The 68,635-nt window shown below is 46.6% G+C and overlaps 1 pseudogene; it reads right to left on the bottom strand.

Annotated features, from left to right (window-relative positions):
* Positions 1-7,899: 7,899 nt before the first annotated feature.
* LOC119309117 lies at positions 7,900-17,360 on the bottom strand (annotated as a pseudogene).
* Positions 17,361-68,635: the final 51,275 nt, after the last annotated feature.

Genomic DNA, 68,635 nt, shown 5'->3' with positions numbered 1-68,635 from the left:
CCCACTCCCCGGCATCCTTATCCTCTCCGACCGCCTCCTCCACCCCGGCCCGCTCCTCCAAGGTAAGCTACCGCCCCGACCCCTATCCCCTTCCCTCCTCCCATCCCATCTCCATATGAGCATGATAATTTGCATGAACCTTGGATGCCTAAAAATTTCAGATAGTTTTTTTAACATGAGCTCTTAAGTGCGGACAAGTATTTTATTTGCATATATTCTTTCTCAAAGTTTCTCAGACACCCAGATTTTGTTTTTGGCACAAACTCCTCCGATGTCCATATGATCATGCAAATTTGCACCAACCTTGGATGCCTAAAACTTTCAGATTTTTCTGAACATGAGTTCTTAAGAGCGGACAAGTACTTGCATGCCTGAAATGAACACGATGATCATCAAGTCAACTGGTTATTGGTCGATAGTATAGACAACTAGCTACACTGAGTGACGAAACTAAACAAGCCTGCCTGGCCACCCGTCCATCCTACATGAGGGCAATTATGCCTGAACCACGAAACTATTTAATTTTTTATATAACTCATAAAACAAAAAAAAATGGCTCCATTGGGTTTTGGTGCTTCCCCATGGCCAGGACAAAATAACTTTATCATTGTGCTATGAGATTAAACAGGGAGAGGGATGCTAACGCTCCTTTTGCTTGGCAGTATAAAGTACTAGTAAGTATAGATAAGAGGTTGGTTTTTTGAGGAATCAACAGTTAACGGGTGAGGCTCAGGCTGCAGTGATGGCTGCAGTATAAAGTAATATTCTTGTTTCGGTGTACATATGTAGGACACAAACAATTAAGGTGTCTATTTTGATTTAGTGCCTTTGCCTCCACTGCCTTTATCTGGATTGAAGCTTGCTTGTGTTTACTTCTGATTACAAGATCTCCATACTCGGAGATTTCTTTATATATGTTGTAGTATAAATATATTGTTTTGTCATTCTGTAATTATTAGTGGAATTTACACTGTAAATGTTAGTGGGTTTACAGTGTACTTCTAGTGGATTTTTGCTCTATATTTGCTAGTGGCATTTTTACTGAAACTAAATTGAAAATGGGACTCTGTGCACCAAGTTAGAGAGATGATGAAACAGCGTGGTGTGCTCAAAGACGCAGCATGCAGCTGGGTTGGGTCTGACAACTGTCCACCTGTCAACTGATGCAAATTAACGGTGATTTTTTCATGATATTTTGGGGGATTTCCTTCCTCTATAGATTCGTTCTTGGGCTTTGCTGCTCCAACAGCAAAAGGAAAGCGTACAATGTCTGATCGATTCTGGACATGCATGGTCGCTTAGTTAGCAAAGTCGACTTATTTACAATACAGAGTAGCTCACAAATCTTAATACAACATGTGTCAACTTAATTAGCCACTGAAATACAACAAAGAGGTTTATTTATGTAAGCTAGGCTAACTTAATCAAACATACTCCTACTACGTAGCTCAACTTCAATAGCAGATTGTAGGACCTCCATGTATCAATTTCCCTGAGTATATATAATTGATGGCAACAAAGATTTGGCTTAGACTGTTCTGCTCATTGCTTGGCTGCAAAGGGTGACTTGTTGTATTTAGAGCATGCTATTGCTTGCATATAACCAGATTTTGCATATCATTGTTTCTTCTGTTTCCAGTTTTACTGATTGGAGTATGTTTCTGGTTGAGGGGAGAACTGCACTGTAGTAGTACTGATGGAGCTGAGAAAGAGAGTGGTCATTCTGAAACTCAACTAGCAACAGGCAAATATTGTATTCCCTGAGTAAATCCTTTTCTGAGCTAAAATATATTTTCTTGTTGATTGAAGAATATCATATTCCCTGATTAAATCCCTGGGGAGTGATAATTTTTCCTATGTTCATAGTGTGAGATTGATCCAGATTGAATGTTATGCATATCTTAAACATAGGAGTGTTAGACATAAAGCATGTCCAGCAGAACCTTTAGTGCATCTTTGCTCTTGTTCATTTAGTTTCAGTAAACAAATATTGCGAAGCATGACATGGCCTTTGTGAGCTCCTTTGTATAAAATGAAATGCAAGGTTGCTGATACTGTAACCCAGATCACACAGATCAATTTTTTTTCAATTTATGCAACTGTAAGAGTACCAACCAGATTGCACAAATCATTTTTTCTTCAGAAGTGTGTCATAATTTCCCTGTCCTAATTGTTGTTTTGATTCAGAAGTGATGATTTGCTACAACCAGTGCATGCATGCCTTTTTTCTTCTTCATTTTTAGTAAAGTGCTCTGTTCTGGGTCATGGACTTTGTGCCATGGACCAGTGCATGCATGCTGCTGCTGCTGTACTACTTGTCAAGTGATGCTGCTGCTGCTATCTGCGAGTTGCTGCTGCTAGTTGTGATTTTGTCAAGTGATGCTGCTGCTACTTGTGATCTTCTAAAATGACCCCTTTCTCCTGAAACGTTGATTAATTTCCGTTTCGGTTGAGAAATGGGGCACTCCAAGGTCAAGAAAATTAGCAAAGGTCATGCCCAATTTTCTTGACCTAGAAGGTGCCTGATTCTCAACCGAAATAAAAATTAATTTGCTTTAGTGGTTGGATTAGTTTAGTATTTTTTTCACACACTCAGACACCCTTGCTTGCCATGTGTGTGAGAGAGATAGTGAGAGGAGACAAGAAGAAGGGGGTTAGGAAGATGTTGCCTGCTCATCAAAGCTAACCATCTCCCCCTTTTCACCCCTTTTCCTTTGTCTTTTGTGGGTTGCAAGGAAGCTACTGTCTTAGCTAGCTTAGCTTGTGCACAAATCCCAGTGTTACAATCTAGAAAATTAGCCTGCAAAGATGAGGTCCCATGCTGGCTGTACCACTGCATCATGCAACAGTGCCTTCAAGATCCAAGGCAATATCACAAACATCATAGGCAATTTGACCAAACTCACAACGTTGTATCTTTGCAGCAACCAACTTTCTAGACACACCCCTCAAGAACTAGGTTACCCTGAGAATTAGGTTATTTGGTCAACTTAGAGATCTTGTTCCTTGACAATAACCAACTTTTTGACCAAACTTTGTTTCTATTTAGAGAGAAACATGGCCCACAACGATGAGGCCGGGGGTTCGAGCGGCAAGGCATTCTGGGAGCTGTCCCAGGAGCTGGAGGAACAACCTCACTTGTATGAGGCCGCCGCCTTCCCCACCGATCCTGAGACCACAGATGGTGCCGCCGAGGATGACCACACTGATGCCACCACTGATGGTGCCGCCGAGGATGCCACCACTGATGATGGCGGCGCACGCACAGATGGCAGCCAACCGAAGAGGCAACGGAAGGACCGGCGCCCGATCGTGCTCCGCACCCTCAAGGAGGAAGTTACTGAAGTGGACTCCAACGGGAATCCAACGGCGCCCGAACGAATAGTCAAGGGGTACTCGCTTCAGCTCGGGTGCATTGTCCGGAGCACCGTCTCGATCAACACCGAGAACCTGAGGCATCCTGACCGAGGGAATTTGCGCAACCTCCTCTTCACGAAGCTGCACGAACGATACAAGTTCCCCGCTGAATTTGAAAACACAAGCCTCAAAGGGAATAAAGTGAACAATGCTGCCCTCGCGAAGATGAGCAAGGCCCTGTCTACTTGGAAAAGCAATGTGAAGAGAATGATCGAGAAAGGTGAGAGTTATCAGAAGATCAAGGAGAAAAATCCTTCGATCACCGAAGATGACTACAACGACTTCAAGATCAATTGCTCGAGCACCGCAAGCTCCCAATCAAGTGAGTGGGGGAAACAAATGCGGGAGCTGAACATAGGGGAACACACACTCGGTCCCGGCGGTTACAGAGTGGCGGAGCCTATATGGGACAAGGAGGAGGCAGACCGTGCCGAGCAAGGCCTACCGCCCCTCTTCGATAAATACGGTGACAAGCAGACCAGGAACTTTGTCAGGGCCCGGTACAAGAAGGACCCGAAAACAAAGGAGCTTACCACGGATCCGAAGACCAGGCAGCTTGAGCTTGTTCTGGTAAGGAATACACCCCCGCGTAATTAGCTCCATATGGTTGCATTCTAATTAATGAAGCCAAATTTCTAAATGGTTCACATTCCTTCTGCAGGCGACTGAAAGCAGTAGCGCGGGGTCGACTAAGAGCAACCCTTGGGACACCACTCTAAATAGGGGGTTGAATGTAATGAAGAACAAGGATAAGCTCAGTAAGCCGACGTCAGCTGGTCGTGTGGCCGGCAAAGGCTTGTCGACAAAATGGGGGTCATACTATACCGCTGGTGTGCGGAAGGAGAAAAAGACCAGCTCGGAAAGCCAGGCGCGAGAGGTTCAAGAACTCAAGGCACAGGTGGCGCGGATTCCGGAGATTGTCCAAGAGCAAGTGGAACAACGACTCGGAGCGATGATCACCGCCCTTGTGCCTACCTTGATCTCGGGGTTGAGTGCGTGGATTGCGGGCGGCCAACAGGGGCCGCCCCCGATTCCTAGCTTCACGGCCAGCAACTCGCATAACACGATGGCGGGGCCATTGGTGCCTCCGGCGGAGGTGACATTGGTGTCTCCGACGCCGGCACGGGAGCTTAATGCACCCGGGTGTACGCCGGCCGGCACCTCTGCAGCAAGCGGCACCTCCGTCAACTGCACGCCCGCCGTTGGCGGTGCGTCGACATTAGCCGAGCTCGACGCCATCATCACGGTAACTAATTAAGCCTCTCTCGGCCGAGGACTTCATCTCCTTGCCTTTGACTGGGCATCCCTGACGCCCTACATGTTTTCGCAGGGCGCCGCCGACGTTCCGTGCACTCTCCTCCACTTCGTGAACAACGAGTTGGTCGATGTCGCCAAGGGCAAAATCGTTCAACCGGGCAACCCCTTGTTCCACGGTACCCAGATGCCACCCAACTTGTTTAGGGTTCAACTGGTTCGGGTGCTGCCAGGCTGCGACGACTTTTTACCTCCGATTCGACCCGTCGGGGCCGACGATGAAGACGTGATGACCCTCAGCGCCTGCCTGAGCTGGCCCCTGCTTTGGCCGAAGAGACAGATTCGTTTGGGGGCGGGGGACACCACCCCAAAGACAACACCGCCAGTCGTGCCGGCGCCAAGTCGGCCCCATGGCAAGACCGCCGTAACGGTGCCGGACATCCCTATGCCACTGGATCCAAACATGCATATGGCACAGGATCAGAACGACGACGACGGCGACGATGATACATTTGGCAACGTCGATCAGTACTTTGCCGATCATGGGTACGATGGCGACTTCATGGGGCCTCCTTCTCAAGAACCAAACCCAACAAAAGACGTGTGTGATCTAGCTGGTACCGCGGAGAAGCCAAGTTGCAACAGGCGCCGTCTGACGTTCAGCTCTCAGGAGACGCCTCCAGCTGCCGACTTCACCAAGCCTCAGATAGGCGAGGTGCGAAATATTATCAGCCCCAACACACTTAAGAAGACGGTCTGTGAGCAGAACTCGGTCCCATTACAGGAGAAGAAGAAGGCACGCAAAAGAAAGACTAAGAAGGGTGCGAGCCAGCCGGCACCGAGTACGATCCATGCTCAGGACGGGCCACCGTCACCGCAGGATATCTCGAGGAGGGTGCATGTGGCGGGTAGGGCGATGCTACCGACAAATATGCTCAATGCTGCAACCGGTGCTATGCGGAGTCTGCATGACAGTGTTCTTTCTTTGGAGAAGCGGCGTCTCAGGGAGAAGGATGTGGCATACCCAGTTTTCGCGGCCAAGGTGCCAGAGGGCAAGGGCTTTGTGGATAACTCCACCGGGCGTACGATCGTCCTGCGTTTTGATGACATCCACGCTATGTTGAACCTTCATCCGCTGCACTACACCTTCGTTCGGCTATTTTTGCTGAGTATGGAGATGCGGATCATTCGCGACAAGACCCCGGACATCGTGATAGTCGACCCCTTCTACATGCGTGCCAAGATCTTGGGCAGCGCTGGGGACCGGCAAGTCGCCAGTTCTTACCTCGAAGGCGTCATTCTGGCAAACCAAGATAAGGATAACTTCCTCGTGCCTTACTTTCCCGAGTAAGTCCTCCCCTCAACCGGCCCGTAACATATGAATTCTTACATTTCGATCATTTTTCTTTTAACATTCCGTGTTTTCTGCAGTGACACACGTTGCACGCTCATCCTCCTAAGCCCCAAATATTCCATGGCCACGTATTTCAACCCGGACCGTCAGTCGAACATAGACTACACAAATGTCAAGAAGGTTCTTGATGATGTTCTCCCCGGCTACGCCAAATCTGGAGGCACCTTCACCAGACCTATTCGTAAGTACGGCAAGCACGTGTTCTCCCACAATACGACGTTCTGCTGCGTCAAGCAGCCGCATGGCGGTCAGAAGGGTGCCTACTACGCCATCCATCACATGCGGGCGATCGTACGGGACCATCATCAACTTCTGCTACCGAGTAAACTCAAAGATTGGGCCGCGAGCGTGTCGGCAATCCAGGACGCGGACCTCCGACAAGAATTCTTTCGCATCCAGTCGGAGTTTGCGGAAATCATCCATCAAGATGTCCTTCGTACCTCGGGGCAGTTCTACCTCAGAAATCAACCGTCCAACAGTGACATCGACACAATGCTACAAATGCAGGCTGACAACGACCGTTATTTCATGACTCCCACGATAGACGGCGGCTTCATCCACGCTCCGGTCCCTTGAGTCGAGTCGAAAGCAGTGATGCTGTGTCTAGTTCTGAAACATCGATTGGCTCATGTTGTAATTAAACTTTAATGAACTTGTAGTATGTCTCTTTGGTTTCGAGAGTTGTTCAACTTAGATGTAATCGATGCTATTAATGTCTTGCTTTTCTCTTCCGATCGTTCTGTTGCATAATTATATATTGCTTATGTATTGTCTGTGAATTGGTACTAACGTTTCGTTTGGCTAGTGCATAGCGATGCCGACGTATGTCGTGTACAAGGGTAAGGTTCCCGGAGTCTACGATGACTGGGAGGAGTGTCGGAGACAGGTTCACCGATTCAGCGGTAACAGTTACAAAGGGTACACCACTAGGGCCGAGGCCGAATCTAGATACGCCTGCTATCTAGCGGAAGAGGGGAGGGAGCGTTGGAGGAACCGGATGAAGACGAGTTTCATCGTGATGATGCTCATCGTGATGACCGCAGCTCTCTTCTATGTGATGGTAGTTTAGATGATCGATATCGACTTGTAATGTGAAGACAAACTCGCTACTCGCGGTCTCGAGACTTGTAATATAATGTTCTATCTTTGTTCGGTCTTTTCAATTCGGAGACTAATATGATGAATTGTATTCGGAGACTAATATGATGAATTGTATTCTTCTATTGTATTCGATGAATCTGTTATTGATGTGTGCTGTCTATATTTTGTCAAATTATACATTTTGTAACCTGTGCAAAAAACAGAAAATAAAAAAATAAAAAAAACCTAATATTCATACTAATGGCGCATCACATGACAGTGCGCCATTAGTATGACAAAGCATACTAATGGCGCATCACTGGTAAGTGCGCCATTAATATGCCATGGTTACTAATGGCGCATCCAGTGGTGGTGCGCCATTAGTATGCCAAAGCACCTGGATATACATGGCCCCTGGGAGGCATACTAATGGTGACCAGATACTAATGGCGCACCAGGTGGTGCGCCATTAGTAAAAATTACTAATGGCGTGCTGTTAATGGCGCACCACAGATGCGCCATTAATGGCCATACTAGGTGCGCCATTAGTAAGGGTTTTTCTAGTAGTGGCTAGGTTTACCCCGCGCGCGCGTCGTTTGGGGCGGCCGTTGGAGATGCTCTAATCAGAATCTACTCTCAATTATCCGCAGAACTTTATGGAAGTCATGAGCCTCTATGTTTTCCTCATCATGTCACTCACCTAGATGGATTTCACTCATGCTCCAGCACAGTAACTACACAACATAGACAATCGGCAACTTCACCTCATCCACCACCCTACTTGCCACAGCCTTCTCGAAGAACTCGTCAGTGATCTCATCACCGGATTCCATGCCGAGCCTAGTGCTCTGCATAATGAGCATGTCTTGGCACCGCATATAGGGTGGCTCCTTGTCTTGTGCCAGCAATGTAAATGTGATATAAATCTTGCAATATGGTGCCATATTCCCGTTATTTGGCCGTGCAATGTACTTCATTTTATTGGTTCTGATGTTGAATGCAACGAACTCGTTTGTCTTGTTGATTAGCTGCATACAACATGATATGTCCCTGTTTAGCTCAAATGGGAAGCGTAGCTCGAGGGCTGAATCAAGCTCAAGATCTTTGGAGTCAGAAGTTTCCTGCAATGAGAATAAAATAGATCATGGAGTTAATGTGGTCATAGTGTACCCATGTTACCAAATCACTAAAATAACTGAAAAAATGGAGATTCTACTTCGGCCAAATGACAAAAAAATCCACATAACTTTGAGTGATCTCTGGCTAGTGGAAATATGACCAATGTTAATTTGTGTTCTGTATGAATTTGGCTCAGATACACATGCCACCGAAATATTTAGGATCCACCAAATTACTGAAGTTCCCAAAGTTTTGATGAGTTTCATTCGAAAGGAGAGCCTGAATGTTACCTGGCCTGGAAGTGATATATTCTTAATGTCAGCATCTAGTTTATTCAGTTCATCGACGACGTCCATTATACTAGGCCTTTTTACGGGATCGGCCTCCACACATCTCACTGCGAGTTCAATACATCTCTGCACTGCTAGGATGTCAATTAAGTAAGTATTTTCCTGCATTGGCATCCCTTGAAGCCTTTTCTTCCAGTTCTCATGTACCTGCGGTATATATATAAAGATTCATAAGCGCACGCATTCTTGGATAGTGTGATGATACCAGAAAAAACATAACATTTGCTCAAAATATAGTACAGAGGCTTACAAGCTCGATAAACTGTTGGGGAGAAGTCATCTCACAACAATTGTTGTAGCCCTGAGCTCCAGCCATTATTTGTAAAATTATGACACCAACACTTTTTCGAAAAGGGGGGGCTCCCCGGCCTCTGCATCAAGAGTGATGCATACGGCCATCTTATTAACCAATAATCAAATTGTGCCAACAAAGTTCCAAAGTCTCAAACTTAAAGAAAGAAAAGGCAGCTCACACAGAGCGCAAAAGGCTAGATACACAAACTAGCCAGGAAAAAATGCCACAACCGGCTGGCTAAAAAAGGTAGGTAAACTAATTGCCTATCCTATTACATGACCGCCATCCAAACCGGTTGAAAATATCCCAAGCTACCATCTCCCAACGGATAGACCCAGTAACCAAATGCTCCCTGGCCTCCATCGGAGTGAGTAGCGACCACGAACGGATCATTGCCGTAGCTTGGAAAATAACCTACAAAAAATGAATCTATGATGTTCTGTTAAAAACCAAATCATTTCTGCAAAGCCAGATGGTCCACAGCAAAGCGCAGACTCCAACCCGAATATGTCTTGCTAAGGTAGACTCAATCCCATTAAGCCAAGTCCCAAATAAAGCATTAACAGTAGTCGGTGGAGTAATGTTAAAAGCAATGTGGACCCTCCGCCAAAGGACCTTGGCCAACGGGCAATCAAAAAAGAGATGCTTAATCGTCTCATCCCGATCACAGAAACTACACCTAGTAGGTCCTGTCCAATTACGCTTTATTAAGTTGTCCTTTGTTAGAATAACTTGTTTATGGACAAACCACATAAACACTTTTATTTTCAAAGGAACTTTGACATCCCAGACATTCTTGGAAGTTGGAATTTTAATAACATCAATATACATTGACTTAACTGTAAATACTCCAGACCTAGTCAACTTCCAGCGTAATTCATCAGGTTGGTCAGAAAGTTGAACCTCCATCAGTCTCCTAACTAAATGGAGCCAATCTTCCCAACGATTGCCCGCTAGCGACCGTCTAAACTGAATATTAAGGGGGATAGATTGAAATACCGTTGCCACGAACTCCTCACGTCGTTGAGCAATACGATATAAAGACGGATATTGAATGGCCAAGGGTGAGTCGCCAAGCCAAGTATCCTCCCAGAAACGTGTAGTAGCACCATTTCCAATAACAACTCTTGTCCTATTGAACAGTAATTGTTTGACTTTCATGAGTCCTTTCCAGAAAGGCGAGTCAGTCGGCCTAACTGTTACCTGGGACAGAGTTCTAGTCTGGAGGTACTTGCTGCGAAGGATCTGCGCCCATATGGCTTCAGTCCCGGAAGCGAGCTTCCACAACCACTTACTAAGAAGGCATCTGTTCTTAACTTCAAGATTCTCAAATGCCAAGCCCTCCTTGGTCTTTGGGTCGACAGATAATATCCCATTTAGCAAGCTGGTATTTTCTTTTAAGTTCATCACCCTGCGAAAAGAAGCGTGATCGATAGAAGTCCAGTCTTTTCCTAACACCAACTGGGACCTCAAAGAACGATAAGAGAAACATAGGCATACTCGTGAGCACCGAATTTATCAAGATTAACCGGCCTCCATATGACATGAGCTTACCCTTCCAGCAACTCATTTTCTTCTCAAATCGGTCCTCGATACACTTCCACTCTCTGTTTGTCAGCCTACGATGGTGTATCGGAATACCAAGGTAGGAGAAAGGCAAACTCCCCAACTCGCACCCAAACAATTGCCTATAAGACTCCTGTTCGTCTTTGGCTCTACCAAAGCAGAACAACTCGCTCTTATGAAAGTTAATCTTTAACCCGGACAATTGTTCAAATAGGCATAACAACAACTTCATATTTCTCGCCTTGGCCAAGTCGTGCTCCATAAAGATGATTGTATCATCAGCGTATTGAAGGATGGATACACCTCCATCAACAAGATGAGGTACCAAGCCACCCACTTGACCATTCTCCTTAGCCCTTCCTATCAAAATTGCTAACATATCCACCACAATGTTAAACAGGATAGGGGACATCGGATCTCCTTGTCTGAGGCCTTTATGAGTCTGGAAATAATGACCTATAACGTCATTCACTTTAATTCCCACACTCCCTTTTTGCGTAAATGATTCGACCTGCCGGCGCCAGGCATCATCAAAACCTTTCATACGCAATGCCTGTTGGAGGAATGGCCACTTGACCTCGTCGTACGCTTTTTTGAAATCCACCTTAAAAATTACCCCGTCTAATTTTTTGGAGTGAATTTCATGGAGCGTTTCATGAAGGACAACCACCCCTTCAAGGATGTTTCTGTCTGGCATGAAAGCAGTTTGGGATTGTTGCACCACAGAATGCGCAATCTGTGAGAGCCTATTAGTCCCGACCTTGGTGAAGATTTTGAAACTAACATTGAGGAGGCAAATTGGCCTGAACTGCTCAATTCTCACAGCCTCGGTTTTCTTAGGGAGCAATGTGATAGTTCCAAAATTCAAGTGAAATAATTGAAGCTGTCTAGAGAAAAGATCCTGAAACATAGGTAACAAATCCCCCTTAATAATGTGCCAGCACTTTTTATAGAACTCGGCCGGGAACCCATCCGGTCCGGGAGCCTTATTGTTTTTCATTTGTGCAATAGCATCAAACACCTCCTTCTCCGAAAATGGGGCAAGCAAGATATCATTATCGGCAGTAGACAATTGAGGTACATCCTCAGTTCTGGACTCATCGAGGGTCACACAATTAACCTCCGGAGGTCCAAATAACTGCCTATAATACTCTGTAATATATGTTTTGAGATTATCCTGCCCAACAATAGTACCCTCATCTTGTTCAAGTTGGAAGATACGCTTCTTTCTGTGCTTACCATTGGCAATCAGGTGAACGAATTGAGTATTGGCGTCCCCTTGGACCACTTTGCGAACCTTAGCTCGCAACACCCACTTCAACTCTTCTTCACGGAGAAGTTCTTTCAACCTCTTCTCCACCTCAGTTTTAACCTGGAGCTCAGCAGGCAGCAAAATCGCGGATTCAGCTTTTATGTCCAGGGCCTGTATAAGAGAAAGGAGCCTATCCTTCTCAATCTTATACACCCCACTGAGGTGCTTAGCCCAACCCCGTAAGAAACTTCTCAAATGCCTAATTTTATTCTGCCAACGCTCGACAGCCGTCCTACCTCCTACACCCTTAGCCCATTCCCTGGCAATGAGGTCTAAGAACCCCTCACGTTCGAACCAGGCCATCTCGAATGAGAAGGTGTTTTTGTTTCCCACATGGTTCGGCTCCCCGGAGTCCACGAACAGTGGTGTGTGATCGGATATTCCCCGCGAGAGAGCTTGGACCGTAACAAGAGGGAACTTCTGTTCCCACTCCACGCTCGCGAGAACTCGATCAAGCTTTTCATATGTCGGGGTAGGCAAGGCATTAGCCCAGGTAAACTTTCTACCAGAAAGCTCTATCTCCCTCAGATCCAAGCTCTCAATAATGGTATTGAACATAAACGACCATCTGTCGTCAAAGTTATCATTATTCTTCTCCTCTCTCCTCCGAATGATATTGAAATCACCCCCGACCAACATCGGAAGCTGCTCGGACCCACAAACTCGAACAAGGTCCGCTAGAAACTCCGGTTTAAGCTCCGGCTGTGCGGCACTGTAAACCGCCACCAAGGCCCAGTTGAAACCATCAACTTTAGACCTAACCCGAAACTTAACCGCAAAGTCGCCCATCACTACACTCCGGACCTCAAGGGAATCGCATCTCACTCCCAGCAAGATACGTCCCGATCGTCCTCGCGGAGGTAGGCAATGCTAGTCGAAATCAACACCACCCGCAAGAGAGGAAAGAAACTGAGGAGCAAAATTATCTCTACCAGTTTCAGAGAGAGCAATGAAATCTAAACGATGCTCCAGAGATGCCTCAGCGAGAAATCTTCATTTAGCCAAGTCCTTCAGACCTCTGCTATTCCAAAAGATTCCTTTCATAAGTCTTCATGATTTTTTTTTCCGTACGAATCCTAGCGCTCCTACTTACCGCGGATGCGGGATACACCTTCCGCTTCCACTTACGTTTGGGTTTATCATTGTCCACCATCCGGTCCTCATAACCGGTCTCTGGTGGTTGATTCACTACAACTTCTACACTAACCTCCTCCTCGTCGGACTCATTAGTGGGTGGTGCAAGGTCCGCACACAAATTGTCCAGCACTCTCACCCCCAACGCATCAATCTCAGCATCATTCATAGGTCTCACTGCCGCAAGATTTCGAATGGTTTCTAAAGCGCGTTCCGCTTCCAGATCAAGAAGATCATTAACCGAGTTGGAAATTTCAGAATTGGTATTCCCTAGCGAAACCCCTAATTGATTTGCATTATGAATAATCTCATCCGTAGAAAAATGCAAAATAGAATTGGATAAGTTGACTGACATACCGGTAGTGACCTCAATGTCACGAAGCTTGGCCGCCCTCATAGCGCACCTCTGCTGCATGTCATCAACCTCCGGGTGGTCCTGGAGACGAGAACTCATCCGTCTCCCCTCCGAGACCGGGTCAGGGATCCCACCGAAAGCAATAACCTCCTCCCGAGTAGCGCCACTCGTAGGAGGCAGCGGCGGAAGGCTCCCACGACGCACGGACAGGAGGCCGGGTGAGGTAGGTGTCGGCGCCGCCTGCCCGAGCACCCCCTCTGCCCCAACCCTCAAGCCTGAGGGCGTCACCATCCCGACAGCCGAAGGCGAGGGATGGACCGGGGCCACCTGCCCCAGACTCCCGCCGAGCACCACAGGAGAAGTCGCAACAGCCGGTGCCGAAAGGGAAGGGTCTGAGGCCACCTGCCCCAGACGGCCTCCCTCATGGCCGGCCAGCGGCGGCGAAGCTGGCGTCGCCGGGGCCACCTGCCCCTGACAATCGCCGATCAGCACAGGAGATGCAGCAGCAACCGGTGCCGAAGGGGAAGGGTCCAAGGCCACCTGCCCCAGACGGTCTCCCTCTCGGCCGGCCAACGACGGCGATGCAGGCATCGAGTCAGCCACCAATCGTCCGCACGAGACCGCAGTGATCCCAGGGGGGAAGGGGGCCACCTGAGGCTCCACATTCCTTCCCCCCCAAAGTCGTCTCCGAGTGGCCCATCACACAGTCTCCCACCATTGGACAAACAGCCGGCATAAGATCCAACACCGGGAGCGAGCACTCAAAAGCATCCTCAGACTCCACCCGATCGCTCCAAAGCCTAGGAGGAGCAGACGCAGGCTCAAAAGATCCAAACCTCAACGTGCTGTGAGGTACCGACGAAGATGGGGCCGGCTCTATCCCAGATCCAGTCTGGGGCAACTGAGCAACCGGTCCCGACCCGTTGGGTCTCTCTCGACCAGCCTCATCAGTCGGATCCTTCCTAGCCCCCGCATTGTCGTCTCCCTCGTTTATATCCATATCAGTACTAACACCCGCCTCGGCAAACAACTCAGAGTCCTCAAACTCAATCTCAAGAGGGAATGCCTCTCCCCTGTAGGTCCAGTTAACCACATCCGGGACGAACTCGATGTCTAGAACACTCACTCGCAATCTGGCCACCCCATGGGCGCGAGTGAATGTCATATCCACTTTCTCAGTTTTGCCAACCATGATACCCAGACTAGCCACAACCCGAACATCTGTCAGAGCCTCAGAGGGTGCCCCAGAAAAATGCAGCCACACCTGAGTAAGGGGCTTCCCCTTAGGCTCCACTTTCTTCCAGTCTTGAAACTCCAGAATACAATTAGTACCTGGCACCTTACACATCCCAAAGCTCAGCAACCGCCGCAAGTCCTCTACCGACGGGAGGTCAACCCTGAACACGCGCTCCTCAATGAGAACAAGCTCCCACTGAAAGTCTCCCGGAGCCAGTTCCTGAAGCCTCTGCACAATCTGGGCTTGTCAATGAACACATCGTACTTCTTTGTGATTCTGCGCTTGTCAATGAATTCTGGTGGCATGTATCCTCTGCATGGTATTGATAAATACAGTAAAGGCAATGCAAGCATAACATATTGACATTGAATGAAGAGAAATGGATCAGACATGCTCAATCAACTTACAGTGTTCCTTTCAGAGTTTGAGTTATATGCGTTTTGGATGAAGCTAAGAGTCTTGACATGCCGAAATCTGCAATCCTAGGCATCATGTTTTTATCCAACAGTATATTATCCGGTTTCAAATCCAGATGATAAATATAATCACTCCGCCCATTATGAAGATGATTTAGACCCTCACAAATTCCCTTAATGATTTCGTATCGAGTGGGCTAATCAAGACCACAGGATTCATCTGCACAAGAGGTATAAAGACAGGCATTATACTTGGACTGTCGGACATAAACGTATTGAATTAAAAGTATTAGAAATACCATCATACCAGAAATATGCTTAGCAAGGCTTCCACCCTCCATATATTCGAAGCAGAGAAGTCGCTCTATTGTTTTAGCGAAAACAAGGTCTCCATTCATCTCGACATGTCTATGTCGTATTTCATAGCAGTAGCCAATTAAGCGTACAATGTTCGGATGCTTGACCTTCATAAGATTACGGAACTCATTTGTAAATTCCGTGTCATCAATTCCTTGCATGTTGTAAAGCTTCTTAACGGCAATTTCTTCACCATTGTGCACTCCCTGTTAGATAAAACCCGGTGTTAAAATGGAGCACTTGCTCATAGCAAGTGATAACTACTATCCGGAAATCACGTCGTACCTTGTAAACTTCCCCATACGCACCACAGCCAATTTTTTGATCGTCAGAGAAACTTTTGGTAATCTGTTCTATCAACTGGAACGTGAGATCCATTTCAATCTTCAGACGTTCGTCTCCCTGAAAATCACAAAATTCCTCAGACAAAACACAACAACATAATGCATTTTTCTGAAAACCGGACTCAACACTGAATCCTCGAGTGCATGCATTAGTCAGACAAGTGAACCGCTAGTAAATTTCTGTAAAATGCACTTCCATAACTGAAAAAAATAAAATGAAGTGGAATTATTAAGTAAGAGTTGCAGCTATTCAACTTACTTGGAGATAGCGCAAATGGAAGAGCTCAGAAAAATTAAGAAAAGCGGTTTGATCTGATTAATAAGCAGAGCAAGTTGAATTGACTCAACCATGCGTGTTGTAGAAGCAAGCAAATCAGCGCTGGAGGCAGCAGAGCTGACAGCAGTGTAGGTGATTTGTTTGGCTACGTGATGAGAAGTTTGGTTCTACTAAGAAATAGGTTTCTTTTCCTAAAAACAAAATTTGCTTGGGACCTGTTTAATATACATATTTGAGACCTGCCTCACAAAAAAACTGTTATGCTGATGTTGGCAATCCCTTTTTCTGCACTACATAAGCAAAAGAATCCCCCTGCAGGCTTCAGAATCAGACAGATCTCTCTCTCTCTCTCTCTCTCTCTCTCTCTCTCTCTCTCTCTCTCTCTCTCTCTCAGAAAAAAGGGTAACTGAGATCTAACAAGTTGAGAGGAAGAGCTATGAACTTGTTGTGTGCAAAATGGTAACTGAGAGGGGATCGATTGAAAATTTGGCATTCTGATAACTAGGGCATGAGTGCATAAGTGATTTGTTTGGCTACGCGATTAGTTTGGTTCTAGTACTGATGGGTACTTTTATATACTACTTAAAAATAAAAATCTTGAGACCTGCTTAATATACCTTATTTGAAACCTGCCTCACAAAAATCTGTTATGCTGCCCCTTTTTCTTGCGCTACATAGGAAAAAAAGAAAAAAAATCTTCAGAAACAGACAGATTCCTCTCAAAAAAAGAAGAAGAAAACAGAGTGGGTGGGAACTAAGAAGTGGAGAAGAAGAGCTACGATGTTATGACCGGTTTGGTCTATAACCGAAAGAGGCCCACCGGGCATTAGTATTAGGGGCTTGACCCACAAGTTATCTTAGGCAAGTTATTTTAGGCAAGTTATCTTAGGCTAAAGTTATAGATACTAGTTGTAAGACATCGTTTGAGATCAAGCAATAAAGATATTATCATCTTCTGTTGCCCGGCTCCCTGAGGAGCCGGAACCCTAGCCGCCACCAGCCAACCGCCGCCGCACCTAAACCCTAGCCGCGACGGCGCCCACTCGCCGGCGCGCCCGCTCCAGCCCTCGTCCACCTCCTCCTTGTCCCTATAACCTGCGTAGCCGCACTGGTAGGAACCCTAGTCCAACCAATTTGGTATCAGGTACCCGGGTTTCGACCATGTCTTCGCCACCTCCAATTCCGCCACCGCCGCCACCACCGCTGCTGCCCGTCAACTCCACCACCTCCGCTGCCGCCAACTCCTCCACCGCCGCCGCTTCCGCGCCGGGCGTCACGGCCTCGCTCTCGACGGGCGCCACGGCGTCGTTCTCGGCGCCGTCCCTCCCGGCGCCCGGCACCGCGCCGGGCCACGGGCGGCCACCGACCCCCGCCCAACATACGCCGCCGCCGTCACCTCCCCCGCAGCCGCAGCAGTTCACACAGGAGGCCATGGCCGGCGTCCTCAACAACCTCGTCGCCGCAGTCCAGGGCATCCGCCTCTACCTGGCAAGTCCGTACGTGCCGCCTCCACCACTCCATCCAGCCATGGCCGCAAATCCGCAGGCGCTGCCATGGTACTCGGTACCGGGGGCCATCACCGGAGGCTACCCGGCGCTCCCCGCCCCGGCGGCTGCACCGCCGCCTTGGCCACAATGGCCGCCGCCGCTCGCGACGGCAACCGCGCCACTCGCCGCCACAACGGGGCCGCAGTGGCCCACCTGGACCGCGTCGGCCGCGCCTTCTCCCGCCGCGCTGTCCCTTCCAGCGGCCACGGAGCAGGGTCCTCCACCGCCCCATCCCAGCCCTAACCTGGGCCGGTCGTCGCCGAGCGGGCTTCCGATCCAGGAGGTACGCTTTCCGTCATCGCCATCGCCACTCCCCGACTGGCTTCACGGGCCGCCATCGGCCTACCCGGGGGCCCGCTCGCCGTCCGGTTTCCCGTTGCAGCCCGAGGCGTCGGGCGCCACCGGGAACTACGCCGGGCCTTCCACCATGGACCGCGCACCATCACCCGCCCTACGCACCGCCGAGGAAGTGGGCCAGGGCGCGCCACACCAGCAGCTGCCCCGGTTCGCCAAGATCGACTTCGCCACATACGACGGCTCCGACGACCCGCTTAACTGGCTCAACCAGTGTGACCAGTTCTTCCGCGGACAGCGCACACCCGCGTCGGAGCGTACTTGGCTGGCTTCCTACCATCTTTGCGGGGCCGCCCAGACATGGTACTACGCCCTCGAGCAGGATGAGGGCGGCATGCCCCCGTGGGATCGTTTCCGAGAGCTGTGCCTTCTTCGTTTCGGGCCACCGGTCCGCGGGAGCCGCTTGGCCGAGTTGGGACGCCTGCCATTCACCTCCACGGTGCAGGACTTCGCTGACCGCTTCCAGGCCCTGGCGTGCCACGCGCCCGGTGTGACGGCCTTACAGCGGGCGGAGCTTTTCATCGGCGGCCTTCCCGACCACATCCGTGTGGACGTCGAGATGAAGGGGCCCCAAGACCTTTAGACGGCCATGTACTATGCCTGGGCGTTCGAGCAGCGCGCCCAGGCCTTAACGCGTCCATCCGCGCCACGTGGGGGCCGACAGCTTCCCCGGCCGTCTCCAGCAGCACCGGCGTCGTCCACAGCCGCCCCGGCACCCACCCCGGCACCGACGCGGCCATTTAGGCGCCTCACTCAGGCGGAACAGCTAGAACGCCGGCGCCTGGGCTTGTGCTTCAACTGTGATGCGCCCTATGCACCGGGCCATGTCTGTCCCCGCCTCTTCTACTTGGAGACGACAGACGAGACTGAGGAGGACACACTGGAGGATGGCCTCGGCGCTCCAGCCCTTGCGGAGCCCGCAGCGGCACCCGCGCCCGCTTCGGCCACCGCCCTCGTGGTGTCCCTACACGCGCTGGCCGGCATCCATGATGAACGGACGATGCTCTTACCGGTCATGATCCAGGGCGAGCGCCTGGTGGCCCTAGTGGATACAGGGTCCACGCATAACTTCCCGCCGGAGACCACCATGCGGCGCCTTGCATTACAGCCAACCGGCCGTGAGCAGTTGTGAGTCACAGTCGCTAATGGCGACCGTCTACGCTACCACGGGCTCGCCCGCGACGTGCCCATCACTATCGGCGACGAGCACTTCACCATCACCTGTGCCGGCATCGACTTGGGGTGCTTCGACTTCATCCTCGGCGTCGACTTCTTGCGCACTCTTGGTCCTATTCTATGGGATTTTGAAGAGCTGACGATGACCTTCTGGCGGTTGGGCCGCCGCATTCGGTGGGACGGCATTGGGGGTGCCGCCCCAACCACTCCACTCCAGCTGGCTGCGACCACCGCCACGGCCGAGCACCCACTACTGGAGAGCCTCCTCCAGCAGCACGCGGACATCTTCACCGAGCCAAAGGGGCTGCCGCCCGCCCGCACGTACGATCACCGTATACATCTTCTGCCAGGCTCCGCGCCGGTGGCGGTACGGCCTTACCGCTACCCACAGTTGCAGAAGGATGAGTTGGAGCGGCAGTGTGCGCTCATGCTCGCGGCAGGTATCATCCGGCTCTCCACTTCGCCATTTACTGCGCCGGTGCTTCTCGTCCGGAAGTCATACGGCACATGGCGTTTCTGCATCGACTACCATGCCCTTAATGCTGTCACACTTAAGGACAAGTTCCCTATTCTGGTGGTCGACGAGCTCGTCGATGAGCTCCACGGGGCGCACTTCTTAACCGAACTCGACCTCCGGTCAGGGTACCACCAGGTGAGCATGCACCCGGATGACATCGCCAAGATGGCGTTTCGGACTCATCACGGCCACTTCGAGTTCTTGGTTATGCCCTTTGGCATCACCAACGCTCCGGCGACATTCCAGGCTCTGATGAACGACGTCCTCAGGCCCTACTTACGCCGGTTTGTGCTCGTTTTCTTTGATGATATTCTGATCTACAGTGCGTCTTGGGCCGAGCACCTCCAGCACGTCGCCATCGTCTTCAACGAGCTTCGAGCGCACCACCTCCACCTTAAGCGCTCGAAGTGCTCGTTCGGGACGCCTTCGGTGGCCTACTTGGGCCACGTCATCTCGGCCGACGGGGTGGCTATGGACGCCGACAAGGTGGCAGCCGTCTCCGCATGGCCGACGCCTCACTCGCCGCGGGCTCTCGGCGGGTTCCTCAGCCTCGCCGGCTACTACCGAAAATTTATCCGGGAGTTCGACCTCATCGCGACGCCCCTCCCGCGGTTGCTTCGCCGTGATGCTTTCGCCTGGGACGACGAGGCGACGACGGCGTTCGAGGCCCTCAAGGGGGCCCTCACAATGGGCCCCGTCCTCCAGATGCCCGACTTCGACCGCCCGTTCGTGGTGGACTATGACGCCTCGGGCGCAGGGTTCGGCGCCGTGTTTCATCAGGGCGATGGGCCCCTCGCCTTCTTCAGCCGGCCTTTCGCTCCGCGTCATCTTAAGCTGGCGGCATACGAGCGGGAGCTCATTGGCCTTGTACAGGCCGTTCGTCATTGGCGGCCGTACTTGTGGGGACGGTCCTTCCACATTCGCACCGACCACTACAGCCTGAAGTTTTTGCTGGACCAACTACTATCGACCGTGCCGCAGCACCAGTGGATCAGCAAGCTCTTCGGCTTCGACTTCTCCGTCGAGTATCGGCCGGGACGCCTTAACACCGTGGCCGACGCGCTATCCCGTCGCGACTCCGACCTCGCGTCCTCCGCCGACGAGTCCGCTGGGGCGGCCCTGTGCATCCTCTTCGGGCCGACGTTCGGCCTCTTTGCCGACATTCGCCGCGCCACTGCGACGGCCGACGACGCCATCCGTCTTCAGCAGCAGCTCACGGCCGGTGACCTGGAGGAGCCTTGGCGCTTCTCTAACGGCCTGCTCCTACATGGGCGCCGGGTCTTTGTACCGGCACAGGATGATCTCCGTCGCCAGGTGTTACAGCTCACCCACTCAGCGGGTCATGAGGGTATGCAGAAAACCCTCCATCGTCTTTGCGCCGACTTCTACATCCCTGGCGACCGCGCCCTGGTCCGCGACTGGGTTCGGTCTTGTCAGACATGCCAGCGCAACAAGACAGAGACCCTCAGGCCGGCCGGGTTACTCCAGCCCTTGGAGGTGCCATCTCAAGTCTGGGCGGATATATCCATGGACTTCATTGAGGGCCTTCCCAAGGGGGCGGCAAGTCGGTCATCCTCATGGTGGTCAACCGCTTCTCCAAGTACGCCCACTTCATCGCGCTCGGCCATCCATACACGGCGGCGTCCGTGGCCCGGGCCTTCTTCGACGGCATCGTCCGTCTACACGGGTTCCCTGCTTCGATCGTCAGTGATCGGGACCCAGTGTTCACGGGCCATGTCTGGCGCGACCTCTTCCGGATGGCGGGTGTCCAGCTCTGCCTAAGTACGGTGTTCCATCCTCAGACGGACGGTCAGTCCGAGGTGGTTAACAAGGTCATTGCCATGTATTTGCGTTGTGTGATAGGTGATCGGCCTCGCGCTTGGGTGGACTGTCTCTCTTGGGCGGAGTACTGCTACAACACCTCTTATCACTCCGCCCTGCGTGCTACGCCGTTTGAGGTGGTCTATGGTCGACCACCCCCGCCTATACTTCTGGTGGATCCAGAGACAACTCGGACGGAGGTTGCGGGTGACCTCATCCGCACTCGTGACGAGATGCTTGCTGAGGTTTGTCAGCGTCTCCTTCAGGCCCAGTAGCTGGCCAAGCACTACTACGACGATCATCATCACGAGGCGGAGTTCGCGGTGGGTGATTGGGTGTGGCTGCGTCTTCTCCACCGCTCTATGCAGTCATTCGACCCGCACGAAGCGCAAGCTCGGCCCTCGCTACGCCGGGCCCTTCCCTATCTTGGAGCGCATTGGAAAGGTGGCCTATCGTCTTCAGCTTCCAGCGCATGCTCGCATCCACGACGTCTTCCATGTGGGGCTGCTCAAGCCTTTCCGTGGCGAGCCACCGGCGGCTCCTCCGGCGCTTCCTCCAATCGCCGATGGTCGCATTCTTCCAGAGCCGGCAAAGGTGTTGTAGGCGCAGCTCCGTCGTGGCGTCTGGTTCATCCTCGTTCAGTGGGCGGGCCTTCCGGAGGAGGAGGCTACTTGGGAGCAGCGTGAAGAATTCCGCCAACACTATCCAGACTTTCAGCTCGAGGACGACCTGTTTGCGCAGGCGGGGAGAGATGTTATGACCGGTTTGGTCTATAACCGGAAGAGGCCCACCGGGCATTAGTATTAGGGGCTTGACCCACAAGTTATCTTAGGCAAGTTATTTTAGGCAAGTTATCTTAGGCTAAAGTTATAAATACTAGTTGTAAGACATCGTTTGAGATCAAGCAATAAAGATATTATCATCTTCTGTTGCCCGGCTCCCTGAGGAGCCGGAACCCTAGCCGCCACCAGCCAACCGCCGCCGCACCTAAACCCTAGCCGCGACGGCGCCCACTCGCCGGCGCGCCCGCTCCAGCCCTCGTCCACCTCCTCCTTGTCCCTATAACCTGCGTAGCCGCACTGGTAGGAACCCTAGTCCTACCATATGAACATGTTAATATGCAAAAAGGCAACCAAGGAGAGATGGGCCGAAACTGAGAACTAACAAGTGGAGTAGTTTGCGTTTGATTTTTATGAGTTGGAGACAAATGAAAGAGTAGAAGAAATTGGTAATGCAAGAGTTGGTTGGGGCAGTTGAGCTCACCTGGACCTGGAGGCTACTCCCCCAGCAGGAGCGGCGGCGGCAGGGGACACACGGCGATGGTGGGAAACGAGTGCTTTGCTCTCGGTGAGGAATCTTAGAGCATTACTAGTAGAGCCCTCAAACCCTCAAACCTCTAAAAATAACTGTTTTTTTTTACATTTTTCGTCGAAAAAAAGCCGTAGACTAGAACCCCTTAACCCTCAAACCCTCAATTTTTTTAAAGGTTCAACCCTCAAACCCTCTCCCAACCTTGCCCTCCGCCCCCGCGCCGCCCTCTGCCCGTCGTGCACGAGGTGCTCGACGGTATGCCCGCAATGACAACGTCGTTCATGGGGAATATTTGGTTATAAGGGTTGGGTTTGAGGGTTCTAATCTTTTCCCCTGTTTTTTAACCCGTAAAAGTGCACAAAAAGACCATTTTTGGACCCTTAAAACGCTAGTGAGGGTTTGAGGGTTTGAGGGTTCTACTAGTAATGCTCTTACCCACCAGCGCGTAAGGGGGCGGATCTTGGGCTGGGCAGTATGTACTCTTGCTACTCTGTTTCTACTCAGCTGTTGTACACCATTGAGAAGCAACATTCAACCGATACAACCAGCTTGCTGGGGCCGCAGCACAAACAAGCCCAAAAGTAAAAGGAGAGAAAGAAAAAAGAAACAAATGCCGACACCGGCAGTTCAACTAAGCAAAGATGGCCGACACCCGCTGCACCCTCCGGAGAAGTACCACCGCCCGCCAAGCACTCTGAAGCCTCACATACCAAGCAACATCTTCAGGAAGAAATGCGACGACGACGCCGCTGCTGCCCGGACAAATCCTAGGGTTTCCCTTGGTACACAGATGGCAGTGGGGAAGGGGTATCACCGACGCCCCTCAGGAGGGTCCAGCAACGCCCACGGGCGCAGCCGCGCCGGTGACAAACGAGCCGCTAGAGATTTCTCCCGCCCTGAAACCACCACTGTCGGTGTCAAAACCGGCGGATCTCGGGTAGGGGGTCCCGAACTGTGCATCTAGGCGGATGGTAACAGGAGACGAGGGACACGATGTTTTACCCAGGTTCGGGCCCTCTCGATGGAGGTAAAACCCTACGTCCTGCTTGATTAATATTGATGATATGGGTAGTACAAGAGTGGATCTACCACGAGATCAACGAGGCTAAACCCTAAAGCTAGCCTATGGTATGATTGTTGTAATCTATGTTGTCCTACGGACTAAAGCCCTCCGGTTTATATAGACACTGGAGGAGGCTAGGGTTACACAGAGTCGGTTACAATGGTAGGAGATCTACATATCCGTATCGCCAAGCTTGCCTTCCACGCCAAGGAAAGTCCCATCCGGACACGGGATGGAGTCTTCAATGTTGTATCTTCGTAGTCTTGGAGTCCGGCGGACGATGATAGTCCGGCTGTCCGGACACCCCCTAGTCCAGGACTCCCTCAGTAGCCCCTGAACCAGGCTTCAATGACGATAATTCCGACGCGCATAATGTTCGGCATTGCAAGGCGGGTTCCTCCCTTGAATAATCCAGAGAAGATCATGAACACCAGGATAGTGTCCGGCTCTGCAAAATAAATTCCACATTCCACCGTAGAGAGAATAATGCACATAAATCCAATCTGCTGACGTTTTATGCGGCATGACATCACACCGCTTCCAAGCCTTTATTTGAATCATTTTTTATTATACCACCTCAGCACGTTTAGCGAAGCGGTTTCCTTGGCACGTCTTGTCGAAGCAGAGATCGTGTTCCCCTTATTCCGGGATTCTCATCAATACGGACGTGGGTAACCCAACCGCGCCATTGATGGTGGCGCTTGGGGGATAAGCGAGTTTTACCAGGCCGGTGGGGGACGCATAGTCTTCGTCCACCTATATAAAAGGGATAAGGATTTACCTTCTCACCTACGCCTTCTTCCTCCTTTGCTTACCCATCTCCGCGTACTCAAGCTCCAACGCCCAAGCTCGCGCGTCTCGCCTTGACCTTCTCCGAATATGTCCGGAGCGGGAGGCAAATGGTTGGCCTCCACCGTCAAGGAGGAGCACATCACCAAGCTGCGCAGCGCCGGATACCTCTCCGGCGATATCGTGCATCGGTTGCCCGACAAGGGGCAGCTCATCCCTACCCCAGGGCCCCATGAGAGGGTCGTCTTTCTTCCCCACTTCCTCCGTGGACTGGGCTTTCCACTCCACCCATTCGTCCGGGGGCTCATGTTTTACTACGGCCTGGATTTCCATGATCTGGCGCCGAACTTCATCCTCAACATCTCGGCGTTTATCGTCGTGTGCGAGGCCTTCCTCTGCATCCGGCCCCACTTCGGCCTGTGGCTCAAGACCTTCAACGTCAAGCCGAAGGTTGTGAAGGGCACGCAAGCGGAATGCGGAGGTGCCATGTTGGGTAAGTTACCCAACATCCTTTGGCTCGAAGGGGCCTTCGTGGACTCCGTCAAGGGGTGGCAATCGGGGTGGTTCTACATCACCGAGCCGCGCGAGCCCACATGGGTGGCGGCCCCCGAGTTTAGATCTGGCATCCCCATGCAGCTCACCTCCTGGAAAGAGAAGGGCCTGCTGTGGGGCAATCCGAAGGAGCTGACGGGACTCCGAGCCTGCATCCAGAAGCTGGTGAGCAATAAGCTCAGGCTCGTCGACGTGGTCCAAGTCATGCTCATCCGCCGGATTCTCCCATGCCAAGAACGGGCATTCAATCTGTGGGAGTTCAATCCGGAACAGCACTAGGCGCTAAGCGGGCTCTTCGATACGACATATGAAGGCGCCTGGAGGGTGCTGTTTAAGGGCGCCGAAGCCCCCGCATCCGCGACGGAAGATCGCGGATTTTGCTCGCAGCATCCGGCTAATGAGGTAAGTGATTCGACCCCTTTACGGGACACTTGTGGTCATCAAATTGATTCTAAGAGGGTTTCAATCTCTCTTTTCCTTTGACAAGAATGGATGGAGAAGGCCGAGCAGCTCATCAGCCCGGCTCCCATGCCAGAGGACCCAGTGAACGCCCGTCTAGCAGGGCTGCTGGTTCCGGCACCGCACGTGGTGCCGGAGAAGAAGGCCAAGAAGGTGGCCGTGGGGACTCGAAAGAGTTCCCGCAATCAGGCGTCCGACAACGAGGCGGACTCCTCCCCCGAAGACGAGGAGGAGGAAGAAGACTCTCTCCCGGAGGAGGGAGAGAAGAAGAGGAAGGCTTCCCCAATAGGGGAGGCCGAAGGGTCCAAGAAGGGGAGAACTATCCCCCCGGACAGTTTCGCCAACACCGTCGTTGGTGAGGAGGAGTGGCCTTTAAGGGCCAGGCGTCCGGCAAGATCGTAAGTATCCGGATCCTTGACATGCAATTTCTTTCGTCTTGCGTAGTGTCCTTCTAATGCCGCATTTTGTCCATAGTCCGGCCGATGATGATCTCCCCGCTTCATCGAGCGGGTCATTGGCCCTGTCGGATGTGGATTTACTTCCGACTGCCACTACCCCCCGCGCCAACGAGGACGCCGAGGTGGGATCCCAGAGAGGGACCCATCAAGAGGAGGCTCCGGAGGCGCCGTCAGGCAGCCTCCCAGACTTTGCGCCGGACTCTACATCGAAACCCGCAGTGGTTCCAGAGTTCGGCAAGCGGCCCCTTCGAAAGAAGGGCAGGACTGTGACACCGGCGGCCTCCGTCCAACCGGAGGCGCCGGACAACTTGTTGGAGGCGCTTAAAGGCGCTTCCATCGAGGAAGAACACCGCACTCTCATGAGTGCGGTGATTCAGAAGGTTCAGCTCGCCAGGAGCGGGCTGACCGAAGCCTGCAGCAGCCTTCTAACATGCTTTGAGGTAAGAAGTTAAAGTTATGTAATGTAATACCGCATAGACAGTAGCCCCTGATGCTCAGTTCGGTGTTCAGAAAGAAAAGCCGGACTGAGGATCTAACAAGATATACGCAGGGTTGCTTATAATATGTCAATATGGGTTTGCAGGTTGTGCTGCTGACCTCTGCCGCACTGACTGCGGAGGTCGGTGTGTTGAAGCAGGACCTCAAGCGGTCCGAGCAAGAGCTTGGCCATGCCAAGAAGCAGCTCGAGGACAAAGAAGGTGAGTAACACCGCTTTGAATAATTACCTTACAGAAAAGGATTTTGGTTGCAATAAAATTAACAAGGATAATATGGGTACTGCAGGGGCCACAAACGAGGTGGCAGCCCTGAAGGAGGCTGTGTCCGCGGCCGAACGCAGTGCGGCCGCGGAACAGGCAGAGCGAGAAAAGTAGGAGGCACGGGTGGCGGAAGTACGGCAAGAGCTCCAGGCTCTCATGGAGAAGCATGAGAGTTTGGAGCGTGACTCCAGGACTCGAGAGTCCGAGCTTGCCTCGGCTCTCGAAAGTGCCAAGTCCGCCAAGGCCGAGGCCCATAAGGCCCTTCAGGAGGTTGAAGATGTAAAGAAGATAGCGGCGGGTAAGGCATTTTTCATGCAAAGCAAGCATGTTAATGTAAACTACCTGACACTTACCCGCATTCGGAGCTCTCCAGGGGCGTTTGCAGATCTGCCGCATAGTGCGTCCGATGCCGCCGCATTCTATCGTGGTGAGGAGGGGAGCTCGACGGAGAAGGTCTTCTGGTCTCAGTACGCTGAGGCCGGCCATCCGGTGCCCCCAAGCGACCAGCTGAAACAGCTGGTCGAACTCCACAAGGTAGCTGAGGAGGCCATGAAGGGCCTTATAATCTGGCTGTGGCCTGGACAGGCCATGCCTGGGAGCTACTTCGGCCTCGTGCGGCGGCTGGTGGATGCGTGCCCCTGGGTGGAGGTCATCAAGCGCTCCGCCTGCATTGAAGGTGCTCGTCGGGCCCTTGCTCGCACGAAGGTGCATTGGGGCAGGTTGGATGCGGAGAAGCTTCTCACGGACCCACCGCCACCGGGCAAGGAGTATCGCACGCCTGAAATGTATTATAAAACTGTCCTGAAGGGAGCCCGCGATATTGCGGATGAGTGCCCCAGAAATGTAATCTTTGAGTAAACTCGCTATGTATTATCCTGTGCGCTGAAAACTTCGTTCATATGCGCCTTGAGCAACGCTTGTTTAATTTAAAATATTACCTTCTGTGCGGCCGTCTATAAAATCTGAGAGATGGCAAGTCGTTGGCTTCAGCCCCCGAGCCGTGAATGCTGGGGTGTTCGGGATAAACTTGAGCACTCTTGTTCCCATTTTTGGGTCCATCTAGGGAGGCGCTCAACACAACGAACAAGGCAACCGGACTTATAATGCTTGAACACTCTCACTTAGCCATAGAATTCTATAATTTTAAATTTCGGCGAAGCCCCTGGTATTCGGAAGACCGAATCCGGGGCGCTATCCACGCCTTCGTCGGACATTGTCCGGAACTTCGCTCGAAGCGGCGTGAGTCTTTAAGGACCCGAAAAAACCTCTCGAACAGCGACCAGTCTCTCGCCTTATCATGCCGGTCAGTTTTAGCTTTCTCCACTGAGGCGCTCGCCCGGCTCAACCGGGGCGCAATCGCAGTGGTTCTCCCAGTGCCACCTTAGCCGACAGAACGGAACGTAAGGCACCAAAACGTGGGAGCCGGGCTAACCCAACTATTGACCCAAGACATGATTCGGAGCCGATTCATATAATGCTATAAGTTCGGGGTGCCGCACTTGTGAAAGTGTTCGGACTTATCACACCATAATATGGGGAACATAAGCCCATGGTGTATTCGGCCGTACCAAAATATACGGGTGCAAGATGTCATGTAATGAACATATATATAAAAAGTAATGCAATTGCCGTCGAAAAGTGCTGCATTATTTATTAAAGAAAGTCTGCTATGAGTGCGGACTGATACAAATAGTGCGGTAAGCAAGGGATTTGGACTAATTAAACATGTCCCCCTCCAGGGGTGATCTGCGGACTTGGTGTATATAATCGAATTTAATGCTCGTAATTGAGACCACCTGAGTGTTCGTCGCAGCCTTGTTTCTTCCCTGGCTGTTGCATCATGAGTTCGGCAGGTTCACCGTCGGACAGGGCCTCTGGTTAACGGAGTCCTGTGTACACAAAGAATTAAAGTGATAAAAAAGGGGCACACTTGCAAGCCCCTGGTGTGGTCGAGCCGCACTCTGGGTCCGTTGTGATCGTGCCCCTTCCCCTGCGCCCATGGTATCTCCAAAGCGTAAAGATGTACGCAGAGGGTTGTTCTTGCAATCATGGGAGGGCGGGGGTTAGGGCCGCATTGCTACGCGTGCTCTGATCGTGCCAGGTTGTCTTGGTTGGTGTTGCTTCGGGCGCGTTTTGTTGTATCCGGCCGTTTGACGGCCGGACTCGAGAATTGCCTTAAAAGGCTGCTCTGTACTTCTGCCGCGAGAGCCGCTGTATGTTCCTCTGTTCGGAGGGAGCGTTCCGTATTTCTGTTGACCGTGATGACTCCATGAGGGCCTGGCATCTTGAGCTTGAGGTATGCATAATGCGACACCGTGTTGAACTTTGCAAACGCGGTTCGTCCGAGCAGAGCGTGATAGCCGCTGCGAAACGGGACTATGTCGAAGATTAACTCCTCGCTCCGGAAATTGTCCAGGGATCCGAAGACCACTTCCAGTGTGACTGAGCCTGTACAGTTGGCTTCCACACCTGGTATGACACCTTTAAAGGTTGTCTTTGTAGGTTTAATCCTTGAGGGGTCTATGCCCATCTTGCGCACTGTATCCTGATAAAGCAGGTTCAGGCTACTACCGCCGTCCATCAGGACTCTCATGAGGTGAAATCCATCGACGATTGGGTCTAAAACCAATGCGGCGAATCCGCCATGGCGTATGCTGGTCGGATGGTCTCTTCGATCGAAAGTGATCGGACAAGAGGACCATGGATTGAACTTCGGGGCGACTGGCTCCATCGCATAGACGTCCCTTAGCGCGCGCTTCCTCTCCCTCTTGGGTATATGGGTTGCGTAAATCATGTTCACCGTCCGCACTTGTGGGGGGAAACCCTTCTGTCCTCTATTGTTCGGCGGTCGGGTCTCTTCCTCGTCGTCGCTGTTTAGCCCCTTGTCATTATTTTCGGCAATTAACTTACCTGCCTGCTTGAACACCCAGCAATCTCTATTGGTGTGATTAGCTGGCTTTTCAGGGGTGCCATGTATCTGGCATAAGCGGTCGAGTATTCGGTCCAAATTGGACGGACCCGGAGTGGTTCTTTTGAATGGCTTCTTCCGCTGACCGGGTTTAGAGCCTCGGAATCCGGTGTTGACTGCCGTATCATCCTTATCGTCGCTGTTAATGCGGCGTTTGTTTTTGTTTCGACGTGACCTGCCGTTGTTGTCCTTAGTATCCGGACTGCCAGAATTTTTACGGAGGTTATTGCTGCGAGCTAGCCAGCTATCCTCTCCCGCGCAAAAGCGGGTCATTAGTGACGTGAGGGCTGCCATGGATTTCGGCTTTTCCTGTCCCAGGTGCCGGGCCAGCCACTCGTCGCGGATGTTATGTTTGAAGGCTGCAAGGGCCTCTGCATCCGGACAGTCGACGATTTGGTTTTTCTTTGTCAAGAACCATGTCCAGAATTGTCTGGCCGATTCGTCTGGCTGCTGAATTATGTGGCTTAGGTCATCTGCGTCTGGTGGCCGCACATACGTGCCCTGGAAGTTATCGAGGAATGCGGCTTCCAGGTCTTCCCAACACCCAATTGACTCTGCGGGCAAGCTGTTAAGCCAATGCCGAGCTGGTCCTTTAAGCTTGAGTGGGAGATACTTGATGGCATGGAGATCGTCGCCGCGGGCCATATGGATGTGAAGAAGATAATCTTCGATCCAAACCGCGGGGTCTGTTGTGCCATCGTAGCATTCAATGTTTACGGGTTTAAACCCTTCAGGGATTTCATGATCCATTACTTCGTCAGTGAAGCATAGCGGGTGTGCCGCGCCTCTGTATTGAGCAATATCACGACGCAGCTCGAGAGAGCGTTGTCTGCTGTGTTCGGCCCAGCCGGGGTTATTGTATCCGGCGCGACGGTATTCGTCATGGGTCGTGGGGCGCCCACGTGATCCATAGATGGATCTGGATTGCCTTGCCTTGTCCTCCAATATATCTCGCAAGTCCAGCGCGTTCCCCCTTGGCTTCGTACTTTTGGAGCGATGCCGGGGTACGGTCTTGATTGGGGGCCTGGATGCCTCTCTGTCACGACCACGAGGTGGTCGGTCGGCCGTATCGTGCGCTGGTGATGGAGGTATGTACGCTTCCTCCTCTAATCGGGGAAGCAACTTGCGTCTTGGGTAGCTTTTGGAGGGGCGTTCGAGTTTATAGTCTTCGGCCGCGAGGACCTCTGTCCATCGATCGGCCAGCAGGTCCTGATCAGCTTGAAGCTGCTGCTGCTTTTTCTTTAGGCTATTTGCCGTGGCGATAAGCCTGCGTTTAAAACGCTCTTGTTCGACGGGATCCTCGGGCACGACGAATTCGTCGTCATTGAGGCTTGCCTCATCTTCGGAGGGAAGCATATAGTTATAATCCTCAACCTCTTCGTCTGCCGCCCTCTCGTGAGGGCTTGCTTCTGCATCCTTCTGCGCCGAGTCTTGCTGGAGGGGGTTATCTTCGGCACTCTCTGGGGTATTATTATCTCCTGTGCCGGAATCTCCATTCTTGCTGTGGCGGGATTTAGAGCGGCGCCGCTGACGCCGGCGCTTGGGCTGTTTCTTTAAAGAATCTGCCTCCGCTGCTTCTTCGCTGTCCCCGTCTTTTGGGGTGTCCACCATGTATATGTCGTATGACGAGGTGGTCTTCCAGTGCCCTGTAGGCGCTGGTTCCTGTTCGTCTCCGGCATCGTCATCCATAGCGTCGATGTCTTCGGAGTCGTAGTCTAGCATGTCGGTTAGATCGTCGATAGTGGCTACAAAGTGGGTGGTGGGTGGGCTTTGAATTTCTTCGTCGTCCGTATCCCAACCATCCTGGCCATAGTCCGGCCAGGACTCTCCGGATAGCGAGAGGTGCTTTAGCGAATTTAGGATGTCGCCAAAGGGCGAGTATTGGAAGATGTCCGCAGCAGTGAATTCCATAACCGGCGCCCAATCCGATTCGATTGGTAGGGGCGTGGGAGGTCCGGAGTCCGGCACCTCGGAATCACGAGTTTCGCGAGGGACAAGATTGGCGTTCGGCTCCATCGCCGTGGAAGTTGAAGCCCCCGAGGTGGTGTCCATCCACCGATCCTCGATCTGGGCGATCGGCTCCAGACTGAAGGCCGAAGAGGATTCGTGTGCGGCCACCAAGGGACTGTTCGGCGGTAGAGCTAGATCATGCCCATCGCAACAGTGCGGCGCGCTTGGCTTTGGCTCGAGCCCGTCGAAGATCAAGTCCCCGCGGATGTCGGCCGTGAAGTTTAGGCTTCCGAATCTGACCTGATGGCTAGGGGCGTAGCTTTCGATCTGCTCCAGATGGCCAAGGGAATTAGCCCGCAGTGCGAAGCCGCCGAATACGAAGATCTGTCCGGGGAGAAAAGTCTCACCCTGGACAGCGTTGTTGACTGAAGATGCCATCGAGCCTATCGGTGACGACACAAAGGAACTCTCAATGAAAGCACCAATGTCGGTGTCAAAACCGGCAGATCTCGGGTAGGGGGTCCCGAACTGTGCGTCTAGGCGGATGGTAACAGGAGACGAGGGACACGATGTTTTACCCAGGTTCGGGCCCTCTCGATGGAGGTAAAACCCTACGTCCTGCTTGATTAATATTGATGATATGGGTAGTACAAGAGTGGATCTACCACGAGATCAAGGAGGCTAAACCCTAAAGCTAGCCTATGGTATGATTGTTGTAATGTATGTTGTCCTACGGACTAAAGCCCGCCGGTTTATATAGACACCGGAGGAGGCTAGGGTTACACAGAGTCGGTTACAATGGTAGGAGATCTACATATCCGTATCGCCAAGCTTGCCTTCCACGCCAAGGAAAGTCCCATCCGGACACGGGACGGAGTCTTCAATCTTGTATCTTCGTAGTCTTGGAGTCCGGCGGACGATGATAGTCCGGCTGTCCGGGCACCCCCTAGTCCAGGACTCCCTCAACCACCGCCACCTTAGACAATCGTAAGCGCGCCGCCCAACATGACTCCCACCAACCTGTGCCACCACAGATACCGTCCCATCTTCACCGTCTCACTGAGGTCGCCAACACGAAGCCTGGAGGAAGGACGAGAAGACACCGGGCTCGGGGGCAACCGCACCGCAGCCAACAGGAGGGAACAACCTCCACCGCCGCGCGGAGCCGACCGGACGTAGCGACAGGGACTTGCCAGGCCACGCCGGCCCGGCCGGACCGAAACGGGTCCGGACAGTCCCTGCAGCCACGCTGCAGCATGCCGGCCACCGGAGCCATCACCACCACAACCACCGCCGCCTCGCCACACCACCAGGGAGCCACGCCAACACGACCGGACCCGCAGGCCCGCCCCAGCCCAGGTGGGGCCCGAAAGGGCCCAGATCTGGGCCGAGCGAGCGCCATCGGCCAGAAGCCCACAGCGCCGCCCCACAGCCAACGACCACACCGCCGCGTTGAGGGCACCCGAGGCCCGCCGGGCTCCGCCGTCGAGCCCCACCGCCGGGCAGGAGGGAGCCCCGACTCCCCCTTCGGGCGCGCGGGGAAGGGACATTCGCCGCCGCCGGCGCCACCCGAGCACGCCGGAGGCCGCTGCCGGCGACGACGAAGGGGGAAGGAGGAGGAGGATGGGTCGAGATGGGAGGAGCAGATGGGGCGCTCCGCCGCCTCGGGGGCGACGGGAGCGCAGGGGAGGGGGGAAGGAGGGGAAGGGAGGGGGCGGGGGGGGGGGCGCGACTGGCGGCCGGCGATGGCGGCGGAGAGCGCGGGTTTGCCGGCGGCGGCGGGGGAAGCAGGGGAGGAACCCTAGCTTCGCCCTGTCGGGTCCTTTCACTCCTCACGAGATTTGCTTGTGTGGTTTTACCAGCGGGCCAATTGCTGCTGTACGCCTTTTCTCACTAGGACAGAAAAAAGGACAAAGTTTACTTCGTCCGAAAAAAGAAAGAGAAAAAATGAATTATTGTTATTATTTTCCGAGATGGAGAAAAATGAAATTTGCCGTGTGAACTGAAAGCATGGCCTTGATTGGACGCGTCATGCTGCTGTGCATAGCAGTGTAGTTATTACTCACGAGCCAGTTGATGATACTACTTACTAGTGTGCACCATGTGAAGCTGGCCGGTGGCTGCAGTGCACGCCGAGTGTAAAGTGTGCTGCTCCTTCTTGGATCCTACTGGCGACAGCGACAAGGTTCCTTAGGGCATGAGCTATGGAGGCACCGGTAAGGTGTGGTTTCAGGATCCACGTATGCATATAGAATTGAGGCAGTACTCTCACATTCAATCTCTTCCTCTTCCTCTTTTCTACTTTTCCTTGCGGTCCTGTCTATCTCTTGCTTTTTTCTCTCAGCTTTTCACCCAAGCACCCGGCTCCTCTGCAAGATCCCGTCTTGGTCTGCAGGCAGCCATCTTTTTTATCTCTCTTCTCCACATCATTCATTCCTCATGCGTGGATAATGAAGCAGCTGTCCATGCTGGAGCGTAGTACATGCCCTTAGCTAGCTAGGGCCTAGGACGCGAGCCGTGAAAAGAGACCTTCAGTTCATACGCGTCCCCTGCTTGGTCGCGTCATGGGCTCCGTAGGTGGGGAAAGAGGGGAGACGATTTGGCGGTCAAGGCTTCTCTGGGTTGTCGGGCAACCTGTATTTATTCACCTAAATGATCCTTATTTACATCTAAGCGCATTCATGGTCAGCAAAAAACTTATTGTATTATGTTGGTTTAAAACTTGTAATGCATGATTAAGACTTGTGTTTGTGTCTAAGATTATCCTGTTGCTCCTAGTTTAGTTCTTGGTAGTTCATATGTGTCTTTGGTAACATCACCACATCGAGAAGGAGGTTACCACATAACTGTCCTGGATGTAATCAAACAACCGAACTTGTGTTTCCCCTCAAACAAGTTCGCAACCAAACAGCAGGCCTTCGGTTTTAGCACATGAATGCTAGAGGGGATCCAGACAATCAATCAACATGAAGATGTTATTTTTTGCCTGCATATGCTCAGCCAGGGCCAAATGAGACGAGTATGCAAAATGGCAAAAAAGATGCAGGTAACCTAACACGTCCCTAAATGGTCCTTATTTACAGTTAAGCGCGTTCATGGTCCGCAGAAAAAATCAGGTGCCTAACTATAAAAATGAGTATCTACTTTTCTTTGAAAAGGAGGATGACCCCCGGCCTCTGCATTTGGACGATGCATGCGGTCACTTTATTAATTGTTCACAAAGACTTACAAAGTAATACATCACTAAGTCTGAAGAAATCATTCAGCAACATATGCCATCGCTCCTATCCACTTGATAAAAAAATGACTATCTACTAGCCGCGTTCATTATACAAATAAAGGCCAAACCACTTGCCGTCTTTGACTATCAACGGTCGTCACCCAGCCAACCAACGCGGCATCAGGTAGTCGTGTGAATGAAAGTGGTCGACACATCTTTCTTTCTTTTTTGAAAACCCCACCCATATATTAATTTAAATATCAAGATTCTTACAATCTTTCATTACATAGTTCGTTGCTTTTGCTATCAAAATTAAATTTCGCAATCTCATGCGTCACCTTGTTAACCTGCCTATCAATCTTCACAATTTGGAGATCCTTAATAAACTTTGAGATGCTCAATGACTTCTTTTTCGGATCCACAAAAGGAGACATGTCAATGGTTTCTTTCGCCAATATTTGTTATATATTCCAGAACAATTCTTCGTAGATTTTCAGGCCATTTGGAGTTGTGCAGAGTAGCTATTTCTGTTGTAGCCCTTTTTGGTCCAGAAGTCTAGCTGCCGACAATTTCTCTCTTCATGTAAAACATGCAAAATATGAGAGAAAAGACATAAGAATTGTATCGTAAAGTGAAATAATGACATAAGACATAATAAATAACAGTAGTAAAATATGATGCGAAATGGACGTATCAGTTGTCATCCTTCAAATTAATTCCATAGGTGGCCCTCGTAATAAATTCATATGGTGGTTTAATTCTCTTTCTAGGGAAGTGTTTCATCCCTTTCTTTAATCGGAATTGGAACCTTATATTTCCTTTTTTCATATCAATAATAGCACCTATGGTTCGTAGGAAAGCCGTACTAAGTATTATAGGACAAGACGGAATGCAATCAATATCAAGCACAATGAAATGAATATGCACATAATTTTTATTAGCAAGTATGAGCACATCATTTATTCTACCCAATGGTTTCTTAATAGTTAAATCCGCTAAATGCAAATTAAGGAAACATTCATCCATATCGGTAAGGCCTAGCACATCACATAAAAAAATTTGTATAGTGGAGACGCCAGCACCCAAATCACATAAAGCATTACATTCATTATCTTTAAAAAAATTACTTTAATTGTAGGTTATCATTCATCATGCAATTTTATAGGTATTGAAACCTCTAACTCTAGCTTTTCTTCATGAGCTTTTATCATAACTTCTACAATATGTTTAGTGAAAGCTGTATTTTGTTAATAAGCATTGGGTGAATTTGTCATGGATTGCAACAAAGAAATACATTCAACTAAAGAGAAACTATCACCATTAAAGTCCTTGTAATCCAAAGTACTAGGCACATCACTATTTAAAGTCTTAACCTCTCCAAACCTAATTTTATCATTTTTATCTGTGACGCCCTCGATTCAATCGTACACTAACCATACACGCAAATGTGTTCGATTGATGACCCAAAAGTATAGGGGATCTATCGTAGTCCTTTCGATAAGTAAGAGTGTCGAACCCAACAAGGAGCAGAAGGAAATGATAAGCGGTTTTCGATAAGGTTTTCTCTGCAAGCACTGAAATAGTAGATAATAGGTAGTTTTGTGATAAGATAAATAGTAACGAGCAAAAGTAAATAAAGTAAATAAAGTGCATCAAGGTGGCCCAATCCTTTATGTAGCAAAGGATAAGCCTGGACAAATTCTAATAATGAAGAAGGAGCTTCCGAGGACACATTGGGAATTATCGTCAAGCTAGTTTTCATCACGTTCATAAGATTCGCGTTCGGTACTTTGATAATTTGATATGTGGGTGGACCGGCACTTGGGTACTGCCCTAACATGGACAAGAAACCCACTTATGATTAACCCCTATTTTAAGCATCCGCAACTACAAAAAGGAGTATTAAGGTAAACCTAACCACAGCATTAAACATATGGGTCCATATCAACCCCTAACGAAGCAACACATAAACTAGGGTTTAAGCTTCTGTCACTCTAGCAACCCATCATCTACTTATTACTTCCCTATGCCTTCCTCTAGGCCCAAATAATGGTGAAGTGTCATGTACTCGACGTTCACATAACACCACTAGAGGAGAGACAACATACATCTCATCAAAACATTGAACGAATACCAAATTCACATGACTACTAATAGCAAGACTTCACCCATGTCCTCAGGAACAAACGTAACTACTCACAAAGCATATTCATGTTCATAATCAGAGGGGTAATAATATGCATAAAGGATCTGAACATATGATCTTCCATCAAGTAAACCAAATAGCATCAATTACAAGGAGTAATCAACACTACTAGCAACCCACGGGTACCAATTTGTGGTTTTGATACAAGATTGGATACAAGAGATGAACTAGGGTTTTGAGATGAGATGGTGCTGGTGAAGATGTTAATGGAGATTGACCCCCTCCCGATGAGAGGATCGTTGGTGATGATGTTGGTGATGATTTCCCCCTCCTGGAGGGAAGTGTCCCTGGCAGAACAGCTCCGCCAGAGCCCTAGATTGATTCCGCCAAGGTTCAGGCTCGTGGCGGCGGAGTTTCGTCCCATAAGCTTGTCCACGATTTTTTTCCAGGTAAAACCCCTTCATATAGCAGAAGATGGCAGCCGGAAGCCCACGAGGGGGCCCAAGAGATAGGGGGGCGGGCCCTAGGGAGGGGCACGCCCCCTGTCTCCTGGACAGGGTGTGGGCCCCCTGGCCTATTTCTTTTGCCCAAAAATTCTTATTAAATCTAAAAAGTTGTTTCGTGGAGTCTCAGGTCTTTTGGAGTTGTGCAGAATAGGTTTCCAATGTTTGCTCCTTTTCCAGCCAGAATTCCAGCTGCCGGCATTCCCCCTCTTCATGGTAAACCTTGTAAAATAAGAGAGAATGGCCATAAGTATTGAGATATAATGTGTAATAATAGCCCATAATGCATTAAATATTGATATAAAAGCATGATGCAAAATGGACGTATCAACTCCCCCAAGTTTAGACCTCGCTTGTCCTCAAGCGGAAGCCGAAGTCGAAAAATATGTCCACATGTTTAGAGATAGAGGTGTCGATAAAAATAAAATACGGACATGAGGGCATCATGATCATTCTAATAACAGCAACATATATGGATTTTGTCATATGATTTCCTATGTTCAAGTAATAAGCAATTCACAATGTCAAGCATGGTTCAAAAACTTCATTGGGAACTTACAAACTATAATCTCAGTCATTGAAGCAATTGCAATTTATCGTAATATCAGAAAGAGTCAATAATAGAGCTTTTCAGCAAGCTCACATACTCAACTATCTCGTAGTCCCCTATAATTATTAACACTCACGCAATACTTGTGGTTATAGAGTTTCAGCCAGGCACTGAGAAAGATAGGGGCTTATTATGTTGCCTCCCAACGTATTCACCTTTAGGTGATGTCAACAATAATAGCCTATGCCAACTTACATCCAATTGGATATATGTATCATGATCGTTCAAACACGAGGAGCTTGCCAAAGGATAAAATGAAAAAGGGAGAGGTGAGGATCACCTTGACTCAAGCATAAAGTAAAACATAAAGTAAAAGATAGGCTCTTTGCAAAGGGAAGTAGAGGTTGTCATGCGCGTTTAGGGTTGATGCATGAAATCTTCATGCAAAAGAACGTCACTTTATATTTCCCCTTGCATGTGGACCTTTATTATGCAATCTGTCACTTTTATTACTTCCACAACAAGTTCGTACAAAGCTTATTTTCTCTGCACTAATAAGTCATACATATTTAGAGAGCAATGTTTATTGCTTGCACCGATGACAACTTACTTGAAGGATTTTACTCAATCCATAGGTAGGTATGGTGGACTCTCATGGTAAAACTGGGTTTAAGGATATTTGGAAGCACAAGTAGTATCTCTACTTGGTGCAAGGAATTTGGCTAGCATGAGGGGAAAGGCAAGCTCAACATGTTTGGAAGGTCAATGACAATATACTTTAACTGAGATGTCGGAAAACATAAACCATTACGTTGTCTTCCTTGTCCAACATCAATTCTTTTAGCATGTCATACTTAATGAGTGCTTCACAATCATAAAAGATGTCCAAGATAATATATTTATATGTGAACCCCTCCTTCCTTATCACTTCCTATTAATTGCAACGATGACCAAGGCTACGTTCATCAACTCTCAACGATTTTTATGCCTCATACTTTCTATGTGTGAAGTTATCACTATCCATAAGATCAATATGAACTCTTTTTGTTCTTTCTACTTTCTCAAGATCATAGCAACATAGCAAAGCCCTTCACCAAACACTATTCTTTATTATAGATAGCACACGGACTCGATTACATAAAGGGATCACAAAGCAAAACTCAAAACTACTTGATATCAAAACTTCAAACTAATAGATCAAGATACTACTAAAAGGATCGAACTAAATAAAGCGGTAAAGATAGGAGTGTGATGGTGATACGATACCGGGGCACCTCCCCCAAGCTTGGCAGTTGCCAAGGGGAGTGCCCATACCCTTGTGATTATTTCTCCTTCACGGTTGGTGTTATGATCTTCTTGGCAATTAGGCCCTTCAGGATACGGTTCTCCTCCTCGAGCTTATTGACCTGTTGTTTGAGGTCCATATTTTCTTTATGGAGCTTGCCCGTGACAGACAAAGCTCATTTCACCCAAGGATGCTGCATAGATTCTGGAGAACAAGTGAAACTCTTTTTCATATTTTCATAAGAAAGAAATCGGGAGTTGAAAAGAGTAACCGAAGTGGGGGCAGCCAGGCTAGGTAGTTCCCCCATTGTGAATTCTGCTTGAAGGCGAGAGGTAACTTCTTGATCTTCCTCCATGGCATCTACCCTTTTCAAATCAGCCTCCATATCGTCCTCCGTTGATGGTCCAAAGTGATGGGCATCGCTATTTGCTCCTGGACCTAGCGTTGGGTGAGACACCCGGCTCTCCCCAACTGATTCCCGAGAAGACATCTTGCTTTATTCTGCAACGGAAACAACTCGAAACGAAAACAGAGGATAATTGCGTGATACGGTGGTCAAAACCTTCGGGAGTATATATAATGAATTTTTACCGACCAAAATACGTAACATACAAGAAAACGGAGTCCGGGAGGCACACGAGGTGCCCACGAGACAGGGGGCGCGCCCTATAGGGGGGCGCCCTCCTCTCTCGTGGGAGCCTCGTGCCCCTTTCTGACTACTTCTTTCTTCCTAAAATCCTTAAATAATCCAAAACTGATAAAAATTGCCATTAGAGTTGTTTTGGAGTCGGTTTACTTACCGTACCATGTACCTATGCCTTTTCGGAGTCTGGAACATTCTGGAAAGTGTCTCTTATGTATTCCTCAGGGGTTATGGTTTCAATAATATTAGTTTCAACATTGATAGGATTACCTGAAATATAATGTTTAATTCTTTGACCATTTACCACCCTCGGGTTTGTGCCATCGAAGTTATTGATTTTTATAGCACCAGAACAATAGACCTCCTCGATAACGTAGGGACCTTCCCATTTTGAGAGAAGTTTTCCTGCAAAAAATCTTAAACGAGAGTTGAACAATAACACATAATCTCCTACGTTAAACTCACGCTTTGGTATCCTCTTATCATGCCAGCGTTTGACTTTTTCTTTGAAAAGCTTGGCATTCTCATATGCTTGGGTTCTCCATTCATCAAGTGAGCTAATATCAAATAACCTTTTCTCACCGGCAAGTTTGAAGTCATAATTGAGCTCTTTAATAGCCCAATATGCTTTATGTTCAAGTTCAAGAGGTAAATGACATGCTTTTCCATAAACCATCTTATATGGAGACATACCCATAGGATTTTTGTATGCAGTTCTATAGGCCCATAATGCATCATCAAGTTTTTTGGACCAATTCTTTCTAGATCTATTCACAGTCTTTTGCAAAATTAATTTGAGCTCTTTATTGCTCAACTCTACTTGACCACTAGACTGCGGGTGATAAGGAGATGCGATTCTATGATTGACATCATACTTAGCAAGCATCTTACGGAAAGCGCCATGAATAAAGTGTGAACCACCATCAGTCATAAGATATCTAGGGACTCCAAACCTCGGAAAAATAACTTCTTTAAGCATTTTAATAGAAGTGTTATGATCAACACTACTAGTTGGAATAGCTTCTACCCACTTAGTAACGTAATCAACAGCAACTAAAATATGTGTATAACCATTGAGGCAGGAAAAGGTCCCATATAATCAAAACCCCATAGATCAAACGGTTCAATAACAAGAGAATAATTCATAGGCATTTCTTGATGTCTACTAATGTTACCTATTCTTTGACATTCATCACAAGATACGACAAACTTAGAGCATCTTTGAAAAGAGTAGGCCAATAAAAACCAGATTGTAGTACCTTGTGTGCAGTTCTGTCTCCAGCGTGGTGTCCTCCATACGATTCAGAGTGACACTTACGTAAGATTTGTTCCTGTTCATGCTCAGGTACACAACGTCTAATAATACCATCTACTCCTTCTTTATAAAGGTGTGGATCATCCCAGAAGTAATGCCTTAAATCGTAAAAGAACTTTTCTTTTGCTGATATGTGAAACTAGGAGGTATATATTTAGCAACAATGTAATTAGCATAATTAGCATACCAAGGAGCAGTACGAGAAGCATTGACGACCGCTAATTGTTCATCAGGAAAACTATCATTAATAGGCAGTGGGTCATCAAGAACATTCTCTAACCTAGACAAGTTGTCTGCCACGGGGTTCTCTGCTCCCTTTCTACCAATAATATACAAGTCAAATTCTTGGAGCAAGAGAACCCATCTAATGAGTCTAGGCTTAGCATCTTTCTTTTCCATAAGATATTTAATAGCAATATGATCAGTGTGAATAGTAACTTTGGAATCAACAATATAAGGTCTAAACTTATCACATGCAAACACAACTGCTAAGAATTCTTTTTCAGTAGTAGCATAATTTCTCTGGGCAGTATCAAGAGTCTTACTAGCATAATGTATAACATTCAATTTCTTATCGACTCTTTGCCCTAAAACAGCACCTACAACATAATCACTAGCATCACACATAATTTCAAAAGGTAAGTTCCAATCAGGTGGCTAAACAATAGGTGCAGTGATCAAAGCCTTCTTAAGTGTTTCAAATGCTTCTACACAATCATCATCAAAGACAAAAGGAATATCTTTTTGCAAAAAATTAGTCAGAGGCCTAGAGATTTTAGAAAAGTCCTTAATGATCCTCCTATAAAAACCGGCATGACCAAGGAAACTTCTTATACCTTTTATGTCCTTGGGACATGGCATCTTTTCAATAGAATCAACTTTGGCTTTATCAACTTCAATACCTCTCTCGGAGATCTTGTGCCCCAAGACAATGCCTTCATTAACCATAAAGTGACACTTTTCCCAATTCAGGACGAGATTAGTGTCTTCGCATCTCTGCAAAAGTCGATCAAGGTTGCTCAAACAATCATCAAAAGAGGATCCATAGACAGAGAAGTCATCCATGAATACCTCACAAATCTTTTCACAAAAATCAGAAAATATAGCCATCATGCATCTTTGAAAGGTAGCAGGTGCATTACATAAACCAAAAGGCATACGTCTATAAGCAAAAGTACCAAAAGGGCAAGTAAAAGTAGTTTTAGATTGATCCCCCGCTAATACAGGTATCTGAGAGAAGCCAGAATAACCATCTAGAAAGCAAAAATGTGTGTGTTTGGATAGCCTTTCTAGCATTTGATCAATAAAGGGTAAAGGGTAATGATCTTTCTTAGTAGCTTTATTTAACTTACGAAAATCAATTACCATCCTATAACCCATAATAATTCTTTGCGGGATCAATTCAGCTTTATCATTAGGAACAACGGTAATACCTCCCTTTTTAGGGACACAATGGACAGGTCTTACCCATTCACTATCAGCAACGGGATAAATAATACCTGCCTCAAGGAGTTTTAGTATCTCCTTTCTTACCACTTCCTTCATTTTGGGATTAATCGTCTTTGAGGATCTCTAACTGGTTTGGCATCTTTCTTCACTGAAATTTTGTGTTGACATAATGTGGGACTAATGCCCTTAAGATCATCCAGAGTATACCCAATAGCAGCTCAGTGCTTCTTCAGAGTTTTCAATAATCTTTTTTCTTCTTTCTATGAAAGGTTAGCACTAATAATAACAGGATATATGTCTTTTTCATCAAGATAAGAATACTTAAGATTATCAGGTAATGGTTTGAGGTCAAACACGGGATCACCCTTGGGTGGAGGGGGATCCCCAAGAATTTCAATGGAAGGTTATGCTTCAGCATAGGTTCTTGTTTAAGGAACACTTCATCTATTTCTTCCCTTTCCTTCATAAACATATCGTTTTCGTGATCTAGCAAATATTGTCCTAACGGACCAGTTGGAGGAACATCAATGGAAGCAAGACCAATAATTTCATCCCTACTAGATGGTTCCTTTTCACGATGTTGTCTACTAAACTTGGCAAAACTAAACTCATGAGACGTACCTTCTATGCCAACAGTGACAACCTTTCTCTTACAATCAATCTTAGCACTAGCAGTGTTCAAGAAGGGTCTACCAAAAATAATGGGACAAAAGTTATCTTGTGGGGAAGCAAGAACAAGAAAATCAACAGGGTATTTAATCTTCCCACACAAGACTTCAACATCTCTAACAATCCCAATAGGTTTAATGGTGTCCCTATTAGCAAGCTTAATAGTAACATCAATGTCTTCTAATTCAACAGGTGCAATATCGTGCATAATTTCTTTATAAAGATCATAAGGTATTGCATTAGCACTAGCACCCATATCACATAAACCATGATAACGATGATCTCCTATTTTGACAGAAATAACAGGCGTGCCTACAACAGGCCTACGTGTCTTAGTATCGGGTCTAGCAATATTAGCAGTTTCACCACAAAAAGAGATAACATGCCCATCTAAGTCATCATCCAAAAGATCTTTAATCATAGCAATACCAGGTTCAACATTAATTTGCTCAGGAGGTGTATAAGTCCTAGTATTACTCTTACGAACAACAGTCGAAGCTTTAACATGATCTTTTATCCTAACAGGAAAAGGGGTTTTTTCAACATAAGCGGTAGGAATGATAGGATCACTATATGTAATAATCTTTTCTTCGACTGTAATAGGTGCAACTACTTTTACTTCAAAAGGAGGATTATATTTAAATCACTTCTGTTTAGGGAGATCAACGTGAGTAGCAAAAGTTTCACAAAAAGTAGCTACTATTTCAGAGTCAAGTCCATACTTAGAGCTAAATCCACGGAAAGCATCGGTATCCATAAAAGATTTAACACAATCAAACTTAGGTGTCATACCTGACTCCTTACCATCGTCGGAACCCCAATCTTCAGAGTTGCATTTAATTCTTTCCAATAAGTCCCATTTGAAATCAATAGTCTTCAGCATATAGGAACCGGCACAGGAAGTATCAAGCAGGTTCCAATTATCAAGAGAAAGCCGAGCATAAAAATTCTGAATAATCATTTCCCGAGAGAGCTCATGATTGGGGCATGAATACAACATTGACTTAAGCCTCGCCCAAGCTTGAGCGATGCTTTCTCCTTCGCGAGGCCAGAATTATATATGTAATTACGATCACGATGAACAAGATGCATAGGATAGAACTTCTGGTGAAATTCCAACTTCAATCGCTTATAATTCCAATATCTCGTATCATCACATAGCCTATACCATGTTATTGCATCTCCCTTCAAAGATAAAGGGAAGACCTTCCTTTTGACAACATCATCGGGAATACCTGCAAGCTTAAATAATCCACAAACTTCATCCGCAAAGATGAGGTGTAAGTCGGGATGCAATGTTCCGTCTCCTGCAAAAGGATTAGCTAGCAGTTTTTCTATCATACCCGAAGGAATCTCAAAGTGAATATTTTCATAAGGTTCAGTAGGTTCAGTAGGTTGAGGAGCATTTCTTTGCTCTTCTGGCTGGGGTGAAGATACCCCAAACAAGCCCCTTAAAGGATTAGTTTCCATAGTAACAAGTAACAGAAAATTTCAGCACAGTATATAAATGTTTCCTTACCAAGTTCCACACACCAAGAGCGCTACACTCCCTGGCAACGGCGCCAGAAAAGAGTCTTGATGACCCATAAGTATAGGGGATCTATCGTAGTCCTTTCGATAAGGAAGAGTGTCGAACCCAACGAGGAGCAGAAGGAAATGATAAGCAGTTTTCGATAAGGTTTTCTCTGCAAGCACTGAAATAGTAGATAATAGATAGTTTTGTGATAAGATAAATAGTAACAAGCAAAAGTAAATAAAGTAAATAAAGTGCAGCAAGGTGGCCCAATCCTTTATGTAGCAAAGGATAAGCCTGGACAAATTCTAATAATGAAGAAGGAGCTCCCGAGGACACATTGGGAATTATCATCAAGCTAGTTTTCATCACGTTCATAAGATTCGCGTTCGGTACTTTGATAATTTGATATGTGGGTGGACCGGCACTTGGGTACTGCCCTAACATGGACAAGAATCCCACTTATGATTAACCCCTATTGCAAGCATCCGCAACTACAAAAAGGAGTATTAAGGTAAACCTAACCACAGCATTAAACATATGGGTCCATATCAACCCCTAACGAAGCAACGCATAAACTAGGGTTTAAGCTTCTGTCACTCTAGCAACCCATCATCTACTTATTACTTCCCTATTCCTTCCTCTAGGCCCAAATAATGGTGAAGTGTCATGTAGTCGACGTTCACATAACACCACTAGAGGAGAGACAACATACATCTCATCAAAACATCGAACGAATACCAAATTCACATGACTACTAATAGCAAGACTTCACCCACGTCCTCAGGAACAAACTTAACTACTCACAAAGCATATTCATGTTCATAATCAGAGGGGTAATAATATGCATAAAGGATCTGAACATATGATCTTCCACCAAGTAAACCAAATAGCATCAACTACAAGGAGTAATCAACACTACTAGCAACCCACAGGTACCAATTTGTGGTTTTGATATAAGTTGGATACAAGAGATGAACTAGGGTTTTGAGATGAGATGGTGCTGGTGAAGATGTTGATGGAGATTGACCCCCTCCCGATGAGAGGATCGTTGGTGATGACGTTGGTGATGATTTCCCCCTCCCGGAGGGAAGTGTCCCCGGCAGAACAGCTCCGCCAGAGCCCTAGATTGATTCCGCCAAGGTTCCGCCTCGTGGCAGCGGAGTTTCGTCCCGTAAGCTTGTCCACGATTTTTTCCAGGTAAAAACCCTTCATATAGCAGAAGATGGCAGCCGGAATCCCACCAGGGGCCCGGGAGATAGGGGGCACGCCCTAGGGAGGGCGCCCCCCTGTCTCCTAGACAGGGTGTGGGCCCCCTGGCCTATTTCTTTTGCCCAAAAATTCTTATTAAATCTAAAAAGTTGTTTCGTGGAGTCTCAGGTCTTTTGGAGTTGTGCAGAATAGGTTTCCAACGTTTGCTCCTTTTCCAACCAGAATTCCAGCTGCCGGCATTCCCCCTCTTCATGGTAAACCTTGTAAAATAAGAGAGAATAGCCATAAGTATTGAGATATAATGTGTAATAACAGCCCATAATGCAATAAATATTGATATAAAAGCATGATGCAAAATGGACGTATCAACGATCAAGATCAAGGACTCACAGGAAGATATCACGACACAACTCTAGACACAAATTAAAATAATACAAGCTTTATATTACAAGCCAGGGGCCTCGAGGGCTCGAATACATAAGCTCGAATACACAAGAGTCGGCGGAAGCAACAATAGGTGAGTACAGACATGAGTTAGACAAGTTTGCCTTAAGAAGGCTAGCACAAAAGCAACATCGATCGAAAAGGCAAGGCCTCGTGCCTAGGAGCCTCCTAACTACTCCTGGTCATCGGCGGCCTCCACGTAGTAGTAAGCATCGGCGGTGGCATCTGGCTCCTGGGCTCCGACATCTGGTTGCATCAACCGGAAAGAAGAAGAAAGGGGGAAAAGAGGGAGCAAAGCAACCGTGAGTACTCATCCAAAGTACTCGCAAGCAAGGATATACACTACATATGCATTGGTATCAATGAAATGGGCTGTATCTGTGGACTGGACTGTAGAATGCCAAAAGATAAGGGGGAAGCCTAGCCTATCAAAGACTAGCATCTTCTGGAAACCACCATCTTGCAGCAACAGGAGGGAGTAGAGTAGCATAAAGTAAAGTAGTAGTAGTGTTATCAACCTCGGCCACAGATCCTTTCTCGACTCCCTGCAAGAAAGCAATCCCAGAGCCATACTATCCAGTTCTCATCACAATCCATTTCTCATCACAAGTATCCAGTTCTAGTTGTATCGATCAGGATACAACTCCAAGTGTCCGTTACCGTAGGACAGGCTATCGATAGATGTTTTCTTCCCTACAGGGGTGCACCAACTTACCCACCATGCTCGATTAACTCCGGCAGGACACACTTTCCTGTGTCATGCCCGGCCTCGGCCAAACAATATGCCGCAACCCGACCTAGGCTTAATAGAGAGGTCAAGCACGCCGGACTAAACCTATGCCCCGAGGGGTCATGGGCCATCTCCTCGGGAACTCCTGCATGTTGCAAACGCGGCCGGTGAGCAGACCTAGCTACCTCCTTCAAAAAGGCAGGTGCTTACGCAGTCCAACCCGGCGCGCGCCGCTCAGTCGCTGACGTCTATTAAACTTCGGCTGATGCATACAATGCAGAACGCCCATACTATGCCCACGTGATGGTTAGTGCTATCAGGCCAGAGGCCCTTCGGATCAAATATCCAAATCGTAGTGGATTAGGAACGCGTGGTAACAAGCAGAGACTCACGAAAGATGTGACCCCGTTGCCCCGTCTCGAGGACTTGCGGCAAGGGCTAGGAATGCGCGGCCACGCCTCATAATTATCTCGCGGACACTCTCCACGTCAACCCGACTCCACATCATTCGCAATTAAGCTCGTGCGAGTACCCCTCAGAGCCGACCCGTCTTTAGTAACATGGTTCAGTGTAAAGTCATAGTAACCATAGTAATTGTGTGTCTAACACCAAGGGGAAAACCTGAGGAATCACCCTTGACGGATTCCACTCGATGTAATCATCAAGGTGAACATAAGAGGAACCACCCTCGAAGTTCACACTTGAGGGGTGATAACCCACAAGTGTAGGGGATCGCAACAGCTTTCAAGGGTAAAGTATTCAACCCAAATTTATTGATTCGACACAAGGGGAGCCAAAGAATATTCTTGAGTATTAGCAGTTGAGTTGTCAATTCAACCACACCTGGATAACTTAGTATTTGCAGCAAAGTATTTAGTAGCAAAGTAGTATGATAATAAAGGTAACGGTAGCTAAAGTAAAGATAAATGTTTTGGGGTTTTTGTAGTAGTTGTAACAGTAGCAACGGAAAAGTAAATAAGCGAAGAACAATATATGAAAAGCTCGTAGGCAATGGATCAGTGATGGATAATTATGCCGGATGCGATTCCTCATGTAATAGCTATAACATAGGGTGATATAGAACTAGCTCCAATTCATCAATATAATGTAGGCATGTATTCCGTAAATAGTCATACATGCTTATGGAAAAGAACTTGTATGACATCTTTTGTCCTACCCTCCCGTGGCAGCGGGGTCCTAACGGAAACTAAGGGATATTAAGCCTCCTTTTAATAGAGAACCGGAACAAAGCATTAGCACATAGTGAATACATGAACTCCTCAAACTACGGTCATCACCGAGAAGTATCCCGATTATTGTCACTTCGGGGTTGTCGGATCATAACACATAATAGGTGACTATAGACTTGCAAGATAGGATCAAGAACACACATATATTCATGAAAACATAATAGGTTCAGATCTAAAATCATGGCACTCGGGCCCTAGTGACAAGCATTAAGCATAGCAAAGTCATAGCAACATCAATCTCAGAACATAGTGGATACTAGGGATCAAACCCTAAAAAAACTAATTTGATTACATGATAAATATCATCCAACCCATCATCGTCTAGCAAGCCTACGATGGAATTACTCACACACGGCGGTGAGCATCATGAAATTGGTGATGGAGGATGGTTGATGATAACGAGGGCGACGAATCCCCCTCTTCGGAGCCCCGAACGGACTCCAGATCTGCCCTCCCGAGAGAGATTAGGGCTTGGCGGCGGCTCCGTGTCGTAAAACGCGATGAAACTTTCTCTCCGATTTTTTTCTCCCCGAACGTGAATATATGGAGTTGGAGTTGAGGTCGGTGGAGGTCCAGGGGGCCCACGAGATAGGGGGGCGCGCCCCCTATCTCGTGGACAGGCCCTGGGCCCCCTGGTGTATTTCTTTCGCCAGAAATTCTTATTTATTCCAAAAAGTGCCTCCGTGGATTTTCAGGACATTCCGAGAACTTTTCTTTTCTACACATAAAACAACATCATGGCAGTTCTGCTGAAAACAGCGTTAGTCCGGTTTAGTTTCATTCAAATCATGCAAGTTAGAGTCCAAAACAAGGGCAAAAGTGTTTGGAAAAGTCGATATGTTGGAGACGTATCAACTCCCCCAAGCTTAAACCTTTGCTTCTCCTCAAGCAATTCAGTTGATAAACTGAAAGTGATAAAGAAAAACTTTTACAAACTCTGTTTGCTCTTGTTGTTGTAAACATGAAAAGCCAGCATTCAAGTTTCAGCAAATATTATGAACTAACCATACTAACAATAACACCTAGGTCTCACAATTACTCATATCAATATCATAATCAGCTAGCGAGCCATAATAATAAAACTCGGATGACAACACTTTCTCAAAATAATCATAACATGATATAACGAAATGGTATCTTGCTAGCCCTTTCTGAGACCGCAAAACATAAATGCAGAGCACCTTTAAAGATCAAGGACTGACTAAACATTGTAATTCATGGTAAAAATGATCTAGTCAAGTCATACCCAGTATAAACCAATAGTAATGAATGCAAATGACAGTGTGCTCTCCAGCGGGTGCTTTTTAATAAGAAGGGTGATGACTCAACATAAAAGTAAATAGATAGGCCCTTCGCAGAGGGAAGCAGGGATTTGTAGAGGTGCCAGAGCTCGATTTTAGAATAGAGATTGAATAACATTTTGAGCAGCATACTTTCGCTGTCAACGCAACAACTATGAGATGGTTGTATCTTCCATACTACATGCATTATAGGCAGTTCCCAAACAGAATGGTAAAGGTTTATACTCCCCCAACCACCAACAAGCATCAATCCATGGCTTGCTCGAAACAACGAGTGCCTCCAACATACAACAGCCCTGGGAGTTTTGTTTAATTATTTTAATTTGCTTTGATCTTTTTGGATCATGGGACTGGGCATCCCGGTTACCGATCCTTTCTCGTGAATGAGGAGCGGAATCCACTCCTCGTGAGAATAACCCACCTAGCATGGAAGATATAGGCAGCCTTAGTTGTAACATGAACTGCTCGAGCATACAAAACAGAATTTCATTTGAAGGTTTGGAGTTTGGCACATACAAATTTACTTGGAACGGCAGGTAAATACCGCATATAGGAAGGTGTAGTGGACTCATATGGAACAACTTTGGGGTTTAAGGAGTTTGGATGCACAAGCAGTATTCCCGCTTAGTACAAGTGAAGGCTAGCAAAAGACTGGGAAACGACCAACTGAGAGAGCGACAACAGTCATAAACATGCATTAAAATTAATTCGCACCGAATACAAGCATGAGTAGGATATAATCCATCATGAACATAAATATCATGAAGGCTATGTTGATTTGATTCAACTACATGCGTGAACATGTGCCAAGTCGAGTCACTCAATTCATTCAAAGGAGGATACCATCCCATCATACCACATCATAATCATTCTAATAGCATGTCGGCACGCAAGATAAACCATTATAACTCATAGCTAATCAAGCACGACACAAGCAACTATAATCTCTAAATGTCATTGCAAATATGTTTACTTCATTATAGCTGACTCAGAAACGATGAACTCATCATATTTACAAAAACAAGAGAGGTCGAGTTCATACCAGCTTTTCTCATCCCAATAAGTCCATCATATATCGTCATTATTGCCTTTCACTTGCATGACCGAACGATGTGTATAATAATAAGAGTGCACGTGCATTGGACTAAGCTGCGATCTGCAAGCATTCAACTCAAGAGAGAAGACAGGATAATATGGGCTCTAAGTTAAATAAACAATCATGCATATAAGAGCAGCTAAGCATTTTCAATATGGTCTTCTCGACCCCCAAAGGAAAGAAAAGAAAATAAAATTATTTACACGGGAAAGCTCCCAACAAGTAAGAAGAAGAACTAGAAATCTTTTTGGGTTTTCATTTTAACTTTTACTACAAGCATGGAATTTAAACTAACTAATTTTTTTTGGTTTTCTTAAGATTTATGAAGCACACAACAAGAAGAAAACTAGTAAAAGAAATTTAAACTAGCATGGATAATACAAAGAAAGAGTATGAGCACCGACAACTAGTGTGTGAACATGAATGTAAAGTCGGTGAGAAATACGTACTCCCCCAAGCTTAGGCTTTTGGCCTAAGTTGGTCTAATACCAAGGATCGCCTGGCTGATATCCATAAGTGAAACTGGGTTGTACTGAGATGCAGCGGCAAGCGCCTCCTGAGCTGCAGCGTGTTGGCGAGCTGTTTCCACTCCCCTCTCGTATTCAGCTGCTTCCTCCCTGGTGACAACATATCTTCCTCTTGCCTGATAATCAAAAAGGAAGGGAGCAGGAAGAGTAACAGGGACGATGTTGCATCTATCATAGATTAGTCGATAATGGAGGAATTGTTCATTCCTCTCAAGAAAATGATGATTAAACATAGCTTCTTTATCCAAATAAACAGGAGGTAAAATCATATCCCCCTCTCGTGGGGCTATATTAAGATAATTAGCCACACGGGTTGCATAAATTCCTCCAAATAAATATCCCTTTCTACTATTATTCTGCAACCTACATGCAACTATTGCCCCCAAGTTATAACCTTTATAACCTGAAACGACACTCTTGAGGACACACAGATCAGGGACACACATGTGACAAGCTTCGTCTTTACCATTAATGCATCTACCAATAAAGAGAGCAAAATAATGTATTGCAGGAAAATGAATGCTCCCTATGGTAGCTTGTGCTATGTCCCTAGATTCTCCCACAGTAATACTAGCAAGAAAATCTCTAAATTTAGATTTGCGAGGATCATTAATATTACCCCACTGCGGGAGTTTGCAAGCAGTTGTGAAATCCTCTAAATCCATGGTATAAGATGTATCATAAATATCAAACATGACACTAGGAGAATTACGCGTACAGTTATATTGGAACCTCCGAACCAAGAAATTAGTCAATTGATAGTACTAAGGACACTTATCTTGTAAGAAGTCCTCCAGCTCGGCATTACGCACATACGCGTCAAATTCCTCCTTGAAGCCTACTTCGACCATAAAATCATCGGATGGCCACTCACAAGCTCGTACATTTGCGTCCCTCGACAATTCAACATCTTGCTCACGTATAGCAATCCTTGGCCCTTTCTTTGCCGAGGAACCACCTTGGTACATTCTTCTAAGCATAATTCTTTTTCTGAAAATTTCTGAAATTTTAGTAACTTCAAAATAAAAGTGAATAAAGCTAAACAAGATTGATAGCAACTACTCCTACAAGTGCCTAGAGCCTATATCATGCATTGGAATTGCTTGGGACCTCAAAAATTTAACATGCAAGCTCAAGAACATGATCACCTATGCAGCAAAAATTTACAATGAATAAAGCACTAGAACAAAAACTAATTGGACCAATGGAGGAGTCATATACCAAGCAACAACCTCCCAAAGCAGTTTTGTGAATGGAGCTTTGAGCAAGGAGATCGAAAATCGCAGCAAAACGAGCTAGAACTCGTGCTTGAGCTGGATGGGGATTTTTTTGGGTAGAAGATGAAGTGTGTGGGTGCTGGCATAAGTGGAGGGGGGCCACCAGGGCCCACGAGACAGGGGGGCGCGCCCTATAGGGGGGCGCGCCCTCCACTCTCGTGGCCTGGTGCTTGCCCCTCCCGCAGTGTTTTCAGTGCCTAAAATCCTTAAATATTCCATAAAAATCATACTAAATTTGCAGGGCATTTGGAGCACTTTTATTTTCGGACTATTTTTTATTGCACAGATAATTCAGAGAACAGACGGATAATACTATTTTTGCTTTATTTATTCCAAATAACAGAAAGTAAAAAGAGGGTGCAAGAGGTTGTGTCTTCTAGTTTCATCCTTCTCGTGATCATCAAAATGAACCCACTAACAAGGTTGATCAAGTCTTGTTAACAAACTCATTCCGAATAACACGGAACCGGAGAAATTTTGAATAACACTAAGTTACCTCAACGGGGATATGGAAATCCCAACAATAAGAATATCATACTTTTTCTTGACAGTAGGGAGAGGAAATTCAAAACCTCCGATAATAATAGTTGGAACTTGTCCAATAGAATTGATGCTATGAACTTGAGATTGTTTCCTCGGAAATTGTACCGTATGCTCATTACCATTAACATGAAAAGTGACATTACCTTTATTGCAATCAATAACAGCCCATGCAGTATTAAGAAAAGGTCTACCAAGGATAATAGACATACTATCGTCATCGGGAATATCAGAATAACAAAGTCCGTTAAGATAGTGACATCTGCAACCACAACAGGCACATCCTCACAAATACCAACAGGTATATCAGTTGATTTATCAGCCATTTGCAAATATATTTCAGTAGGTGTCAACTTATTCAACTCAAGTCTACGATATAAAGAGAGAGGCATAACACTAACACCAGCTCCAAGATCACATAAAGCAGTTCTAACATAATTTCTTTTAATAGAGCATGGTATAGTTGGCACACCCGGATCTCCAAGTTTCTGAAGGAAATATGCCCTAGAGGCAATAATAAAGTTATTATTTATTTCCTTATTTCATGATAAATGTTTATTATTCATGCTAGAATTGTATTAACCGGAAACATGATACATGTGTGAATACATAGACAAACATATAGTCACTAGTATGCCTCTATTTGACTATCTCATTAATCAAAGATGGTTATGTTTCCTAACCATAGACATGTGTTGTCATTTGATTAGTGGGATCAAATCATTAGAAGAATGATGTGATTGACATGACCCATTCCGTTAGCCTAGCACTTGATCGTTTAGTATACTGCTATTGCTTTCTTCATGACTTATACATGTTCCTGTAACTATGAGAATTATGCAACTCCCGTTTACCGGAGGAACACTTTGGGTACTACCAAACATCACAATGTAACTGGGTGATTATAAAGGAGTACTACAGGTATCTCCGAAGGTACATGTTGATTTGGCGTATTTTGAGATTAGGTTTTGTCACTCCGATTGTCGGAGAGGTATCTCTGGGCCCTCTCGGTAATGCACATCACTATAAGCCTTGCAAGCAATGTGACCAATGAGTTGGTTACGGGATGATGCATTACGTAGCGAGTAAAGAGACTTGCCGGTAACGAGATTGAACTAGGTATTGGATACCGACGATCAAATCTCGGGCAAGTAACATACCGATGACAAAGGGAACAACGTATGTTGTTATGCGGTTTGACCGATAAAGATCTTCGTAGAATATGTAGGAACCAATATGGGCATCCAGGTCCCGCTATTGGTTATTGACCGAGAATAGTTCTAGGTCATGTCTACATAGTTCTTGAACCCGTAGGGTCCGCACGCTTAATGTTACGATGACAGTTTTATTATGAGTTTATAAGTTTTGATGTACTGAAGGAGTTCGGAGTCCCGGATGAGATCGGGGACATGACGAGGAGTCTCGAAATGATCGAGACATAAATATCGATATATTGGAAGCCTATATTTGGACATCGGAATCGTTCCGGGTGAAATCGGCATTTTATCGGAGTACCGAGAGGTTACCGGAACCCCCCGGGGGGTTATTGGGCCTACATGGGCCTCGAGGGAGAAGAGGGAAGGAGCCAGGAGGGGGCCGCGTGAGGAGGATTCCTCCTCCTTGGCGCGCCCCAAGGGGCCGGCCGGCCTCCCCCCTTGCTCCTTTCTATACGGGGGCACCCCATAGACACACAAGTTGATCTACGGATCGTTCCTTAGCCGTGTGCGGTGCCCCCCTCCACCATATTCCACCTCGGTCATATCGTCGCGGAGTTTAGGAGAAGCCCTGCGCCGGTAGAACATTATCATCGTCACCACGCCGTCGTACTGACGGAACTCATCTCCGGAGCTTTGCTGGATCGGAGGCCGGAGATCGTCATCGAGCTGAACGTGTGCTGAACTCGGAGGTGCCGTACATTCGGTACTTGGATCGGTCGGATCATGAAGATGTACGACTACATCAACCGCGTTGTGCTAACGCTTCCGCTTACGGTCTACGAGGGTACATGGACGAACACTCTCCCCTCTCGTTGCTATACCATCACCATGATCTTGAGTGTGCGTAGGAATTTTTTTGAAATTACTACGTTCCCCGACAGTGGCATCCGAGCCTAGGTTTTATGCGTTGATGTTATATGCACGAGTAGAACACAAGTGAGTTGTGGGCGATACAAGTCATACTGCTTACCAGCATGTCATACTTTGGTTCGGCGGTATTGTTGGATGAAGCGGCCCGGACCGACATTACGTGTATGCTTACGCGAGACTGGTTTTACCGTCGTGCTTTGCACACAGGTGACTAGCGGGTGTCAGTTTCTCCAACTTTAGTTGAACCGAGTGTGGCTACGCCCGGTCCTTGCGAAGGTTAAAACCGCACCAACTTGACGAACTATCGTTGTGGTTTTGATGCGTAGGTAAGAACGGTTCTTGCTCAGCCCATAGCAGCCACGTAAAACTTGCAACAACAAAGTAGAGGACGTCTAACTTGTTTTTGCAGGGCATGTTGTGATGTGATATGGTCAAGACGTGATGAGATATAAGTTGTTGTATGAGATGATCATGTTTTGTTGAAGTTATCGGCAACTGGCAGAAGCCCTATGGTTGTCTCTCTGTTGCATAAAGATGCAAGTGCCAAATAATTGCTTTACTTTATCGCTATGCGATAGCAATAGTTGCAAGAGCAATAGTTGGCGAGACGACCATGTGACGACACATTGATATAGATCAAGATGATGAAGATCATGGTGTCATGCCGGTGACAATAGAGATCATGGCAGTACTTTGGAGATGGAGATCAAAGGCGCAAGATGTTCATGGCCATATCATATCTCATATTTTGATTGCATATGATGTTTATCTGTTATACATCTTATTCTGTTTTGTTTGACGGTAGCATTTTAAGATGATCTCTCACTAATTATCAAGAAGTGTTCTCCCTGATTATGCACCGTTGTGAACGTTCTTCGTGCTGAGACACCACGTGATGATCGGGTGTGATAGGCTCTACGTTCAAATACAACGGGTGCAAAACAGTTGCACACGCGGAATACTCAGATTAAACTTGACGAGCCTAGCATATACAGATATGGCCTCGGAACACGGAGACCGAAAGGTCGAGCATGAATCATATAGTAGATATGATCAACATAGTGATGTTCACCATTGAAAACTACTCCATCTCACGTGATGATCGGACATGGTTTAGTTGGTTTGGATCACGTGATCACTTAGATGACTAGAGAGATGTCTGTCTAAGTGGGAGTTCTTAAGTAATATGATTAATTGAACTTTAATTTATCATGAACTTAGTCCTGGTAGTATTTTGCAAATTATGTTGTAGATCAATAGCTCGCGTTGTTGCTTTCATATGTTTATTTTGATATGTTCCTAGAGAAAACTGTGTTGAAAGATGTTAGTAGCAATGATGCGGATTGGATCCGTGATCTGAGGTTTATCCTCATTGCTGCACAGAAGAATTATGTCCTTGATGCACCGCTAGGTGACAGACCTATTGCAGGAGCAGATGCAGACATTATGAACGTTTGGCTAGCTTAATATGATGACTACTTGATAGTTTTGTGCACCATGCTTTATGGCTTAGAATTGGGACTTCAAAGACGTTTTGAACGTCATGGACCATATGAGATGTTCCGGGAATTGAAGTTAATATTTCAAGCAAATACCCGAGTTGAGAGATATGAAGTCTCCAACAAGTTCTATAGCTAAAAGATGGAGGAGAATTGCTCAACTAGTGAGCATGTGCCCAGATTGTCTGGATACTTCAATCGCTTGAATCAAGTGGGAGTTAATCTTCCAGATAAGATAGTGATTGACAGAATTCTCTAGTGACCATCACCAAGTTAGTAGAACTTCATGATGAACTATAATATGCAAGGGATGACGAAAGTGATTCCCAAGCCTTCGTGATGTTGAAATCGATGAAGGTAGAAATCAAGAAAGAGCATCAAGTGTTGACGATTGACAAGACCACTAGTTTCAAGAAAAGGGCAAAGGGAAAGAAAGGGAACTTCAAGTGGAAAGACAAGCAAGTTGTCACTCCCACGAAGAAGCCCAAAGCTGAACCAAAGCCTGAAACTAAGTGCTTACACTGCAAAGGAAATGGTCACTGGAAACGGAAATACCCTGAATATTTGGTGGATAAGAAGGATGGCAAAGTGAACAAGGGTATATTTGATATACAGGTTATTGATGTGTACCTTACTAGTGTTTATAGTAGCCCCTGAGTATTTGATACTTGTTCGGTTGCTAAAAATTAGCGACTCGAAACAGGAGTTGCAGAATAAACAGAGACTAGTTGAGGGTGAAGTGACGATGAGTGTTGGAAATAGTTCCAAGATTGATATGATCATCATCGCACACTCCCTATATTTTCGAGATTAGTGTTAAACATAAATAAATGTTATTTAGCATTTGCGTTGAGCATGAATATGATTTGGTCATGTTTATTGCGATACGGTTATTCATTTAAAGTTAGAGAATAAATTGTTATTCTGTTTACATGAATAAGACCTTCGATGGTCATACACCCAATGAACATAGTTTGTTGGATCTCGATCATAGTGATACACATATTCATAATATTGATGCCAAAAGATGCAAAGTTAATAATGATAGTGCAACTTATTTGTGGCACTGCCATTTGGGTCATATCGGTGTAAAGCGCATGAAGAAACTCCATAAAGATGGATTTTCGGAATCACTTGGTTATGAATCATTTGATGCTTGCAAACCGTGCCTTTTGGGCAAGATGACTAAAACTCCGTTCTCCGGAACAATGGAACAAGCTACTGACTTATTGGAAATAATACATACCGATGTATGCGATCCGATGAGTGTTGATGCTCGTGGCAAGTATCGTTATTTTCTGACCTTCACAAGATGATTTGAGCAGATATGGGTATATCTACTTGATGAAACATAAGTCTGAAATAGTTGAAAGGTTCAAAGAATTTCAGAGTGAAGTGGAGAATCATCGTAACAAGAAAATAAAGTTTCTGTGATTTGATCGCGGAGACAAATATTTGAGTTACGAGTTTGGTCTTCAATTAAACAATGTAAAATAGTTTCACAAACTCACGCCACCTGGAACACCACAATGTAATGGTGTGTCCGAACGTCGTAATCGTACTTTACTAGATATGGTGTGGTCTATGATATCTCTTATCAGTTTACCACTATTGTTTTGGGGTTATGCATTAGAGACAGCTGCATTCACATTTAATAGGGCACCATCTAAATCCGTTGAGACGACACCATATGAACTATGGTTTAGCAGTAAACCCAAGTTGTCGTTTCTTAAAGTTTGGGGCTACGATGCTTATGTGAAAAAGTTTCATCCTGATAAGCTCAAACCCAAATTGGAGAAGTGCGTCTTCATAGAATACCCAAAGGAAACTGTTGGGTACACCTTCTATCACAGATCCGAAGGAAAGATATTCGTTGCTAAAAATGGATCCTTTCTAGAGAAGGAGTTTTTCTCGAAAGAAGTGAGTGGTAGGAAAGTAGAACTTGATGAGGTAACTGTACCTTCTCCCGAATTGGAAAATAGTTCATCACTAAAATTAGTTCCAGTGATTCCTACACCAATTAATGAGGAAGCTAATGATGATCATGAAACTTCAGATCAAGTTACTACAGAACTTCGTAGGTCTTCCAGAGTACGGTCCGCACCAGAGTGGCACGGTAATCCTGTTCTGAAAATCATGTTACTAGACCATGATGAACCTATGAACTATGAGGAAGCGATGATGAGCCCAGATTCCGGAAAATGGTTTGAGGCCATGAAATCTGAGATGGGATCCATGTATGAGAACAAAGTGTGGACTTTGGTGGACTTGCCCGATGATCGGTAAGCCATAGAAAATAAATGGATCTTCAAGAGGAAGACGGACGCTGATAGTAGTGTTACTATCTACAAAGCTAGACTTGTCGAAAAAGGTTTTTGACAAAGTTCAAGGTGTTGAATACAATGAGACTTTCTCACTCGTATCGATGCTTAAGTCTGTCCGAATCATGTTAGCAATTGCCACATTTTATGAAATCTGGCAAATGGATGTCAAAACTACATTCCTTAATAGATTTATTAAAGAAGAGTTGTATATGATGCAACCAGAAGGTTTTGTCAATCCTAAAGATGCTAACAAAGTGTGCAAGCTCCAGCAATCCATCAATGGACTGGTGCAAGCATCTCGGAGTTGGAATATACGCTTTGATGAGTTGATCAAAGCATATAGTTTTATACAGACTTTTGGAAAGGCATGTATTTACAAGAAAGTGAGTGGGAGCACTACAGCATTTCTGATAAGTATATGTGAATGACATATTGTTGATCAGAAATAATGTAGAATTATTCTGCAAAGCATAAAGGAGTGTTTTAAAGGAGTTCTTTAAAAGAAAGACCTCAGTAAAAGCTACTTACATATTGAGCATCAAGATCTATTGAGATAGATCAAGACGCTTGATAAGATTTTCAATGAGTACATACCTTGGCAAGATTTGAAATAGTTCAAGATGGAACAGTCAAAGAAAGAGTTCTTGCCTGTGTTGCAAAGGTGTGAAATTGAGTAAGACTCAAATCCTAACCACAGCAGAAAATAGAAAAGAGAATGAAAGTCATTCCCTATGCCTTAGTCATAGGTTCTATGAAGTATGCTATGTACCAGACCTATTGTATACCTTGCTCTGAATTTGGCAAGGGAGTACAATAGTGATCTAGGAGTAGATCACTGGACATTGGTCAAGAATATCCTTAGTGAGGACTAAGGAAATATTTCTCGGTTATGGAGGTGATAAAAGAGCCCGTCGTAAAGAGTTACATCGGTGCAAGCTTTTACACCGATCCAGATGACTCTAAGTCTCAATCTGGATACATATTGAAAGTGGGAGCAATTAGCTAGAGTAGCTCCGTACAGAGCATTGTAGACATAGAATATTTGTAAAATACATACGGCTTTGAATGTGACAGACCCGTTGACTAAGCTTCTCTCACGGGCAAAACATGATCACACCTTAGTACTCTTTGGGTGTTAATCACATAAGCGATGTGAACTAGATTATTGACTCTAGTAAACCCTTTGGGTGTTGGTCACATGACGATGTGAACTATGGGTGTTAATCATATACAGATATGAATATTGGTGTTAAATCACATGGTGATGTGAACTAGATTATTGACTCTAGTGCAAGTGGGAGACTGAAGGAAATATGCCTAGAGGCAATAATAAAGTTACTATTTATTTCCTTATTTCATGATAAATGTTTATTATTCATGCTAGAATTGTATTAACCGGAAACATGATACATGTGTGAATACATAGACAAACATATAGTCACTAGTATGCCTCTATTTGACTAGCTCATTAATCAAAGATGGTTATGTTTCCTAACCATAGACATGTGTTGTCATTTGATTAGTGGGATCACATCATTAGAAGAATGATGTGATTGACATGACCCATTCCGTTAGCCTAGCACTTGATCGTTTAGTATACTGCTATTGCTTTCTTCATGACTTATACATGTTCCTGTAACTATGAGAATTATGCAACTCCCGTTTACCGGAGGAACACTTTGGGTACTACCAAACGTCACAACGTAACTGGGTGATTATAAAGGAGTACTACAGGTATCTCCGAAGGTACATGTTGAGTTGGCGTATTTCGAGATTAGGTTTTGTCACTCCGATTGTCGGAGAGGTATCTCTGGGCCCTCTCGGTAATGCACATCACTATAAGCCTTGCAAGCAATGTGACCAATGAGTTGGTTACGGGATGATGCATTACGGAACGAGTAAAGAGACTTGCTGGTAACGAGATTGAACTAGGTATTGGATACCGACGATCAAATCTCGGGCAAGTAACATACCGATGACAAAGGGAACAACGTATGTTGTTATGCGGTTTGACCAATAAAGATCTTCGTAGAATATGTAGGAACCAATATGGGCATCCAGGTCCCGCTATTGGTTATTGACCGAGAATAGTTCTAGGTCATGTCTACATAGTTCTCGAACCCGTAGGGTCCGCACGCTTAACGTTATGATGACAGTTTTATTATGAGTTTATAAGTTTTGATGTACCGAAGGAGTTCAGAGTCCCGGATGAGATTGGGGACATGACGAGGAGTCTCGAAATGATCGAGACATAAAGATCGATATATTGGAAGCCTATATTTGGACATCGGAATCGTTCCGGGTGAAATCGGCATTTTACCGGAGTACCGGGAGGTTACCGGAACCCCCCGGGGGGTTATTGGGCCTACATGGGCCTCAAGGGAGAAGAGGGAAGGAGCCAGGAGGGGGCCGCGCGCCCCTCCCCTTCCTAGTCCGAATAGGACAAGGGAAGGGGGGCGGCGCCCCCCCTTTCCTTCCTCTCTTCCTCCTCTTTCCCCCCTTCTCCTACTCCTACTAGGATGAGGATTCCTCCTCCTTGGCGCGCCCCAAGGGGCCGGCCGGCCTCCCTCCCTTGCTCCTTTATATACGGGGGCGGGGGGCACCCCATAGACACACAAGTTGATCTACAGATCGTTCCTTAGCCGTGTGCGGTGCCCCCCTCCACCATATTCCACCTCGGTCATATCGTCGCGGAGTTTAGGCGAAGCCCTGCGCCGGTAGAACATCATCATCGTCACCACGCCGTCGTACTGACGGAACTCATCTCCGGAGCTTTGCTGGATCGGAGGCCGGAGATCGTCATCGAGCTGAACGTGTGTTGAACTCGGAGGTGCCGTATGTTCGGTACTTGGATCGGTCGGATCGTAAAGATGTACGACTACATCAACCGCGTTGTGCTAACGCTTCCGCTTACGGTCTACGAGGGTACGTGGACGAACACTCTCCCATCTCGTTGCTATACCATCACCATGATCTTGAGTGTGCATAGGAATTTTTTTGAAATTACTACATTCCCCAACAGTTTCTTCGATATTCCACCCTTAAGTATAGTTAGCAAGCATGATGGAAATTTCAGCTTCCGGTATCTTTCTTTTATTTGTGATGATATCCTTCTTATACTTATCATAAGGATTTACTTTCAACATATCAGTTAAGCGCATACGTAAGAAAATAGGTCTAATCATTTCAGCAAAGCACTCAAAATCCTCATCATCCTTTGACTTGGATGGTTTAGGAGCAAAGGACATGGGTTTCTGAAACCATGGTTCTCTTTCTTTACCGTGCTTCCTAGCAACAAAATCTCTCTTATCATAACGTTGATTCTTTGGTTGTGGGTCATCAAGATCAACAGCAGGTTCAATCTCTACATCATTTTTTTGCTAGGTTGAGCATCAACATGAACATTATCATTAACATTATCACTAGGTTCATGTTCATCATCTGACTGTGTTTCAGCATCAGAAATAGAAATATCATTGGGATTGTCAGGTGTGTCTACAGTAGGTTCACTAGAAGCATGCAAAGTTCTATCATTTTTCTTTTTTTCCTTTTTAGAAGAACTAGGTGCCTCTAAATTATTTCTCTGAGAATCTTGCTCGATTCTCTTAGGGTGGCCTTCAGGATACAAAGGTTCCTGAGACATTCTACCAGTTCTAGTAGCCACTCTAACAGCAAAGTCATTTTTATTATTTAATTCATCAAGCAAATAATTTTGAGCTTTAAGTACTTGCTCAGCTTGAGTAGCAACCATAGAAGCATATTTGCTAACGAGGTGAAGTTCATCTTTAACTCTAGCCAGATTATCACTTACACGTCCTATCTCGAAAGCATTATTCTTTAACTCTCTACCAACATAAGCATTACAACTTTCTTATCTAGCCATAAAGTCATCAAATTCATCTAAGCGTGGGCTATGAAATTTAGTAGAGGGGATTTCAACTTTATCATATCTATAGAGAAAATTTACCTTTACTACCTATGTCGGGTTATCAAGACATTATGTTCTTCAACAGGCGGTATATTAAGACCATGTATTTCTTCAATAGGTGGTAAATTCTTAACATCTTCGGCTTTAATACCTTTTTCTTTCATTGATTTCTTTGCCTCTTGCATATCTTCAGGACTGAGAAATAAAACACCTCTCTTCTTCGGAGTGGGTTTAGGAATAGGCTCAGGAGTTGGCTCAATTGGTTCAGGAATTGCTTCAGGAATTGGCTCAGGAAGAGTCCAATTATTTTCATTAGTCAACATATTATTCAATAATATTTCAGCTTCGTCGACTGTTCTTTCCCTGAAAACACAACCAGCACAACTATCCAAGTAGTCCTTGGAAGCATCGGTTAGTCCACTATTAAAGATATCAAGTATTTCATTTTTCTTGAGAGGATGATCAGGCAAAGCATTAAGTAACCGGAGAAGGCTCCCCCAAGCTTATGTGAGACTCTCTTCTTTGATTTGCACAAAATTATATATTTCCCGCAAGGCAGCTTGTTTCTTATGAGCAGGGAAATATTTAGTAGAGAAGTAATAAATCATATCCTGGGGACTACGCACACAACAAGGAGCAAGAGAATTATACCAAGTCTTAGCATCACCCTTTAATGTGAACGGGAATATCTTAAGGATATAAAAATAGCGAGACTTCTCATCATGAGTAAACAGGGTAGCTATATCATTCAACTTGGTAAGATGTGTCACAACAGTTTCAGATTCAAGGCCATAAAAAGGATCAGATTCAACTAAAGTAATAATTTCAGGATCAACAGAGAATTCATAATCCTTATCAGTAACACAGATAGGTGAAGTAGCAAAAGCAGGGCCGGGTTTCATTCTAGCATTAAGAGACTGCTGCTTCCATTTAGCTAATAATTTCCTAAGATCATAGCTATCATTGCAAGCAAAGATCTCCCTAGCAGCTTCTTCATTCATAACATAACCCTTAGGAACAACAGGCAATACATAATCATTGGGAGAATTTTCATCATCACTATCATCAATATTAGCATCTTCAATATTTTCATTCCCCCTAACTCTAGCAAGTTGTTCATCAAGAAATTCACCTAATGGCAAAGAAGTATCACGCACAGAAGTAGTTTCATCATGCATAGCAGAAGTGGCATCATCAATAACATGCGGCATATCAGAATTCATAGCAGTAGCAGGTTTAGGTGTCGCAAGCCTACTAATAACGGAAGGAGAATCTAGTGCAGAGCTAGATGGCAGTTCCTTACCTCCCCTCGTAGTTGAGGGCAAAATAGTAGTTCGGTCGTCTTTCAAGTTCTTCATAGTGATCAACAGATATAAATCCCAAGTGACTTAGAGAATAGAGCTATGTTCCCCGGCAACGGCGCCAGAAATTAGTCTTGATAACCCACAAGTGTAGGGAATCACAACAGCTTTCGAGGGTAAAGTATTCAACCCAAATTTATTGATTCGACACAAGGGGAGCCAAAGAATATTCTTGAGTATTAGCAGTTGAGTTGTCAATTCAACCACACCTGGATAACTTAGTATCTGCAGCAAAGTATTTAGTAGCAAAGTAGTATGATAATAAAGGTAACGGTAGCTAAAGTAAAGATAAATGTTTTTGGGTTTTTGTAGTAGTTGTAACAGTAGCAACGGAAAAGTAAATAAGCGAAGAACAATATATAAAAAGCTCGTAGGCAATGGATCAGTGATGGATAATTATGCCGGATGCGATTCCTCATCTAATAGTTATAACATAGAGTGATATAGAACTAGCTCCAATTCATCAATATAATGTAGGCATGTATTCCGTAAATAGTCATACGTGCTTATGGAAAAGAACTTGCATGACATCTTTTGTCCTACCCTCCCGTGGCAGCGGGGTCCTAACGGAAACTAGGGGATATTAAGGCCTCCTTTTAATAGAGAACCGGAACAAAGCATTAGCACATAGTGAATACATGAACTCCTTAAACTACGGTCATCACCGAGAAGTATCCCGATTATTGTCACTTCGGGGTTGTCGGATCATAACACATAATAGGTGACTATAGACTTGCAAGATAGGATCAAGAACACACGTATATTCATGAAAACATAATAGGTTCAGATCTGAAATCATGGCACTCGGGTCCTAGTGACAAGCATTAAGCATAGCAAAGTCATAGCAACATCAATCTCAGAACATAGTGGATACTAGGGATCAAACCCTAACAAAACTAACTTGATTACATGGTAAATCTCATCCAACCCATCACCGTCCAGCAAGCCTACGATGGAATTACTCACACACGATGGTGAGCATCATGAAATTGGTGATGGAGGATGGTTGATGATGACGACGACGACGAATCCCCCTCTCCGGAGCCCCGAACGGACTCCAGATCAGCCCTCCCGTGAGAGATTAGGGCTTGGCGGCGGCTCCGTGTCGTAAAATGCGATGAAACTTTCTCTCCGATTTTTTTCTCCCCGGACGTGAATATATGGAGTTGGAGTTGAGGTCGGTGGAGGTCCAGGGGGCCCACGAGATAGGGTGCGCGCCCTACAGGGGGGGCGCCCCCCTGTCTCGTGGACAGGCCCTGGGCCCCCTGGTGTATTTCTTTCGCCCAAAAATTCTTATTAATTCCAAAAAGTGCCTTAGTGGATTTTCAGGACATTCCGAGAACTTTTCTTTCTACACATAAAACAACATCATGGCAGTTCTGCTGAAAACAGCGTCAGTCCGGGTTAGTTTTATTCAAATCATGCAAGTTGGAGTCCAAAACAAGGGCAAAAGTGTTTGGAAAAGTAGATACGTTGGAGACGTATCAAGGGGTTGCATGACAGAGTCGTATAGAAGTGGTTAAGTCGGAATCACCCTCGATGACCACGACCGAATAGCTACACTACAGGGTAACATCAGAAGTGCTGATGAGGTCTCACTCCCGGCACTCGATAGTAACCCAGTAGTGTCGAGCAACTAAGGGGAAAGTGATGTGCGGTGTCGGGGCCTGGTCTTCGATCCCATTGATCGGGTCTTCGATGATGAAGCAGGGGCAACAAGGACAAGGTGGGGGTCACTGATGGAACACTAACCAACCTATACTAAGCAGTTTAGGATAAGTAGGTAGGTAACAAAGAGCAGGTTACAAAAGCAGGCTATGCATCAGAATAGGAGCAAACAATAGCAGTAGCAAAATCTAATGCAAGCATGAGAAAATGGAATGGGCGATATTGGGATGATCAAAGGGGGGGGGGGCTTGCCTAGAAGCTCTGCTGAAAAGGAAGAAGTGTTGTCATCGACGTATTCGATCACAGGGGTAGCATCAGTCTCGGGGTCTACCGGAGAGAAGAGGGGGAAGAAACAATAAATACATAGCAAGCAAGTGCATAACAGGACAACATGCAGAGCTAGACGTGTTCTAACGTGGTGCTACACGATACCGGTGAAGGGGGAAGTCAATCGGGAATGTTTTCCCGGTTCCGGACCTGTGTCAAACAAATGACCGGAGGGGAAAGTTCCATGTTCAGATAGTTAGAGGCATCTGGCAGGTAAACGGACCGCATATTCGGATTCGTCTCGTCGTTCTGAGCAACTTTCATGTAGAAAACATTTTCATCCGAGTTACGGTTTATTTTCTACGAATTTTCAAAGATTAAAGCCTTTTCTGGAATTATTATTATTAACAGAAATGGAATATGACGTCGGCATGACGTCAGCAATGCGTCAGCATTAGGCTGACCTGCTGACTGGTCAAACTAACAGGTGGGGCCCACCTATCAGCCTCTCTGGCTTAATCAGTGGGTTAAACTAATCTAACGTACTGATTAGAGGGGTGGGCCCCTAGTGTCGGTGACTAACTAACTACTATTTAAATAACAGAGGGGTGGCCGCAAGCTTGTGGGCACCTCGTGGCACATCCAACCCTAATTCCACATCTAAAAATACTCAAATATTCCCCTGACATCAGAGAGACACCCGAAATACTTTTTCCGCAGCCGCAAGTTCTAGAACCACGAGATCCCATCTGGAGGCCTTCTTCGGTACTCTGCCGGACAGGAAATCGATCACAGAGGGGCTCTACATCAACCTTGCCACCGTTTCGATGATGCGTGAGTATTTTACCATGGACCTACTGGTCCATAGTTAGTAGCTAGATGACTTCTTATCTCCATTTGATCTTCAATATAATGTTCTCCTTGATGTTCTTGGAGATCTATTCGATGTAATGACTTTTTGCGGTGTGTTTGTTGGGATCCAATGAATTGTGAGTTTATGATCAAATTTATCTATGAATATTATTTGAGTTTTCTCTGAACTCTTTTATGCATAATTACTATAGCCTCGTATTTCTTCTCTGATTTATTGGTTTGGTTTGGCTAACTAGATTGATTTATCTTGCAATGGGAAGGGGTGCTTTGTAATGGGTTCGATCTTACGGTGCTCAATCCCAGTGAAAAAAGGGGACATAATACGTATCTATCGTTGCTATTAGGGGTAAAAAGTTTGGGTTTATTTATACGTGAGTTTATCCTGTCTACATCATGTTATCTTGCTTAAGGCGTTATTCTGTTTTTCCATAACTTAATACACTAAATGCATACTGGATAGCGGTCGATGTGTGGAGTAATAGTAGTAGATGTAGAATTGTTTCGGGCTACATGTCTTGAACGTGATGCCTATATATGATCATTGCCTTGGATATCGTCATAATTATTTGCTTTTCCATCAATTCCCCAACAGTAATTTGTTTACCCACCGTATACTATTTTTAACAGAGAAGACTCTAGTGATAACTATGGTCCCCGAGTCTATCTTCTATCATATATTAAAACCAAAAATACATTGTTGCGTTATTTATTTATTTATTTTATTCTGTATTTTTGTCCGATCTATCTATCAAAAACTATACAATTTAATCTTGCTCGGCACCGTCAAGGGATTGACAATCCCTTTTTCGCGTTGGGTTGCAAAGATTTGTTGTTTGTTTGCGAGTTCTACTAACGAGTCATTGCTTGGATCTCCTACTGGATTGATAACCTTGGTTCTTAACTGAGGGAAATACTTATCTCTACTATACTGCATCATCCTTTCCTCCTCAGGGAAATCCCAACACAGATCACAAGTAGCAATAGGCATCACGTCCGAGACAAGTAGACCGACTCCTGCTTGTATCTGCTACTGTTACTCCACCCATCGACGACTATCCAGCATGCATCTAGGGTATTAAGTTAATAAAAACAAAGTAACGCCTTAAGCGAAATGACATGATGTAGACAAAGTAAACTCAACTAATACGAATAAGCCCCATCATTTTATCCTTAATGACAACAATACAAATACATGTCTTATCCCTTTCTGCCATTGGGATAGAGCACCGCAATATTGAACCCATTACAAAGCATTTATCCCATTGAAGATAAATTAATCTAGTTGGCCAAATCAAACAGATCGATTGA

The sequence above is a fragment of the Triticum dicoccoides genome, chromosome 5B, assembly GCF_002162155.2.
Source record: "Triticum dicoccoides isolate Atlit2015 ecotype Zavitan chromosome 5B, WEW_v2.0, whole genome shotgun sequence".
Classification (NCBI taxonomy): Eukaryota; Viridiplantae; Streptophyta; class Magnoliopsida; order Poales; family Poaceae; genus Triticum; species Triticum dicoccoides.
This window is presented reverse-complemented; position numbering and strand designations above follow the sequence as displayed.